The sequence below is a fragment of the Eriocheir sinensis genome, chromosome 38 (genome assembly GCF_024679095.1).
Source record: "Eriocheir sinensis breed Jianghai 21 chromosome 38, ASM2467909v1, whole genome shotgun sequence".
NCBI lineage: Eukaryota > Metazoa > Arthropoda > Malacostraca > Decapoda > Varunidae > Eriocheir > Eriocheir sinensis.
In genome coordinates this window covers 817,458-886,056 of record NC_066546.1, presented here as the reverse complement: position 1 = coordinate 886,056, position 68,599 = coordinate 817,458, and the positions used below count along the sequence as shown (strand labels likewise).

General features: G+C 44.2%; 2 protein-coding genes across 2 annotated transcripts; one reads left to right on the top strand and one right to left on the bottom strand.

Annotated features, from left to right (window-relative positions):
* Nucleotides 1–4,413: 4,413 nt before the first annotated feature.
* Nucleotides 4,414–20,357, top strand: LOC127008517 (protein RCC2 homolog; the record flags this gene model as incomplete). Its single annotated transcript, XM_050880631.1, is given in 6 exon segments — nucleotides 4,414–4,740; nucleotides 6,904–7,123; nucleotides 9,010–9,260; nucleotides 10,641–10,892; nucleotides 11,917–12,273; nucleotides 18,248–20,357. Coding segments are annotated over 6 exon segments (1,413 nt in total). The 3' UTR covers nucleotides 18,419–20,357.
* A 9,376-nt stretch (nucleotides 20,358–29,733) lies between these two features.
* Nucleotides 29,734–52,150, bottom strand: LOC127008516 (carotenoid isomerooxygenase-like). The gene is made up of 10 exons (XM_050880630.1): nucleotides 51,823–52,150; nucleotides 42,166–42,421; nucleotides 40,989–41,133; nucleotides 40,246–40,399; nucleotides 38,474–38,679; nucleotides 37,522–37,701; nucleotides 36,920–37,018; nucleotides 34,448–34,627; nucleotides 33,586–33,684; nucleotides 29,734–30,197 (listed from the first exon to the last, which is right to left on the bottom strand). The coding sequence occupies exons 1-10, from the start codon at nucleotides 51,896–51,898 to the stop codon at nucleotides 30,030–30,032; spliced, it is 1,563 nt and encodes a 520-aa protein (XP_050736587.1). The 5' UTR covers nucleotides 51,899–52,150; the 3' UTR covers nucleotides 29,734–30,029.
* Nucleotides 52,151–68,599: the final 16,449 nt, after the last annotated feature.

Below are 68,599 nucleotides of genomic sequence, written 5' to 3'. Positions count from 1 at the left end.
TATATATAATTGTTGTATGTGCCTATATAATAATGCGCTTTGCCATTGGCTTTGCTCGCTATTTATAACGGACGAACGAACTATAGAGTAAAGGGGACACGCTTTAGTTCTTTGTAATTAACTGTGTAAGTGTGCAGGAACACCTCAGGATGCCTCTTCGAATGGTGGCAATATCTGAACCAAATATATAAATATGTCGACTCGCGCCTTTTAATAAACGGAGACATCGCGTGTTACCTTAATTGTTGTGGATACTTACGTAATATCTCTCTCTCTCTCTCTCTCAGCGGAAACAGCAGTGAGGTGAGGTAAGCATATCGTACTTTTTTTTGTTTGGGACACTTATGTGATGTTTCTCGCTCTCTCTCTCTCTCTCTCTCTCAGCGGACACGATGACTGAAGTAACAGACCGTAAGCCATGGCAGAAGTGAAAGTGCTCCAGAAAGTATCGCTCAGCCGGCATTTCCTTACCTGATGCCTGCGTGTGTTTGGAGTCTTGGGGGGACTAGGATATAACCAGAGTGTGGGGCTTTAAATCCACTACTGTAGGCCACTGGTGTTGTCCGTGGCCCTGACATTCTGATTTACTCCTTACTACTCTTCTACAAGCTTAATATTCTAGTATTCTCCCTATTTCAGGTTGCTGGAATATGGTTGAGCTCATCTCCATCTTCCTTTGTCTAAACACGTTTCCTCTTGCGGGACCAACTTTAATTCTGTGATCATCTAACTCGTTTCTCTTCACATCGTCTGTTCGTCCCAGCGCAGATCCATCTTTATCAACTTTTCATTAGATCTTGCATATGCCTCCTGTTTTAGTTCACAAATCATTATAGTCCTTCGCTTCTTTCCTTTGATATTTCATTCACCTTCATTCAGCCTTTCTTTCTATAAATTGCTCTTCATGCCGTAAATTTTCGTCATACCAAGTCGATCTATGTGTATCACCTCGATCGTCATTATATATTATCATGATCTTACCTTCAATTTTAGTTCACAAATCACCTAAATCGTCCTTCGCTTCTTCCCCTCGATATTTCAGTTACCTTCATTCATCCTTTTGTCAGGCTAGCTGTTACCACTCGTTATAGACTCTAAGCTTGTGATAATGGCTTTCACTTTCTTATGATATGTGTTGCATGTCCCCATAAGCTGACGTGTGGTCTGCGAATTAAGATGCATGTATCTAATGGCATGGCAAAAAGAAGGAAGCGTCTCTCATCTCCGGTCCTTCATCTCGTTAAACAAATCATGAATGACGATTGGCAGCAAGTCTCGCCGCGGGCCGGGCTCACGGTGATCATTATTCCCACAAACCTGCCACAGACTCTTCCTCAGGAGCCTTTGATATAATTATGCACACACACGCCTTCACGCACGCCCTCACCCCTGCCCCCACGCCCTCGACCGCCCACACCTCCACCCGGGAAAATAGAAACGTGCTTTGGATAGAAATCAGAAGCCGCCGATAAATTCACGTGATATTACAATGTTGCTGAAAGAGTTGCCATTAAAGCGAGAATTTTATTTAGCGGCAGTTCCCGGCGGGCGAGACAGATGGCGCGAGAAAAGGGAAGCGTCCGAGCCTTATTTCAAAGTGTGGACGCGACTTGAACTTGCCATCCAGACCTTGCCCTCCCTTGCACCCCTCCCCCCTGCCCTACCCCCTGCCACTCACCCTTGTACAGTCTCCCTTACAACTCTGCCTCCGAGCGTGTGTTCTCATTTTCGTCACCCATCACCCCTGTCTCCTCCTCCCATCACCCCTGTTTCCTCCTCCCACCACCCCTCACTCATTCACCCGTGTTTCAACCTATCACCCCTGTCTCCACCTCCCATCACCCCTGTCTCCAACTCCCATCACCCCTCACTCATTCACCCGTGTTTCAACCTCCCATCACCCCTCACTCATTCACCCGTGTTTCAACCTCCCATCACCCTTGTCTCTACCTCCCATCACCCCTGTCTCCTCCTATCACCCTGTCTCCACCTCCCATCACCCCTGTCTCCACCTCCCATTACCCCTGTTTCCACCTCCCATCACCCCTCACTCATTCACCCATGTTTCAACCTCCTATCACCCCTGTCTCCACCTCCCATCACCCCTGTCTCCACCTCCTATCACCCCTGTCTCCACCTGCCATCACCCCTGTCTCCTCCTCCCATCACCCCTGTCTTCACCTCCCATCACCCCTGTCTCCTCCTCCCATCACCCCTGTCTCCACTTCTCATCACCCCTGTCTCCACTTCTCATCACCCCTGTTTCCACCTCCTATCACCCCTGTCTCCTCCTCCCATCACCCCTGTCTCCACCTCCCATCACCCCTATCTCCAACTCCCATCACCCCTGTTTCCACCTCCCATCACCCCTGTCTCCACCTCCCATCACCCCTGTCTCCACCTCCCGTCACCCCTGTCTCCACCTCCCATCACCCTTGTCTCCGCCTCCCATCACCCCTGTCTCCACCTCCCATCACCCCTGTCTCCACCTCCCATCACCCCTGTCTCCACCTCCCATCACCCCTATCTCCACCTCCTATCACCCTGTCTCCACCTGCCATCACCCCTGTCTCTACCTCCCATCATCCCTGTCTCCACCTCCCATCACCCCTGTCTCCACCTCCCATCACCCCTGTTTCCACCTTCCATCACCCCTGTCTCCACCTCCCATCACCCCTGTCTCCACCTCCTATATCACCCCTGTCTCCACCTCCCATCACACCTGTCTCCATCTCCCATCTCCCTTGTCTCCACCTCCCACCACCCCTGTTTCTACCTGCCATCACCCCTGTCTCCACCTCCCATCGCCCCTGTCTCTACCTCCCATCGTCCCTGTCTCCACCTCCCATCACCCCTGTCTCCACCTTCCATCACCCCTGCCTCTACCCATCACCCCTGTCTCCATCTCCCATCACCCCTGTCTCCACCTACCATCACCCCTGTCTCCACCTCCCATCACCCCTGTCTCCACCTCCCATCACTGCTGTCTCCACCTACCATCACCCCTGTCTCTACCTTCCATCACCCGTCTCCACCTCCCATCACCGCTCTCCACCAACCATCACCCCTGACTCCATACACCCTCTTCCCGCCTTAGTTTCACCTAGTTTCACCCCTGTTTCAACCTCGTATAACCCCTGTTTCACCCCTGTTTTAACCTCCTACTCCCTTGTTTTTACCTCCAATCACCACTGTTTCCACCTCCTATCACCCCTGCTTTCACCCCCTATTCCCCCCGTCTCCCCTCGTATCGCCCGTTTCATATTAGTTTCACCCGTTTCAATCTCTAATCACCCCTGTTTTCCCCTCGTTTCATATGTTTCACCCGTTTCAACCTCTATTCAACCTTATGCCCACCTCGTTTCACCTGTTTCCACCTAGCATCACCCCTGTTTCAACCTTGTTTCACCGCATCCACCATCGCACCACCCATGTTTCAGTTTCCTTTACTTGAGTTTCATCTTTCATCTTTCTACGCGCCTATTCCGCATGAGAATTTCTAATGTTTTAATAGCATGGCCCTTCTACTATACTGAATTAAAAAGGCGTGTATTACATCCTATTATAATGACATTCAGAATAGTTGTAATGAGTTTCAACAAAGTCAGTCTGCCACTTTATAATAGTACAGCGTCTACCATAGATATTACAAGAGCTTCACAGACACTTAATTGAAGCCTTATAGGAACATGGCATACCTAGCTTAGCTTAGCAACTCGGCAACTTAGCAAATCCCTCAGTACAGGTACAAAATTAATTAATACAACACATTACAGCAAGTATATCAAGCAAGAACGCCCTCAAATCCCTCATAATACAGGTACAAAGTTAACTAACACGACACGTACATTACAGAAAGAAAACTCGTATAAGGAACAAATCACCCTCAGGAAATCCCTATCAGGCAAGTATCAAGTTACAAGCAACAAGCAAGGGCAACCTCCAATCATTCATATTACAGGTACAAAAATAATTAACACAACACATTACAGCATGAAAACTCGTATATGGAACAAGTCACCCTCAGGAAATCTCTATCAAGCAAGTATCAAGTAAGAATGAAGCAAGAACATCCTCCAATCATTCATATTACAGGTTCAAAAATAATTAATACAGTACATTACAGCAAGAAAACTCGTATAAGGAACAAATCACCCTCAGGAAATCTCTATGAAGCAAGTATCAAGTAAGAATTAATCAAGAACACCCTCCAATCCCTCATTACAGGTATATATTCTGCATAAACACATGACACCACAGCAAGTATCAAACAAGAACGCCCTCAAATCCCTCACAGTACAGGTACAAAATTAATTAACACAACACATTACGGCATGAAAACTCCTATATGGAACAAGTCACCCTCAGGAAATCTCTATGAAGCAAGTATCAAGTAAGAATTAATCAAGAACGCCCTCCAATCCCTCATTACAGGTATATTCTGCATTAACCCATGGCACACAGCAGCCTCGGAGGGACAAGTCACGCTCAGGAAATCGGACGCCTCAGACAGTCAGACTCGCCGCTTGTGAGGTGCCGGGCGGACCAACCTAACTTTTTCCCGTGGCTCCGAGGACAATGACGCCCGAGAAGCGACCCGCCGAGGACGAGGAGGAGCAGGAGGCCAAGAAGCTGAAGGAGGACTCGACATGTTCAGCGAGCGAGGCGGCCCAGGACGAGGAGGCCAGCCAGGACAGTGTGGGCTCGGATTCAGCCTCCTCCTCAGACCCCGAGAAGAAGGTGCTTGCTGGAGGCCGCTTCCTGTCCTCCTGTGCGCCTCTCCCTGCCTCTCCTCTTTGTCTCCCTGCCTCTCCCTGCAGCTCAATCACCCTTACATAGTCTCCCGTAATTCCCTGCTCTTACTCTTCCTTACACCTCTCCCACATGCCGGGTTTTTCTCTAGTATCACACCCGACTCCTTCCTGTCCCTAAATGCTTCTCCCTGCCTCTTCTCTTTGTCTTCCTGCCTCTCCCTGCAGCTCTATCACCCTTACATAGTCTCCCTTAATTCCCTGCTCTACTCTTCCATACACCTCCCCCACATGCCGGGTTTTTCTCTAGTATCACACCCGACTCCTTCCTGTCCTCTTTGTCCCCTGCCTCTCCCTGCAGCTCTCTCACCCCTACATAGTCTCCCTCTATGCCCTGCTCCCTGCCACCCCCTACCTTCTCATCTACATGCTGGGTATTTCTCCAGTATTATACCCAACTCCTTCCTCTCCTAAATGCCTCTCTTAGTCTCCCTGCCTTTCCCTGCAGCTCTATCACCCTTACATAGTCTTCCTCTATGCCCTGCTCCCTGCCACCCCCTACCTTCTCATGTACATGCTGGGTATTTCTCTAGTATTACACCCGACTCCTTCCTGTCCTAAATGCCTCTCTTAGTCTCCCTGCAGCTCAATCACCCTTACATAGTCTCCCTTAATTCCCTGCTCTACTCTACCATACACCTCCCCCACATGCCGGGATTTTCTCTAGTATCACACCCGACTCCTTCCTGTCCTGAATGCCTCTCCTCTTTGTTTCCCTGCAGCTCTATCACTCTTACATAGTCTCCCTCTATGCCCTGCTCCCTCCCACCCCCTACCTTCTCATTTACATGCTGGGTACCTATTTCTCTAGTATTACACCCGACTCCTTCCTGTCCTCCTATACGTCTCCTGTCAATCTCCCTGCAGCTCTATCACTCTTACATAGTCTCCCTTTATGCCCTGCTCCCTGCCACTCTCTAGCCTCTCATCTCCACATGCCAGATATTTCTCTAGTATCACCTGACTCCTTCCTGTCCTCCTATATGCCTCTCCCTGCAGCCCACTCACCCTCACATAATCTCCCTTCATGCCCTGCTCCTACTCTCCCTTACACCTCCCCTACAGTCCTGTATTGCTCTAGTATTACACCCGACTAGCTCCAATGCATGACATGTTTATGATAGCTTTAACCTGGTAGTAGTGACGGGCCAAATTTGTGGCTTTACCGTGTAGCAGCGACAGGCCAAATTTGTGCCATGATATAAATCCCCCAAAATAGATGATGCATAATCTGATCACAAATGCTTTGATATATATTATGAAATGGTTTGTGTGAAGGGTGATTTTTTCTCATTTTTCTCGCTTGGAGGGACCATTAAGAAACATGATCCCCGCTGCTACCGGGTTAAGGTGCTGCTTGCCACACTGATAACCATTTCCATTGCAGGTTACTCATATTTTACCTTATATTTGCTAGTATTGGTGTCCTCTTTGTAGGCCAAGGTTCATATTCTTAATCGTACTGGGCTCCCATTACGGCTATATCCCCTGACCATAGCAAAAATTAACCTGGTTTTCTTGGCGGATTTTTTCATTGAAGGTGCAGAAGTCTGGTAAAACTATCACTAACACAGGATTAACAGTCAGAAATGAAATACTTTTTGGTTGAGGGTAAAGGTTACAAAAAAGGTTCACCTGCCTTGTACCAGTAGTGACCTTACAGAAAATCAAGCAAGGGCAAACTCTTCTGTGGTAAGGCTTTCTTGAAGGGAACTAAGAGGCAGGTAAATTTGTAGCCAACCCCTCAGTATTAGAATAGGTTGTTTTAATATTAATGAAGAAACAGGCATTTCATTATCATCATGATCTTTAGTCACAATTACTTCACTGCAGGACAAAGCTCTTGACATATGTTTTCCACCTCTGTCTGATGTTAGTGTATCCTATCCTGCTATGGCAAAGGTTATGGTCGTATCTCTACCTGGATCTGTCTCCCTTGACTTTTATAATTCCTGTATTCCCAGTGTTGCTTTGGCTGTCTGGCTGCCATCAATTCTTTGAGTATCTTAACATTCGTCTGTTCTCTGATTCATGGTGCTCATTTCCCACACACCCATCAACAGCTTGACTAACCTGCCCTCACCCCCTGCAGCGGCTGAGCCTGCCGGCGCACCGAGGCACCGTCGTGTACACCGGATGCACGCAGTGGGAGTACATCGGCCGCCGGAATCTGAAGGGCATCCCGGCTATGATGCACCACGTGCCGCGCCGCATTGCAGCCTTCAAGGGTATCCGGCTGGCCTACGTTGCCTCTCACTGCTCGGCGGCACACACCATATTCATCACCGAGGAGGGCAAGGTGTTTTCCCTAGGTGAGTGGCACCTTGTTTTGTTTTGTTGTGCTGCTAAAGTTACTAATGGTTCTTGGAGATGAGTATACCTGAGCTTAATTGACCAATGGTATGTTTTGATACCACTAATAATAATAATCTTTGACAGTAATATCATGATAATAATGATGATAGCACAGTGAGTTCTTGCATTGTGAAATTTTGGTTAAGGAAATGACCACAATCAAAAGTATTACATGATAAAAATTTTAGTTAACCAAATCTGTTTCCATTACCACTGGGGGGAATTTCAGTTAACCCTTTCATTGCTTAATACCCTCAGCGAGGACTAGTGTAACTTGCCGGTGGTGCTAAATGCTTGCTGCGAGCACCAGTCGCACTCAAATTTGCCGCATACGAGTGTTCCTACATTATTTCTCACCCCACAGCATTGCAAATTCAATGTTTTTTCCACTAAATTTGTTGGAAAATCATATTGGCCTAGCGTGGAAAATCTACAGACGAGTAACTGGTGGATGTTGTTGTCCAATATAGCGGCATTTTTCCATAGCTTCACCTATCACCTGACTGATTTTTTTTACCAAATAGTTGTAAATTTTGCAGTTGGCAGTACTACCCTGCCAGCACCCCATCAAGAGATATACTCAGTTGCCTCAATATGGCTGATCGGCTCACACGCACAGACATAAGTGTTCACAGGCAACATCCCCTGAACGTGCCTGTACATTAGCAGGAGAGGCTTACATAACCGAATCGTATAGGTCTGGGCCTCCTCTTTCCAATGGTGTTTTTGTTTTTAGCTGTGATGAATAGTTTTTGAGATACAGAGGTTAAAAGAGCCCTCCCCCCTCCCCATTGGGCTACCTGAGTGTGCCTGGGGGGGATAGTCACTTCCCCCGCAAAGTGCAATGAAAGGGTTAACCATATCTGTTCCCGATCACAACTGCAAGGAAAAATGGCAGCATCTTTGGAGAGTATTGCAACAGAGGACGTAGTGAGGAAGATAATTCATCAACTGGGCTAATGGCATCACAGTTTTTAAAGAAAATGTAGGGATATCAGGTATGCTGGCAGCCACTAATCTGTATCTGACAGGTTGCCTTTCTGGTGCTCTCCCTGCTGCCCCTTGCCCTCCTATTTGACTCTTTGACCTGTATTCTCAGACACTTTTGAGTCCCATAACAAATATTTTGGTAAATCTTAAAGGAAATTAGCTGGGTTCTCATTATTATTTTTCATATTCATGGTGTAGAAGCCTTGCTAAACTATCACTAGGCTCATAAAACTACTCATGGAAATACCTACAACCTCCACGAAAGCCTTATCAAGTGTGGGTGTGTAAGCTGCGAAATGTTTCAGAAAATGGGTTTGATGCATCTTTAAAAAAATCACTACATTGTATTTTCATCACCTGTCCAAACCACCTCATTGATTTGCACTTCACTTATTCCATAACTCCATATTCTATGCCTCTTGATTTACTCATTCACTCCACCCCACTCTGAGGCTTTCCCTCCCATCTGTGCCACATCTTCAGGACATTATTTCTTTACTCACACCCTCCCATCATGTTACAGTATATGCTCCTCTAATTTCTATTGCATAGGTCCTTGCCTTTTGAAACTCCTTCCATGCCCATGTTTGAGAAGCACAGGGCAAGGTTAGCAGAATGGTGCCATTCCTTAATCTTCCCTTTACCTTTCATGATTCCCTTGCTTGGCCCTGTGGCCCGCCTTCCCTTCACAGCCCTCTCCTGCAATTCTCCCTTCATGCTTCCATGCTTAGATAGAACTGCTGTCAGACATTAGGCATATAAATTCTTTCACCTCTGTCATTCCCCCCAAGCTTACCTCACACCTAGTTGCTCTCATTAAGGTAAATTGACGCCTCATTCATCCCCACTTCAGGACGCAATGAGAAGGGTCAGCTGGGTATTGGTGACACAGAAGTTCGCTCTGGGGTTGTTTCCATGGACACAATGTCGGAGTTCACGGTGGTGGGGGCGGCAGTGGGACGCAACCACACGCTGCTGCTGACGGACAGGGGCTCGGTGTTTGCCTGTGGTGACAACAAGTCCGGCCAGTGTGGTGTGGGCAACAACACAGCGGTGCTGCACACGCCAAGCAGGATCAGCTTCAAGGAGGGGAAAATTGTCAAGGTGAGTTAAGATCAGGCAGCAACTTAGCTTGTTGCTAACTTTTGCCTGCCTGTACAGAATCCTTCCCCTCTGCAATCAGGAAATACTAATATGGTATGGTCCTACACGTTGATGACTTCAAAAATTACTTGAAATTATACTAACAGTCAATTAATATGTTTGCACTAAGTACACTGTCCTCACGCCCTCAGCCAGGCACAGCAAAACAGCACCGCTGCTGTAACAGACATTCTGCTGTGAATTACAGTCTGTGTACGAAGAGCAGAAAGCTTATGTAATGGAATTTTAACCATCTTGAATACTGTTTGGGAAATCTTAAATCTGGGAAATAGCGTCTATAGGGAACCTCACGTTTGGTGATATTGTGGGTGTGTTGTGTCGCTAATACTAAACAGGATGTCTTATGTACTGGGTTGTAAGTAGAGGAGTGTAAACTGTTTTGTCTTATTTATGGAGACCACTCAAACAACAATATTAACTAGTGTGAACTATCCATGGGCCTTGCTGCTCCCATTGCACAAGATTACTCAGGCGCCGTACAGACATAGATTTATACGGCCGTGTTCTACTTCACCTCCCTGTGGTGCCTTAATCTTTTTCAAGAATGAATTGCTGGCAAACTTATGAACAGCCTTGCTTTGGCTGTATGGCCTCCATCCTATGACATGAACACTGTCATGAAGGGAGTATCTAGATCCATCCTATGATATGAACACTGTCATGAAGGGAATATTTAGATCCATCCTATGACTGTCATGAAGGGAGTATCTAGACACCTAACCCAAACTGAAGTTCTCTTTCAGCTACTTTTACTTTCATTTTGCTTTGCAGGAACAGCACTAGAGTGGTATACTTTGTATTCTTAATTTTTCCCTTGAGCTGACTCCTTCACACAGAAAAAGTCCCACCAGTTCCAACATTGATAAATCCTATTAAACTGACACCTCCATTTAACAATACTTCCATTTAATTTGATTGAATAGAGCGTCTATTGCTTTGGGAATTTCGGATTATGGGACTTATACGGTACATTATACTGGTGTGTATTCTGTCTGATGGTGGCGATATCGTACATTTATGAATGACCGCAGGTGAGTGTCTCCTTGTTTGATCATCTGCTGCCTCTGCAGTGACAGGTTGGTGACTTGGTGGTGTTAGGCAATTATTTGTGAGGGTAGGTTAGGGGGTGTCTGTTTAAATTGTCTACAACCATTTGCACCAATTAAAGAGACATGTACCTTGCCCCTAGCAATAATATGAAGGCATAAAGGATCTTTTCAACAGTGTGGAGTGACTACTCAGTTATTGAACTAACATTCCTACATTAACATTGCATATACTAAACAAAGATTGTTACATAAATATTACACATTTCTGCAGGTTGCTTGTGGTGCTGAGTTCAGCATGATTGTGGACAAGAAGGGTTACCTGTACTCGTTTGGCCTGCCGGAGTATGGACAGCTCGGCCACAACACTGACGGCAAGTTCTTCATCACCAGCAACAAACTGTCCTTCCAGCACGAGCGTGCTCCCCGCCGGGTGCCCATCTTTGTGGAGCGCAGCAAGGATGGCCACCCCACTCCCGTAACTGACGTGCAGATCGTGGACATCGCCTGCGGGAACAACCACACGGTGAGCGGCGGGCCAGTGAGGAGTCCCGGGAGCAGGCTGGGCCAGGCCAGGGCACTGTGTTGATCAAAGTGGAGTGTTGGCCTGCAGCCAGGCTGGGAGAAATGGGAGCGGAGTGTCAGAGGATACAAAGATTGATTATTTTTTCTTCCTTGCAACAATATATACTGTTAAAGAGCAAGTATTTTATCCAAGGATAACTTAAGTATTTACTTACATAAAAGGCTGACAGTTTATTGGCTTATCTAAAGAAAACTAAATTTATTCATAAACTTTTGAATAATTTAGCACAACATATAGTGACAAATTTTCATAATTTAAGTGCTGAAAACTAGTCATAAAATGATGAATACCAGTAGTAACTTTGCATCCAGACAAATTGTGGTGAAGCCTTTGGGTGCATTTCTGTCAAGCATATTTGTACAGCAGATGCATCACTGCTCATAGTGGCTGCCATCTCCAGGCCTTTACTCTTCAGCGTGTCCTGCTGTAGCCACCAGCCTGTCAGCCTCTCTACAGGCTTAGGTGTAAGGAACAGTTTTTGCATGTACTTTCTGAAGTTCTTAGTATCCTAAGAAGTTTTCATGATGTACTGCTTCTTCATTGGCATCATGAGCCAGATACCTTACATACAGTGATATCTGTTCTGTGCTGGAAGTGTCTTCAAGAATACCCAAACACCTTGGCATTGATTCTTTTAACAGGTGTTTATTTTGTGTAGCATACTTGGCTTTTGATTGTTCAAGGTGAGGAGAGAAGGAGGACCTACTGGAAAAGGTTACTGAGAAATGTGCCAGTCAAGGTGGGATAGTCAAGAGGGAAAGTTGAGAGAGAATAAGACTGGTTTGGGAAAGTACAGAGAGAGAGTAGTTGAGGTTAGACATTCAAAGCAAAATCTTTTATCTTATCTAAATCTTATTATCTAAACTTTTCATCTGCTGGGTTAGGCCTGGCTAGGTAAGGCTAGGTGTTCAAAACAAACTCTTTCATGAAAATGTAAACTGATTCAAGCCTGTCTCACCCCAAGGTTGCCGTTGATGCCAAGAAGCGGCCATACTCATGGGGCTTTGGCGGGTATGGCAGACTGGGCCACGCTGAGCCCAAGGACGAATATGTGCCTCGCCTCATCAAGTACTTTGACGGACACAACCGTGGCGTGGACAGGGTGTACTGCGGCTCCACCTTCACAATCGCCTGCAGTTCCCTCGGCGTGTTCCTGTGGGGCCAGACCAAGCGCACCGGCGAAGCTAATATGTACCCAAAGCCCCTTCAAGACCTGTTCGGCTGGGGCGTGCGGGCCGTCGGCTGCTCCACCACCTCCGTTGTGGTGGCAGCGGACGACAGTGTCATAGCCTGGGGGCCGTCACCCACCTACGGGGAACTGGTAGGTAGAACATTTTCTTCTATTTTAGGGTAGAGGAGGCAGGGCCAAGGTGAATAAAACCCTGAAAAAAAAACTAACATGTACTCTTGTAAAAGGAATGCAGAATACAAAGACAAGAGATCAGTTTTGGTTAGAGTGTTGGTGTCTTGATGCTCCCCTCTTGAAAGTCCAAGTCGTAGGGGGGCAGAAACAGAGATGAAGGAAAGCTGTTCCTGAGTACTGGCAATATGGATAAACAAGTCCAGATACAGATTGGCTCTTGCTAAGGAAGTTAGACAGCATAGGAATGAGCTGAGAAGTCTTGTTCAGTGGGGGGTTGGAGGGAGGAAGGCATGCAGTTAGCAAAGTCAAGGGAGCATTTGCAATAAAAGACAGCCAGGGAAGCAACATTGCAGCAGAGTGTAAGAGACTGCTAAATGACTGAGAATGTGAGAAGGTCTTGGGAATGTAGTAGTAGGAAGAATGTTATCAAATGTTACCAAGTCTTTGCAGAAAGGGAATATGAAAGTTCTAAATTTTACTTTGCTAATAGTTCACTTGCTGAAAGCTACTGGTATGGTAGGGTACAAATTTATGGTATGGTGTGGTTGTGGGAGAGGAAAATCTGTGATATTGTGGTATGGAATTTTTGACAGGTTCTGAAACGTATGTATGATTAGCTCTTCGTACTTCTGTTATGAAAATAATGTACCAAGTGTGGTAGGTCTTGATACGCTATGAATGTGACAGGTCTTTATTTGCTTGACAAACTCATGGCCAGGACAACAGTATTCCTGTCCCAGTGCTGTGAGGGCCTCGCCTCACCTCAGGTCACGGTCCCAAGGCAGGGTAGGGGAAGGGGGTAATTACTCCAAGGGGTTGTGCCCAGAGTTTTTCCCAGAGTATCTGGAGCAGACTCACCACCTACACCACCTCCCTCACCTGTAGTTAAGAGTTTGTATATAATATGCCTCCGTGGTCTAGTGATCAGCAATCCTGGCTACTACTCTGCGGACCCAGGTTTGAATCCCGGCCCTGGCAGTCGGCGTGCAGCTCTTCCAGCTGTTCATCCTCCCTTTTGGGCTGGTCAATAAATGGGTACCTGGGGAATCCTGGGGAAGGTAAACTGTGGTAATCCTGGATTTCACACTGGCCTTTGTCTCTTGATAATTGTTTCTTACCAACCACAGGCTCAAAGAGCCAACAGATTAGAGATGAGCACTGCAACCATGCGCAGTCATAGGTATGCACCCACCTTTACCTTTACCGAATTTTAACAGTATTCTGGAACACACTAACATGATAGCACATTTTAAGAAGGAATGTGTTCTATGAGCTGTCATTCAACCAATATGCAATAGCTCATGACAGTATGGAGTATGGTTGTGTTGTAGCATGAAATTAGGTAGAGTGTGAACTGTACACACATACCTGCCGTATTTTCCCTACAGTTGCTTTGTTTTCTAAGAAATGAAGCAAGGTGAGCAATGCAATGCAATGCAGTGCAAAATTATTTGACATACAGTACCCTCTCGAGTTTCACGCTATCCAAGATTCACGATCCTCGAGTTTAGCGCTTAGTCCTAAATTCTTACCATCAGGACTTTCGTGCATTACCGCCACGAGTTTCGCGTTGCTTTGACATGTACGGGTCACGTTTACCTACCGTCGGCGCCATGCGTGCTGCCTTAAAGGGCGGTGTCCAACCATTGGGGTTATGGGCAACCGCGGTTGCCTGTATGCCCAACTGGGAGAGAGTTGTTGGTTGTCCTTATGAATGGAAAACGGTTGTGAGTACGAGTGTGGGTACGTGGGTACCGAATGGCTGCATGTAAACAAACAGAAGACGGCAGTGGCTGAGGAGCAGTGGAAGATGGTCCACCAAGAGACTCGTAAAATGGACTGGCAGAGCTGCTTTGCTTACTACTTGATTAACAAGATAAGAGAACACCCCGTGCTGGGGAACCACAGTCCAAAAAACTTTTTTGTAGATCTCCCGGTGTTGTTTTCCTCTTCTTCTTCTTTTGACCTGTAATACATGGCAGCGACGGTGAAAAGTAACAGTGGAAAATAGCAAAAGGGCATAGAAAACCAAAATCAGGGAAAGAAAAGAACAGAAAAACACCTAAGTTCAGGGTGAAGTGTATAAGTGCGCACTGTGAAGTAAATAAGGGCCGCTTTCACAGTCACTGTTTGTTTTGATTGTTACCAATGGCGGCGATCGACGCTATAGTTTTCCACGTGAAATTGGCCTATGGGGTAGTGGTGGCTGCAGAGAAAGCGTCAGGTGTTGAGAGTGTATGGTAAGGTGCGGGGCGGGGCTTACCCCCCAGCCGCCACGAGGTGCCGTTGTAAAGGCAAGACCTCCGACACCATCACATCACATCACTACCCATCGGCCAGTTTCACATGGAAATACTAGAGCGGTGATCCCCGCGACTGATAACGATCAAAACAAACAAAATGACTGTGAAAGTGCATGTTGTGAAGTATAAAAGTGTGGAGAAGGACCTAAGAAGCGATACAAAACATTACAGGTCAAAAGAAGAAGAAGGTCCACTGTACACTGGCCGGTGTTGCGAGAAATATCTCCCCGATGAAATTAGTCATTCTGCTGTCCACCACGCATGCGCGCTGTAGGAATACACAGCATTAAAAGTTAATTTGCCTGGATTTGTTCTTTTTTGCCCGCTTGTGGTCTTTGTGAGCGGTGAGGGAAATATGGAAGCAGTAAGCAAGTTGACCCTCTCTGCGAGCTATTTCGCGACTGCGGCGGCAGTTTACGTTCAATAGGCATTGAAAAGTCAATCATGATGTTAGTGATTTAATGATTTATAACAGAAAGAGTTAGCAGATTATACCATAACACAGAAAACTACCAGAAGCTATAGGTTTGTCCAACTGTACCACGGGTGACCATGAGCAACCACCCTTACATTAGCAGATGACACCACGTGGATCACAAGCGTGTATTCAGAACTGCCAGCCAATTGTAAGGCAGCTGCCTTCAACTGCAGCTTCAGAACGACCTGTTCTCACTTCCCATTTTCTGCCTATTACTATTTTGAGATAACAAGAGTAAAGTCGAAAAAATTGTGATATCAAGGGAGTAAAGTCGAAAAAAAAAAAATTCCACGGGCCAGAACCAATAAGCGCTTTTTCATGTATTTCAATACCTCAAGTTTCGCGATCCTCAAGTTTAGCGCTATACCTTCGGAATGAAACAAGCGCGAAACTCGAGAGGGTACTGTACTTGAATTTTATATTGCAGTACTTTGTCTCATTGTTCTTTTAAAGAAAACAATGAGAGGTACAGTTGACCCTTGAAATTCACAGATTTAACTGAACGGTGACTTCAGTGCCTTTGTTACCAAGTGCCTTCACAGGATCACAGAATGACTTTGTGTCAATCTAATGACTACATGATGAAACTGAGTCGAGGCCTGTTACCAACTTAATCCCTGAACGGCAGCTCCAGCTTTATGGCCACGTGTTATGCCCCCTGCACACTGACCCTGCTCTTAGGGTTGTTTCTGTACGAGACAACCCTGAGCGGAGGAGACCAATGGGATGCCCACATAACTCATGGCTGAGTCAAGTCGATTGATCCTGCCAGGAGGGACTTCAGATAGACAGGATATCTTGCTTGGGGGGGGGACCGTTGGGAGTGGAGGCGGCAAGTGAATGAAGCAATACACCCTTGGATGTATGCTTCCCATTAGTTAGTTTTGAGGATTTGCAGTCTGTCCCTGCATGGACGGAGTCAGTCCCGTGGCTCAGCTGCTGAAAACTCCTGTGCCCAGCTGTTGTCTCGGTCGTTTCATTTCCTAGTATAACCACCCATAGTATTGATATTTCACCATATGTTTGTGCTCTCATGTGCAGTGCTGTGCTAACAAGTGAGTGAATTAATAGTGAAGCAGCCTATTTTGTGCAAGCTTGTGAGCCCTGTTAGTGAAACCCTTGTGCCACATGTGCAAACATAGGCCCCAAAGGTGCTGCCTCTCCTGGTGCAAGTGGTGAGCCCAGCTTTTAAGTGCTCAAGAAAATGATGAACCTTGTGGATACGTCAAGTTGATAGGCAAGTGCTGGGAGGAAATTAGCCATGCTGCTGCATTGTCTTGAAAAATGAAGCTAAAATACAGGAGTTGCTGGCATCTGCTGTGCCGCCCTCAGCCAAGCAAATGCCAAAGGTGTGAGACAGTGCAGTGTCCAAGATGGGCAGTGCCCTTTTGGGTGGCTAAATGATCTCATGGACTCCAATGCCATTTGTGCAAAGTTAGTCTTCATTTGAAAGGATGACTGTGCCATGTGCTGTTGACCCCGCTGCCCCTTGCCCTGCCCCGGCCACCCATCCTGACCAGTGCCAGCAAAGGTTGGTTCCAAAATTTTATGAGATGCTTCTCCTTGCACAATATTAAAGTAACAGGCAAATCAGTGTCAGTTGACCAGACCACGAGGCAGCAGCAGCCTTCCCTAAGGAGCTTATGAGCAGGTGTGGAATATGGACAAAACAGGCCTGCACGGGGGGGAAATGCCTGCTGGAACCATTGTCTCAAAGGAGGCAAGGAGGGTGCCAGGGTTCAAGGTAACTTAGGGCACCTGCACCTTGCTGCTGTGTGGCAGTGCTACTGGCCACATGATAAAGTCAGGCTTTATCCATTAATCCGCCAACCCCAGGCCACTGAACCTCCTCCTGGTGCAGTGGATGAGTGAAAACAAAGCCTGGACCACCAGCACCAATCTCATGGATGGCAGTCACCACTGTCGTCTGGTGGAGGTGCAGGTACACCTGTCCCCCTGCATTCACGGGTTCACTTTGTGGATTCCCACCTTTGTGGGTTAGCTCCAAAATGCACAAAGGCAGCCTCAAAGGATTTTTCGCAGTGCCACTCTTAACATCCTAGTCTGCCTGTGGATGATTCTGCCTTTCTTAGGGAAATGTCGATGTATTCATTCATAAACCAGCATGAAATAGCATAAGTAGCATTATTTATCAGTTATTCATACTCTAAATTGTAATGTAATTTATGTTTTCTTACTAATATGTAATTGCTAAAATCTCACTTTTATTTCTAAAGTGCTGCCTGTAGTACCTTTAGGCTTTCTTGAGGGGCCTCTTGGATGACCCCTGCATCCAAGACCCCGGCCCATTAGTGGCGCAGGCAAATTCTATTTGTAGTGGCTGCTGTGATATATGACTCTTGCTTGGCCCATGTCCCCCGGTGCTTCACTTGACTGAAGTCACTGAAATTAGGGTTGATTGAAGATCTGGGCAGCATGTGGGTAATCTTCTGCCACTCTGATGGTTATAAATTGTCAGCGTTCATCAGTGCAACTCTAACCTAGGTGCCCGGGCTCACTACTCCTGCACACTGACCACTCTGCCACTGCCTCCCCTTAACTTAATGTAACTGTTGGGTCCTCACCACAAAGCCTCTGACATTTTCTTGTTTAATTAATGTGTTTAAGCATATCATACCTTGCAAATTATTTACTAATAAATGTTTTTTTCTATAAACATCAAGTAATTAAAATATGAAATGGGTAAAAACTGGATCATAACTGCATGTAGCTGCTCGGCTGATAAACATAAAGAAATAGGTCCTGTCGATGGTAGGGCTGGGCAGGTACCAATACCAGTACCAACAGTACCGGCTATGTGGCACGGTAATGGCACCAGACTGCTCGGTATTAGTAGCTGAGGGTATTGCCAGTGCAGTATTCATCATTCAGGGGGAGGTTAAATAAGTATTTAAAACTTGTTTTTAATACTCGTGTCTACATCAATGTCTACTCTCGAAATCCACAAAGCTGCAGGGTTTTCTAAGGGAGTTTTTGAAAAAAAAGGCCATACCTCATAAATGTCTGCCTTAACTGAGAGTCAAGTAGGTATTGTGGCAGCACCTGAGTCTTCTTGTGGATAATTTTGAGTTGTGGAAAATGCTGATAGAGACACTGAGTTCTTACTGTACAAACAACATGAATGTTTCAGGGCCTTGGTGAGAACTGCAGGTCAAGCACACAGCCCAAGGAGGTGAAGGCCCTGGAGGGCTGCCATGTGGAGCAGATCACCTGTGGCATGGGACACACGGTCCTGCTAGTGAGGGACGAGACCGACCAGGATAAGGAGATACTCGGCAAGCTGAAGGAGATCACTCTCTAAGGTGCCAGCAGGGACTCACTAAGCAGGACTGTGGTGGTGTCCACTACAGTAAGATTGCAGATAGTTTTGAGGTGGCAATTTTTTAGTGTTTCATGTTTGTATTTATCTTTTGAGTTTACAACTTAAAGGATTTGTCTGTAATGTTCAATTGCCATAATTGACAATTATCTATTTATTTTCAAAATACAGGTAAGCCAAGTACAGCATATACTTGTGAAAAGTCAGTCCCTGTAAACGTTTACCCCGGGCCAAAGCTTTGGGCCAAGGCTTTGATGAGTTCAGTTGAGGAATGAGTTTGATCCCTAAGAAATGTACCATCCATGTAAAGTCAACCTCCCAAACCTGGCTGCAAGAAAATAGTGTGACTTTTCTGTGAGTATATACTTACTCCTCTTTACTTATTTATGAGTATGTGACTGAATGATTTGCTTTTATGCAAACGTCTTACCACCTAACCTTTGTTACTTAAGATGCTTTAGTGCAAACCAAGAGGGTGCTGGCTGCTGCTGGCACACCAGTCAAGGGAACCTTTGACGGCTGTGTCTGCCGGCTGGGACAAGGCGAGGCTCAGGCGGGGGTGAGCTGGCGCTGTAGTTCTTGGACTCTGTACTTGTGTTGTAAAGTCTTGGCAAAGGTCATGCTGGTGGGGTCAGTGGTGCACAGTGTCATGATGGGAGCGTCACCCCCGCCTCACTGTTGGTGCTGAGTGTGTTAGGGCTGGGGCGGCGAGGCTCGCTGTGCCGCCTGATCACTGAGTGACAAAGAGTTGCAGCAATAAGGTGGCAAATTGTAGCCAAACAGTAACACGTGAAGCTGTTCTGTGTTGCAATTGCTGAAGCTTGAAAGTTCTGTAGAGGTGACTGTGCCAGTGTTTCATTGCTTTATTTATTATTGGTATTTCACTTGTCTACATCAGAATTCTGTATTTATTTATTTATTCATATATTTATTTAATTACTTATTTTATTTTGCTGAGGAAGGAAATTTTCATTGACATTTTTCAGGCATGTTTTCCAGTGCTAACTCAATTTTTATACACCTCAATGATTTTTTTTTTTTGTGTAATTGGTTCAAGTGCAACAATGATGAATAATAAGTGATTCTATTTCAGTGAAGGGGATGAGACTGTACTCATCTTCACATCTGTAGTCAACAGTTGTTCAAACTTGTGTTCATTTAAATTTTTAGATTATATTCTTGAGAAGTTTTGAAGAGTATTTTGCTGCATTGGGCAGCAGATGGTTCCCTCAGGAACCAACTGGTGACTCAGCATCAAAACACAGGGTTTCTAAGATTTATAAACATTGTCCCCACCAATCAATGCAAACACATTCCAGCTAAATGTTAAATACCTCACATTTCTAAGCCTTCTGCATCTTGGTAACAAAGGTAAAACACAATTAAGGCAAAAGATGTGCCCCCAGATTTATGAAAAATTGCATTCTGTGGTACTCTGCTTCACTCAGCATCAAATATTTGCCACAACAGACTTGTACCACCATGCCCACACACTCACACCCTCTCTCCATAGTGCAATGGTTAGGGTGCTCGCCTCACAACAGAGGGGTCCCAGTTTTGATTCCTAGGTGGAATGGAGATGGAATGGCAGTCCTCTGTAACCTTTGACTTCTGGCCACCCAACAATGGACGGGTGCCAGATGTTGGTCAGTGGTTGTGTCCTGCCTCCTGGGTGCGTGTGGCTGTGAGGTTTTAGCCGTACCCAGAGATCTGTCACTTGTATCTCACTCATTCAGGGACGGTACTGGCGGGTGACCACAAGTAAAAAGTGGTCAGACCATGGGGGTGAATTACAAACACACACACACACACACACACACACACACACACACACACACACACACACACACACACACACACACACACACACACACACACACACACACACACACACACACACACACACACACACACACACACACACACACACACACACACACACACACACACACATGCACATGCACCCACACACAGGAAAACATAATTTGGGCACTGTAGTCATATCTCAGGAGCAGGGCAGTGTCTAAACACTGCTATAAGGGGGCGGGTCACTTCTGTTGGACAGTGTTGAGCAGTGATTTAGATCACGTACAACTTATGCCAAATTCCATTGTGGTCTGGGTAATAGTTGATGGGGTCTTCATCTCCATAGGTCTCCCCTCAAGATGGATGGTTCTGCCTCTGAGCCACACATTCAGAGGTGAACCTTTTGTGAGGCTTTGCTGGCAAGGTCAGTGAAAGTGTGTCTGAGTTCATTGAATTGTATCAGTGTGGAATTACTTGTCACATTTTGTGTTTCCTCATGAATGACATTGAGAGGCAGAGACTTTCCCCTGCCAGTACTTGTGTGATGGTCACAGTCTGTGCCGCCAGGCAACAGAAGGTAGAGGACTGGACATGACATTTGAACATACCTCTGACCTCATAAGCTAGGAGGTGGTGGGATTTTTTCCTTCATGAAACCTCTGCAGTGTGGAAAGGCAAGAGATGAAGTAGGTTTGTGCAAGTGCAATGTTGCATATACTTGGGCAAAAGTTTAACATGTTAAAGTTGACCCCCAAAGCTACAATATGTCTGACAGGAATACATCTAACCCCCCCTAGAAAAAGTATTAGCCATGTAAAGTCATCCCTCAAAACTGACTTCACAATTAAGAAAATTAGACTTTTACTTGAGTATGTAGGATGTTAAGTATTAGGGAAACACTCACGTTCCATAAATGAATTCTTCCCATTACATGACTGTGCCTTTACCATGCCATGGTGCTGCTGCTGCCGTGACATGAGGCATGGCCGCTGCCACACTGCAGAGTGGTCAGGTCATCTTTTCTGCTTCCAGGAAATGTTCACAGCATATTGGTCAGGGCTACCTGATTGATTTTGGGGGGGCAGTGTCAATCAGTTAAAGATTTTTACAAAAGATGCCAAAATCCATCTTTTACCAAGTAATATTTGAGGGGTTCATCCCCATCAACCTCCCATTGCCTGCGGCCCTCCTGGTGATAGGCTTGTGCCCGGTGGTGGGGGTGGAAGGCTTGGTGCTGAGTGAAGCAGGACTGTGTACTGAGTAAGATAATTTCTACCTCAGAGTAAGACTTTCCACAACCTGAGGAAGGAGCTGCTATAGGCCAAGTCTTGTGTTTGGTTGTCCAGGAACACTTAGGTGTTGGTCATGCCTTTTTCAAGTATTTCATAATCACACACTGGTCTGGAGTTTCCTGCTGTATAGACTCTTGTAAAAGTTGATCTCTGTTGTAAAAAGTTGTTTTGCACACAAGGCTCAGTGTGTTCAATAGAAGAATGATTCAACCTCCCTCTACAAAAGTAGTATACATTTAAAAATTGAGCTCTTACGCCTGTCCTTAAATTGGTAAAAATTATTTAACTTTTACATGAGATATACACTATTCATAATATTATGTGCAGGATAATGTGACAAGGACATTGATATTGAGGGTAATTGTAGTGTAGGGTTAATGCCAAGCTAATCACTGTCTCCAATGAAAACAAATGCTCATGGTTTTGATTTGAATGAGGCATGATAGTGAGACAAGATAACTTGAGACAATGCTTTGGAAGAACCAGGATCTTGAGGGATTGCCCAGGAAATGTTATGTACCTGATTTACAATAATTTTTTCAATACTATGGATAGGTTTATACGACTACTCAATATTTGTTCACTTGCAGTGGATGAATGAGGAAATCTGTGGGTCAGTACGTTCCTACACTTTAGTAGTGACTGTCATCTGTCCAGACACGAGTAGCTGTACGTGTAACAATCAAAGGGTCACTGCCATGCCCCAACACAAAGGCTTACTCAGGCCTGAACCAAACACCTCCATATGTTGTAAAGTTTTCTACAAAGCAGCAGACTATAGAAAATTTTTGTAGTATCCTCAAGTTTATCAGTTTCTCTGATACTCACCTTACACAGTAAAGGCCTATTCATCTGGGTTTCACCTGATTCGTGTCAACAGGAGATTTATAATCCCTCCGAACCACAATGACTTTCTGCTAGAAGCTATCTCACCAAAACCTTAAGTGCAGGAAATTATTGAAACAACTTTCAGATGGAGACTTTATTGTATACAAGAATCTTTTTGTAATTTTTGGTGCTTTGTGATAAACCAAACCAACTTTGGGGAGTAGAGTCATGCACACATGAAGCCAGTGTGTTGGAGTGTGTGACCGTGCCAAAGTCTGTGAATCACTGCCCTGCCACCTCCTCCCAACATGGACAGCCTGCTTGATGGAGAGCAGACACACCCACTCACACACCCTCAAGGAAGTCATGTTTGCAGTGTTCACCTGGCCTTGCTCAAATTGACAGTACATACCATATTCCTATTGTCCTGCACCTCATGCCAAAACAGTTGTGTGTAAATTGATAATTGTTTTAATATTTATTATGGATGTAGTGAAGGTATGAAGTTTAATTTGAAGGTTTCTGTCAGCCTTTAGGTAGTGATACTGTGTAGAAGACTAATCTTGAAAATAAAGTGATTTTATAATGACAGAAATCTTTATGGACCAAGGGACACAAAAGACTAGATTATAGTGCAATTTTTCCATACCTACAATGCCTCTGTAATCCTAGTACTTACAAAGTGGCAATGTTAGGCCAAGCTTCAAACCTTGATTGCATCTTGCATAAATGTACACAAAGACAAAGGATCACTTTCCAGGATCTGTGAGAAGTTTGACACCCATTGCTTTGATGTGTCAGCATCAGGTTGAGAATGCTAACTGTGAAACTAAAAACATCCAGACAGTTGTGAATGTTTTTGAAGGAAGGAGCAGTGTGTTCCAGTGGGGCTGCTGAAGAAAAGAGCACAAAGTGTTGGCAGGAAACCAAATATAGTTTTAACTTGAGGCTTTGAGGACTTCAGGGAAAATGTTCTGGGTGGGAACATTTACTTGAGTATAGGAATTTCATTTGTGAGCAGACAGAACAGACGTGTCACTCAAGCAACACAACTACTTAACTGAAGGCACGTTTATGTAACTGTTAGCCCCAGAAGTTGACAAGACTTTCAACATTATTGTTTTGCTCAGGTCTTGCCTAAGGAAAATACAACAAATATGTATTTAGGTTGCTGACCAACACAACAACTTGATAATGTATAAGTTGTATGATATATTTATTAACTTATTACACTTCAATTTTATTTCATATTTTAATCTCTACCCTGCCAGTATAGGAGACTGGGTTTTGCAATGATGATGTTTGATATTTTCACACCTGTATGTTTGCTAGCCGTACCATTACCTTGGGAGGATGTGGCTTCATTGATGGTGATTGTCAGTGCATATCTTAACTCATAAAAAATCTTTAGTTTGTAGTGCCTAAGGAAACAAATTCATTCAAACTTTACCGTGGAGGTGGTGCCGGTGCAGAGAAAAATATCAATCCATTAACAGTCCAACTCTAAACGCGTGACTTGGTAACCAATTTCCTTGCAGCATGGCACTTGGCGGGGAGGAGAGTGGAGGGTGGGAAAGGGAGGAAAGTGGGTAGGTAATGAACTGGCAGGGAAGAGAGTGGAGGGTGAGGAAGAGAAAAAAGTAAATGGAGTAACTATCAGGAGAAAAATGGAGGTTGAGGGTGGGAATAGGGGATGAACTGGCAAGGAAGAGATGAGAGGCTGAGGAATGGAGGAAGGAGAGTGGGATATCAACTGGTGGGGTGGGAAAGGAGACACCATGTGGAAAGGGACTACCAAGTCACAGTGAATTTACAGTAAAGTGGATGAATATTTTTGTCTGTGACTGAACCAGCGGTATTCAGAAACTGACCAAACGTGTCTCATGTGGAGGTGTCAGTGCAGAGTTGTCTGTCAATATTCCAGCGTTTGTTTAACCTCCTCTTCACCAATTATATGAGTCATATTCATCTCTTTCACCATATCTACTCCTAGAGACGCTGTATGTGCGTCATGGTCATTGGACTATTCTACGTAGTCTGTAAAACCAGGATATGGCATGGAGGTTATGTTTTGTCTGCTTGTATTGAAGGGGTTAATGTGCACGTAGATATCAGTGGACTGGACGCTCCTGTGTCCTGCCAGTGTACAGGTTTTGGTGGCCTGTGTATAGGTCCTCATTGCTTGTCTCTGCTGCCGCACACATCCTTTGGCGTGAGGCCTGACAAGTAACTCGTGTACATATGAACATGGCCACAAATAGAACAATACAATATTGCTCTCATTCTGCAGGAAATGAAAAGTGTAAAAAACTTACAGTAATTGCATCAAAGTCTTGTTTTTGAAGAAGACCAGGAGACTTAATTTCTTCAGATACATAGGTAGTTTAATGATATAACATTTTTAAGTTGTAAGTACTGTGTTGAGGAATGAGTGAGTGGTGGAGAAAAGAACAATCAGCAGTACTTTTTAAATGGCATAATGAAGTGTAATTGTCATTGGAGTGAAAGAGCACATGATTCAAGAAAAACGTGAGTGAGTGAGTAAGAAGAAGCAGCGTTCCTCATCAGGACAACACTAAACACTCCTGTGTATTACCTCCTGAGGAAAGATGCTCCTCCTTGTTTTTGTTTAAATGATTCTCATGTGCTGAAAGAGGAAACTTGCTTTAGACTTTTAGATCTATTTATATAAGTTTTAGATTCAGCCTAGTCTAGGATTAGGATTACTTTGTATAGAGTGCTGATTCAGTTGCATTCTTGGCGTTCATTCCAGCGGCTGACAAAGGCAATGCTCACAGTGCGGCATCATCTGCATGGCCTAGTCCCTCCAGGCAAGGATGTGACCTGTTCTATTCACCTTTTCATCCTCAGAAGTTTAAGATTGCACTCAAATACTGCTCCTAATCATTTCTTTATACCTAATGGAGAACTATTGGAAGATAAGGGCTGCAGCTGTCCTCTTGGTGTCACAGTGAAGTGGCCCGAGGCAGAGGTGTGAAGCTGTTGTTGCAGGGTGAGCATCGTTCTTGACAGGTCTTGCTGGGATGGGCCGCAGTGTCTTGGAGATACGGAAGTGTAATGAACGTATGTTTTTACAAGCAGTTTATTTTTATACCATGTGGACAACTCATGGGTACAGCTAATCAGTATTACTGGAATGATTTGTGGTATTATATCAAAAGATTTTGCATTACCTCAAGCTTCAGGGTTTATTAGTTTACTGTGGGTGATTTATACTATGATCACTAGTTCAGGTTTGTATTTGATAGATGTAAGTCAGTCAGCCATACTAGACCACAGCTCATGCATCTTCATGTCTGGAGATGCTTGTTCATTGAATCCATTTATATAAGAAGGTAAATTTGACAAATAATAAAAGTTGAGGCTACAATATGAAGAGCTTTGTCAGGTTTATTATTCCTCTCTCAGTAATCAGTAAGGAGTTTAATTATTGATGAAAACCAGCAAGCATTCATACTGAACTCATGTAAATGTCAGTTATTGTCTTTTTTTTATATGCAGGCAGTGTTTTTTTCTCTAGTCAGGAAATGTGATAAGAGTGAACTTTGTTGGTTCTCAGCTTCTAATTCTTTTCCTAACAACACATGTCTACACCTTTTCACCCTAAAATTAAAAAAGTTGAATTTCAAATTTAAAAAGTTGAAGTTCAAATCAAAAAAGTTGAAATTCAAATTAGAAAAGTTTAATTTTAAATTAAAAAAGTTGAATTTCAAATTAAAAAAGTTGAAATTCAAATTTAAAAAGTTGAATTTCAAATTGAAAAAGTTGAAATTCAAATTAGAAAAGTTGAATTTCAAATAAAAAAAAGTTGAAGTTCAAATTAATAGCTGAAGTGCAAGTCATAGCAAGAGATATATGTGCATACCTACAACAAATGCATACATCCACAAACTTATATATATATATATATATATATATATATATATATATATATATATATATATATATATATATATATATATATATATATATATATATATATATATATATATATATATATATATATATATATATATATATATATATATATATATATATATATATATATATATATATATATATATATATATATATATATATATATATATATATATATATATATATATATATATATATATATATATATATATATATATATATATATATATATATATATATATATATATATATATATATATATATATATATATATATATATATATATATATATATATATATATATATATATATATATATATATATATATATATATATATATATATATATATATATATATATATATATATATATATATATATATATATATATATATATATATATATATATATATATATATATATATATATATATATATATATATATATATATATATATATATATATATATATATATATATATATATATATATATATATATATATATATATATATATATATATATATATATATATATATATATATATATATATAGATTTATATATATATATATATATATATATGCCATACACGCCCATTACTTCCTCAAATCCATCTCTACTTTGCCCTATTTGAATGGTCATATCGGACAAAGTAGAGATGGATTTGAGGAAGTAATGGGTGTGTATGGTTACGGAGAGAGAAACAGAAGGGGATAAAATATTGGAGTTTTGTAAGGACAGGGGACTGGTTGTGGCAAACACTATGTTAAAGAAAGAAAGAGAAAAGGTGGTAACATATAAAAGTGGAGGAGTGGAAACGCAAGTAGACTATATAGTGGACAGAAAGGATGAAGATTTTTGGATAAAAGGAGTGAAGGTGATCCCGGGGGAAGCGTGCCTGCCACAACATAGACTTGGGTGTGCTGACATAGTCCCGAAGGTAGGGAAGAAAAAGATAAAAAAGAAAGAAAAATAAAAGTGTGGAAGCTGGGGAAGGAGGAAATCAGAAGAGAGTTTGAACAAAGAGTAAAAAGGGAAAATGAGGAAAATAATGGAGGATGGGAACAATTGAAAGAAAATATCATGAAAGCAGGGAGAGATGTGTGTGGTGAAACAAAAGGAATTAGAAGAAGGGAAAGAGAGACATGGTGGTGGAATGGAATAGTGCAGCAGGCCATCAAGGAAAAGAAGGAGGCATACCTACAAGAAATGGCAGAAGACAAAGGAGGAGGAATATAGAGAGGTGTTTAAAGAAAAGAAGAAAAAGGCAAGAAAAGAGGTAGCGAAGGCAAAGAAGAAAGCAACAGAAGAGTGGGTGAGGGAGAGAGAAGGGAGAAATTTAGAAGAAAAAAAATTGAGATGGTTAAAATTGCAAAACAAATGAAAAGAGAGCAGATGTAGTTGGGGCAAATTTTGTAAAAGATGAAGGAGGGGACATCATGATGGAAAAAGTAAAGATATTGAAAAGATGGAATAAATATTTCAGTGAACTGTCAAATGAGGAAAATGAATATACGGTAAATGAAACTGAAAAAGTAGAAGGCCCACAAGAAAAAAAATATGGAAGACGAAGTAAAAGAAGCACTTAAAGAAATGAAAAATGGTAGAGCAGCAGGACCTACAGGGCTAACAGTAGATTTAATAAAAGCAGCAGGAAAGGAAGGAGTGGTGGATGTGACAAGAGTGTTAAACGATGCATTAAAAAATGTATAGATACAAAAAGACTGGAAAGGAAACTACACTATACCCATTTTTAAAGGGAAAGGAGATGCTTTGAAATGTGGTAACTACAGGGGGATAAAGTTACAGGAGCATGGCATGAAGGTATATATGAAAAATAATTGATACTTCCGCTCTACAATAGTTTAGTCAGACCTCATTTGGAATATGCGGTACAGTTTTGGTCTCTCCACCATGCAAAGGACATGGGTAGGCGGTGGCTGAGTGGTAGTGTGCTGGCGTGATGGACGACGCGGGTTCGAATCCCCACGCTACCACCTCGGATTTTTCAGTTACCGCCGAGTGGCTTAAAACTACCCACATGCTATCCTGAAGACCACCCATCAACCCGGACTCTAGGGGTAACCGTCCAAGTGAATCAAGAACGAGTTCCGGGGGACAGCGTGAGCCAAGAGAAGATGGCGCCACTATAAACACTTGCCTGCGCCGTGACGTGCTGGGGCCGACTACCATCCAGGCCCCTCAAGAGAGCCTACCGGCGCAATAGGCGCACACGTAAAAAAAATAAAAAAAATAAAAAATAAAAAAAGATAAATTAGGTGTTCAGCGTCGGGTAGCAAAAATTATCCCTTCCTTGCGCAACAAATCCTACGAAGAAAGGCTTTCCACCCTCAACATGTTCTCTCTTGAGAAACTTTGCCTCCGAGGAAAACTGATCGAATGTTTAAAATACTTAATGATTTCACGAATGCAAACAGATCAAAATTGTTTATGATCGATGACACTGCGAACGAGGAACAATGGCATAAAACTCAAATGTAGACAAGTAAATTCAGACTGAACCAAATTTTTCTTCACCAACGTTGTAGTGCGAGAATGGAATAAGCTTCCACCTTCAGTGGTCCAGTGTCACACGATTGACTCCTTTAAAAATAAGCTCGACCGTCACTTCCTTGAAGTTAATATTAACTAGAGTAGAAATGCAACGCTTTGGAGCCATCTAATTGATGTAGAATCACTTAGGTTTAAGGACTGACCACATAGTCTGGACCATGGGGTCTGTGTGGTCTGATTTCTATGTAAATCTATGTAATATACTATGAGAGGCCTGCAAGAAAAGTTTATGGAGAAGGGGAAGAGATTGTATCATGTTTTTTTTGTAGATCTAGAGAAAGTATTTGACAGAGTACCAAGGGAAATTATAAGATGGGCATTGAGAAAGCAAAGAGTAGCCAGAAAGATTGCTTGAATCGGTGATGGGACTGATATGGGACTATATGAAGGTACAAAATCGAGAATGAAAACAGTGGTGGAAACATAAGATGAGTTCGAAATTGGAGTGTGGGTTCACCAAGGATTTACCCTTAACCCGCTCCTGTTTATAACAGTTATTTAATGGAGGAGGCAACAAAGCAAGCAAGAGGAGAGGCACCATCTGATATTTGGCACATTTTCATGTTTGTGATTTATCACTCAGGAGTAAGCGATGTACATAGGCCTATAACAGTACGTGCCCAGCACAGCCTATTTGCCTCATTCGTAAGTAGAGTAATATGCTTGTTGTTGTTTCTGTGGTGCTGGCGTGTCTGCTGTATGGGCCTTTATATTGACACTTTTCTCCCATCTGATATCCTGATGGCCAAAGGTCAGCCAGTAAGTGGAAACAGGCAAGTGAGGTCACGATTAATGTGAAAGCGGTGCAGTCAAAGTTTTGACCTCAAGAGCTCAAAAGGGGCAATAAAAGTGGTATGAAATACATATTCAACAATTTAATACTTTATAGAAAAACATACACATAATAAAACTGAAAAAAAAACATTGTACGTAAAGCTAACAAATCGTCCCTTACTAAAGTCGGATCCTTGCTATAGTAGCCCCGTTGAGAGAAAGGATGCGGCGTGTCATCGTGTTCTATGCGGCAGTTACCGTAGTCGAACCGTCTCGTCCTGGTGTGGTGCGCGGCCCTCGTCATGTCCCTGCTGGAACAGCCACAAGTCACTCCCAACCCGACCCCAGCCTCCAGGCGGCGGGGCCGGCGTGCAGCGGGCGTTTAGGCGGGCACGAAGCAGCCGTGCAGGGAGCGCGGCACGTCTGAGGCCGTGGTGAACGTGGCGCGGGCGAGCTCCGTCATGTCCGCAGCGTTCAGCACCAGTAGCGTCACCTTCCTCTTGTCGCCGCTGTGGAGCACCGTGCCCAGCAGCACCCCGTCGTCCTCAGCCTGCCCAGAGGTAGGAGGTTGCCGTGTTAGTGTTTTGGTGATAATACTGACGAGAGGGTAGCCACCTCTTGCGAAGTTAATACTTACAATATGGATTCTTTTGGTGTTACTTTAACATTTCAGTATCTCTTCATATATCTTTTCTACAAACTTCAACAGTCATGGAAACGTTTTGAAAATCCAATTCAGGACTTTTTTTACTCTTGAAATAGAGGATATCTTTGGTCCTGGAATGCAGTGCAGTAACAAATGACTTTTGGAAAATAAAAGAGGGGTCGAGGGGGGCGAAGCCCCCCGTTAGGTTGGTTAAGTTAGGTTTTAAATTTTTTTGGCATGCTGTGTTGGGCGGTGCGGGACAGGAAAAGGCGGCGGTGAGGGTGCTCTACTACTATTTTTTTTTCACACAGCAAGGGAGACAGCTCAAGGACATTTGAGACAAAGAAGCAACAAAAAAGCCCGCCAAGCGCTGCTCCAACCAAAGAAAAACAGAATTAGAGGCCATAAGGGAGGTCAATTTTGTGAGGTGTCATTACACTCCTCTTGAAAGAGGTCAAGTCATAGGCAGGAGGAAATACAGACAGAGGAAGGCTGTTCCAGAGTTTACCAACAGAAGGGATAAAAGAATGAAGACCCTGGTTAACTCTTGCATGAGGAATTTGGATAATGTTGGGGTGAGCAAGAGTAGAAAGTCGAGTGCAGCAGGGCCGCGGGAAGGGGGGGGAGGCATGCATTTAGCAAGTTCAGAAGAGCAGTTAGCATGAAAATATCGGTAGAAGATAGAAAGAGATACGGCGAAATCTGAGAGGTATTAGACTGTCAGTAAGAGGGCTACGCGGGCCGGTAGGTAATTTTCCACAATTCTGAGGGTGGGAATTTTATCAGCCGTCTTTGGTACGTGTTATTTTTACACTTTTGCATGATACAAGATAAATAGCCCACCACCGAACACGCATGCCACCACTCCGCGTTTTCTTGACCTAAGTTAAGAGAACCCCGTGTGAACCAAACGGATACAACCTTTCACCGCTAATTTAAAGTAGCTGCTGACCTGAATTGAGGGGTCGAGGAGACAGCGGCAGCCAGGAGGCAAGGGGAGCGGCCGGAGAGTTAATTTAGGTATATTCACGTTATTTAGTAATATTAACTGATTTTCACTCTTGCATTACTCAAAATAACCAAAGGGTTTTGTTGTGTGCGGATTCAAGTTTTCTTTTCAGCACCATGAAGAATTACCTCCATCCTTCGAAAACTTGTAGGGACCTATAACAAAGCTTAATCCCAGTGGATGAATAATTCCGGTCAAGATTCAAACCTGGACCGGAGGACTAGGAAAACCGGAGGCCGTCGCTCTACAGATCAGTTAAGGAGAAACTTCATTCGCCTTGTGTAGCTTGGGTGTTGTTCGCTCCATTTTAATTTGTTCACTCCCCTACAACTCAAATCAGTAAATCTTGGTGTTACACCGGGAAGAATTAGACGAATTGCGAACTCAAACGGCGAATTGTTGCTGGCGAGAAAGTTTACTCTTAGCACACTGTCATGCGACGAGCTTTTACCAACAATATTTATGTTTTGGGCATCAGTATTAAAATATGAATAGATATATCATTTCAGTCGATCAATCAATGGGGGCATACGCCGGGGGTTGCGTCGCCTTGCCCACCCTAAGAGGCCAGGTCCGGGGGGCCCTCTGGGCGAGTCTCCATGCAAGCCCCCTTCCCATCCTGAGTACCTCCCGGCAGGATCTAATCTATCGACTTGCTCAAGCCATGAACTCCGTGGGCGTCCCTTTAGGACTGTGTCTTACAGAGACAACCCGATGAGCAGGCAAGATCAGCTTCTTGGTAACGTGCCACGGGCCCGTATAGCCGGAGTTGACGTTGACGGACTGCGGGTAATAAATTTGGAATCAGTCTCTCGGAGTAGTCGCCGGTTTAACACAAAGCCATTCCAGCAATATCCAGTGATTCGATCTGCGTAGACACTTATTACCAAAGGCATCAGTCCGCCTCTAAGCCCCCATTTAGTGTCCATGTCTCACATTTATAGAGTAAGACAGGGAGCACAAGGGACTTGAAGATCCGGATCTTTGTCCTTCTGCACAGGTATCGAGAACGCCATATACTTGTATTGATTGAGTCCATAACACCGTGGGCCAAGCCAATCCGCCGTAAGACTTTCTGGCGAGACTCATCGTTGTTATGAACTACGCTACCACAGTATGTGAAATTTTCCGAGATCTCAATGTCCTCGCCACTCGCATGAACAGACTGTCTTGCAAGTCTCCGAACACCTGTACCTTGATCTCGGCCCAGGAGACCTGAAGTTCCAAAGGCTTCGCCTCCTCGTTCAGTGCCTCGAGGGCCATCACCAAAACCTCCAGCATCTCCGCCAGGATTACTGCATCACTGGCAAAAACAATGTCAGCTACTCTGGTATTGCCAGTGGATGCTCTATAATGACTCTGGTCCACAACTCTGCTGATTATCCAGCCCATACAAGTGTTGAAAAGCGATGGGGCAAGGACACAGCCCTGCCTCACTCCCACATTCACGGGAAAGAAGCTGGACAAGCCCCCCTTCCACACACTTCATAGCACTCTCAGTCCCAAAATACAGGCCAGTCAGGAAACCAATAGTCGTTGCAGGAATCCCACGGAGTCGCAGGAGATTCCAGAGTGCCTCGCGATACACTGAAAAAAATGTTTTCTTGAGATTGCCATAGGCTGCAAGTATCCCCTGTCAAAATTCCCGTCGGTGCTCCACCATGCAGTACGCGAAGCGTTTGGATACGGTCAATTGTTGACTTACCAGGCGTGAACCCAGACTGTTCAGGTATCATTTCCTATGTAAAATTATATGTGGCATTCTTAATGTCTTAATCTCAATAAGATAAAAAATGATTGCTTGTTGTTTGCCCTAACGGGCGAGGCCAAACAGCTCCGTGGGCCAATCTCAGGCTCATCGCCTGAGCTTGCTGCTCTTCCCATCTACCCAGTGTGGCGCGGCCTTTTAAAATATCAACTACTATGCTTTCGGACGAAGGACGTGCATCCACCAACGGTTCAGAGGCGGATGAAAGTTGTCTATATCGATTTACGTTGCATAGCTCGCTTGTTAGAACATTTACACAGGGTAGTTGTTTGCCTTGGAGGAGACTGGAAGGATTGAGTCTGGGGGTAATGTGGCAGCATTGTTTACATCATTGTTATTCAGAAAGGTGTTGTGTACCCTGAATGTGTGTGTGTGTGTGTGTGTGTGTGTGTGTGTGTGTGTGTGTGTGTAAAAACGTAATAAGTCAGTCAGCTGGGATGGGACAAGGACAAGCAGCAGTGTTGGCCAACGACCATTTCAAAGACTAACGAGACGTGTGTGTGTGTGTGTGTTACCGTGGCTCCGGGTCTTGGCAGGAAGCAGCCGACGGAGGCGTACATGCCGTCCTCGCTCCATTCCTTCACCTCGCGCGTGTCCAGGGTCACTTTGCCAAACTGTGCGGAGGGAGAGAAGGCCCGCACTGATATTATTGTACTGTGTGGTTATTGCTGGAAGAGAATAATGCATTAAATCCTCTCTTTGCTTAAATGAAACCTAGGAAACAAATGGAATGAAATGAAAGAATGAAATAAAAGGATGAAATAAATGAATAAATGCTATTAAATAAAATAATGAAACAAAGGGCATGAAATACTGAAACAAGAGGAATGAAATAAAAGGAGTTAAATAAAATCAATGAAACCAAAGGAAGGAAAGTAAAGGAATGAAATAAAAGAATGAACGAAAAGAATGAAATGAAATGAATGACACAAAAGTGAAATAAAATTAATGAAACAAAAAAAAAAAATAAAGAAATAAAAACATGAAACAATACAAAAATAAAATATAATCATCTAGATGTCAAATCCATGCCACGTATTCTTTTTATAACGGCTTCATTTACGTCAAGGAAGGAACAGCAGCAGGAGGAGGGTCACGGCGGCTCGCGAACCAACTCAGTGTGACCGTGTTTGTCCCCTATACGAGAGAGAGAGAGAGAGAGAGAGAGAGAGAGAGAGAGAGAGAGAGAGAGAGAGAGAGAGAGAGAGAGAGAGAGAGAGAAAGCAGATCAAGAGCAGGTTAAATTTGCAGTGTGGTCGTTGTCTGTACCTTGGAGAGAGAGAGAGAGAGAGAGAGAGAGAGAGAGAGAGAGAGAGAGAGAGAGAGAGAGAGAGAGAGAGAGAGGGGCAGGTCAGCCGTGCAGTGTTGTTGTCGTACCTTGCCGTTGGTCTGCTTCATGTCGCCCGTGGTGCCGTAGCTGTACTTGTACTTCTTCCTGAGGATGTTCGGGTTGAGGGTCGGGATCTCGTAGGAGTAGTCGGTGATGTTGTCCGGCGTGAGGAGCAGCGAGCCGTCCTTCTGGCGGTTTGCCTTGGCTCGGCTGCCCGCGATCATCACCTGGGCAGTTAGTGAGTTAGTTTATTTATTTATTTTTGAAGAAGGGAGGCAGCTCAAGGGCAAGAAACATAAACAGGAACAAATGGCCCGCTAGGGAGGCAGCTCTAGGACAAGAAACAAAAGCAGGAACAAAAAGGCCCGCTAGGGAGGCAGCTCTAGGACAAGAAACAAAAGCAGGAACAAAAAGGTCCGCTAGGGAGGCAGCTCTAGGACAAGAAACAAAAGCAGGAACAAAAAGGTCCGCTAGGGAGGCAGCTCTAGGACAAGAAACAAAAGCAGGAACAAAAAGGTCCGCTAGGGAGGCAGCTCTAGGACAAGAAACAAAAGCAGGAACAAAAAGGCCGGGAGGCAGCTCTAGGACAAGAAACAAAAGCAGGAACAAAAAGGTCCGCTATAGTATTTTCACGTGAAAATGGCCGTTGGAGTAGCGGCGGCTGCGGCCCCGCAACGCACCCGCACCTTGCCACACACTCTCAACACCTCTCGTTTCCTCTCATATGTCAGCTATTTGCTACCTTTGAATTAATTTAATTAAATAACTGGATAATCCAATAAGGTCATATAGTGTTAAGATTGTTTCGTTTTTAGGATAACAAAGATTTTGTATAAATACCACAAAGGAAAACAAAATGAGAAGAACAATTGACACAGATGTTATACAGGAACTTAACGTCATGGAAAGCTGAAACGAATAATTAACAAACTCTGTCCCAAAGAAAATAAATAGATGCATTGACTTACAAGAGAGACGGCCACACCTGTGCCAAAAGTTATACAGCGGATTTCACACACTGCCCATTGATTACCCCATGTTAAAACCCTCGTACTGAAGGAGGAAAGACAGGATCAGAACCCTCTAAGTTTCATTATGTCAAACCCTTGTATAGAAGGAGGAAAGACAGGATCTGAACTCACTATGCTTCATTGTAAAACACTCGCATAGAAGGGAAGACAGGATCTGAACCCACTATTATTATTGTTGTTATTATTATTATTATTATTATTATTATTATTATTATTATTATTATTATTATTATTATTATTATAGGCCAAGAATGTCAGCCTCTGGAGAGTTCGTGGAACTATATACCCAGTAAGGGTCCCAGAGGGGGGAACATTGGCCTTAAGAAAGAGCAAGTCACTTTAGTAAAAAAACTATTAACACTGTTCTTAAATAATTACAGGTTTTCAGCCTTAATAACATAATTTGGAAGCTGGTTCCACAATTTAGTTATACATGGAACAAATCTTCTAGGAAATTGGGAAGTATTAAAACGTACAGCTGAAAATGCCAAATCATTGAGATTTAAAGCAAACCTTGTGAATCGAGACTGAAGAAAAGATGGAGGAAGTTCAGAATGCAAAGGATGGTTATGATTCTTAATTACAGAACTGTTAAAAACAATATCAGGTGGCTAGGAAGAAGAAACCTGGATCTGCTAACAATGAGATCCTGGGATTTTAAAGGATTCAACTTTATCCCACACTGAGCACCAAGAATAAATCCTGGAGACATCCTCTTCCAAAACATTGGCTGCTGATACTCTGTGTTGGGGGAGGAGATGCTAGTGTAAAGTGATGTGTCATCAGCATATGCCAACATTTTGGAGGATATGCCACCCCACATGTCACTAGTAAATAAAATAACAATGCCCCCAAGACACGGCCTTGAGGAACACCGGACTTCACCGAGGTAAAATTACTAAAAGAACTATCAGCAATAACGCATTGTTTCCTGTCAGTTAAAAACTCAGAGATCTCATGTAGGACATGCCCTCCTACACCAGAACTTTCAACAATGCCTTGTGATTCACCATAGCAAAGGCTGAACTAAAATCCAAAGAAATAAGCCGAGACTCATGCCCGCAATTGAGAGAAGATTGAAGGTCATGTATCAACACCAAAAGAACATCACAAGTTCCCAAGCTATTCCTAAAGCCAAACTGGTTAGGTGGTAGGTGGCGTGATTAAAGTATTTGAAATATTTAGTGAGTCGTTTCCCCAACAAACACTCAAATATTTTTGAAGGAATAGGAGTAAAAGAGATGGGTCTGTATTCTTCTGGTAAAACTGAAGCAGAATTCTTCGGGATAGGAGTACCATTAGCAATACGCCAACAGATAGGAAAGCGAGTTTGCCGAATTAGAATTCTGAAAATGACGGACAGTTTGGGAGCTAGGAGTTTACTAATAAGTTTGAAAAAATAGCGGGAAAAAGCCAGGAGGATCAGTACTAAGTTTCATTATGTCAAAACCCTCGTATAAAAGAAGGAAATACAGGATTTGAACCTACCAAGTTGAGTTCTGGCGTCGCCTTCTCGTTGACGTCCAGGGGCATGATGATCCTCTTCACGTTGCCGCCGTCCAGCTCGTTGCCGAGGTTAGGGTTTTCCTGCGGGGGGGAGAACCGTGAGGGGGATGTGTCTAGCAAGCAGCTGGAGGCTGAGGGTAAGGAGAAGAGGAAAGAAAAGGATGTGGGAGTAGACAAGGCTATGCTCAGTGTTCTCAGCTTCCACCTCTCACATTAACATTTTCCAGAGCCCGACAAGGAGATAAAGCAGGTTCTAATGAGTGTTTTTGCACGTTAATGGGACAGAACTTGTGTCAAACTACCATCAATATCATGAAACTATCCAAGTGTGTGTGCTTGGGCGCCGACATGTTTAAGAATATGGCGCTATGTGTGAGCTACAAAGTAGGCTATGAAGTATAAGTTACAAATGCCGAAAAGGAGAGATGGTCTTCTCACATGCATGGTACTGAAGACTACCACCAAGGTCTTAAAACTACCCATGCATGGACGTGCCCCCACCTCATACGAAAACCTTGTCAATTTAAGTATGTGGGCTTGGGCGGCGAAGAAAGTGGCGCCATGTGTAAGCTACATCGACCTACCCTGAGGTTCTTGAGGTGGAGGGCGTGCAGGAACTTGGTGTCCGAGTAGCCGTTGACGTCGATGATCACGTGGCCGTCCTGTTCGTAGCAGTTGATGATGTGCATGAAGAAGAACGCCTCGCACTTGGCCTTCTGCTTCACCTCCTTCCCCGTCTCGCGGTGCACCAGGTGGATCTTGATCTGAGCCAAGCAAGACCGTAGACATTAGTCATCGTTGTAACAAACTCACAGTTTCATTAATTACACCAGAAAGGTCAGTCTCTTTGTCGTATGAGTTGTCATTTACCTCGTCGAGGACATTAGTCTAGGAAGGGAGATTGTGACTGATATTATGAAGTTGTAGGCGTATTACCCTGTATAGAATTACTTTAGATTTCAGATTTTTTTTACATCAACGGAGGCAGCTCAAGGGCCAAACACAAAAATAGCAACAATAGAGCCCGCTAGACGCTGCTTCGGCAAAAGAGAAAAGAACGAGAGGCCAGAAGAGAGGTCAGTTTTGGGTGGAGAGGTGTCCTGATGCACTGATATTTGTTAGCAATTCAGTCACTGCGATAGTAGAAACATGTCACAAGTAGGAGATGAGAACTAAGGCAGAGCGCCCTGGGTCAGGTGGTGAGCAGGGCGGCGGGCTCTGTCCATCAATGGCGCAGTCTTCTTGACGGAACTCTTTACGTTTTTCTCTTGAATGCTTTGACTTGTGAGCCCAGGCCCTATTAAGATACAAGCTATAGGAGTATAGATGACTGTACGTGTTGGAAAAAGCTGCACTGTCTGAAGGCTGCACGAAAAAAATCTTATAATCTTGTGACTCATAACTAAGATCAGTTTCTTCCTTTGAGGAAAATGATATACTGTTCTGCCCTAAATGCATCGTCTCCCATCAAGTTGTTCCCTATGCCAACCCGTTGGTATTAATCTTCATTTTGATCCTTAAACTTGACAAACTCACCAGCTTGTTCGCCATCCACTCCATGCCACCGATGAAGGGCTTGTCCCGAATCGTGTTGGCGACCATGGCCTTGACGTCGATGGTCATGGGCTGCTCAAGGAGGACGAAGTAGTTCTCCGTCATGCCGAAGGTGTGCATGTGGCAAGGGTTGAGCTTCCAGCGCGCGTCCACTGACGCTATCTTCTTCGGCTTGGCGAAGACGCTGCCTGAGGCGAGGAGAGCGGTCAGACAAGGCCGGCTTGATCTGAAGGCCTGGCTCACAAGTAGTAGTAGTAGTAGTAGTAGTAGTAGTAGTAGTAGCACCAGTAGTATTGGGAGAAGTAGCAGTAGTAATAGACTACTACGTACTACTACTACATGATACAGATACAGCGTTCTCCTTTTCACCTTTTACTTACTCACAACGCTCTCTCTCTCTCTCTCTCTCTCTCTCTCTCTCTCTCTCTCTCTCTCTCTCTCTCTCTCTCTCTCTCTCTCTCTCTCTCTCTCTCTCTCTCTCTCTCTCTCTCTCTCTCTCTCTCTCTCTCTCTCTCTCTCTCTCTTATTTGGACTTCCAGAAGGCGTTTGATAAAGTCCCTCACTACAAGTTGCTTCATAAAATCAAGGAAATAGGTATCGGGGGTAAGCTTCACGAATGGATCAAGCACTGGCTAAGCAATAGAAAGCAGAGTTGTAATAAATGAAGTGACCTCTGAGTGGATGCCAGTCACTAGTGGTGTCCCCCAAGGGTCTGTCGTGGGACCCATTCTCTTCGTCATTTATATCAACGACATTGACCTTGGTCTCAATAATTTTATTAGTAAATTTGCGGACGACACGAAAATCGGCAATGCGGTACTTACGGAATGTGATAGGGGGAGCCTACAAGAAGATTTGCGTAAAATATCAGATTGGTCAGTAAAATGGAAAATGCCTTTTAATATAAACAAGTGCCAGATTCTGCAGGTTGGATCTAGAAATATAAAGAAGGACTATGAAATGTGCGGCGTTAAAGTTAAAGGCGTTGATGATGGGTTTGATTAAGAGAAAATTTTCATTCAAGAATAAAGATGTTATACTACCTTTTTATAATAGTTTCGTCAGACCTCATTTGGAGTATGCCGTGCAGTTTTGGTCTCCCCACCATGCGAAAGACATTGCTAAATTAGGTGTTCAGTATAGAGCAACCAAGATGATTCCTTCATTACGAAACAAACCCTACGAGGAAAGGCTGTCACATCTAAACCTGTTTTCTCTTGAAAAACGCCGCCTAAGAGGAAAACTGATCGAGTGTTTTAAAATACTTAACGGTTTTACCAACGTGGATCCGACCAAGCTGTTTGTGATGGATGATTCGACGCGAACGAGAAATAATGGCGCTAAACTCAAATGTAGACAAGTTCATTCAGATTGCACAAAATTCTTCTTCACTAATGCTGTCGGTCAAAATTGGAACAGATTACCACCATCAGTGGTACAGTGTAACTCGATTGCATCGTTTAATAATAATCTTAACCGCTATCTCCTCCATCTGAATGTTCACTAGGTCAGTTTCAACGCCATGGTGGCCGCATAACAATTGTCACTTAGGTTTAAGACAGACCACCTAGTTTGGGCCTTAGGGCCTGTGTGGTCTGGTTATCTATGTAATTCTCTCTCTCTCTCTCTCTCTCTCTCTCTCTCTCTCTCTCTCTCTCTCTCTCTCTCTCTCTCTCTCTCTCTCTCTCTCTCTCTCTCACACACACACACACACACACACACACACACACACACACACACACACACACACTTACTCTTGCCTTCCTGGGGCGTGGGCGGGAAGGCGGCGATGTCGTACTTGGGTCCAGTGGGGCCGACCATGTGCAGCACGTTGTAGGTGGTGCCGTCAGAGAGCGTGTGTGGGTTGGGGCAGTGCGAATTCATGTTCAGCTCCTTGTGGAGGTCCACCTGTGTGGGAGGGTGTGTAGAGGTGAGGTTGTCAGGTTTGGCAATGTTAGGTTACAATTATATCCCTCATATCAACAAGAGGACACAGCCTTAAGTTTGGTTAGGTTACTTAAGGTTAGGTCTGTCAGGTTGTAGTCGAACTTCCCATACTAGCAAGATGGCGCAGTCTTGGTTAGGTTTCGTTGGGTATATCTTGTTAGAGTATAATCATAGACCCAAGACCAGCGAGAGATCACAGCCTTAAGTTAGTTAACGGTAATTTTATTATGTTAGATTACAGCTATACTTCCCTTACTAACAAGAGGAAATAGTCTTTTAAGTTGCAGACACTAGGGTATAGAGTCACAAAAATAAGGACAGCTCTTGGTCAGATCTGGCTGGGTAAGGTCAGGTGACGGGAGACTCACCTTACTGATGGTCTCTAGGGTACAGAATCCCCCCCCAAAATAAAAACTTGCCAGGTCAGGTTGGGTAAGGTTAGGTGGCGACAGACTCACTTTACTGATGGTCTCGAAGGCACAGAACCACAACTAATAGGACAACTCTTGGTCAGGTTAAGTTAGGGAAGGTCAGGTGACGGGGGACTCACCTTATTTATGGTCTCCAGGGTGGTGGGGTTAATTTTATGCAGGAAGGGCGCTTCCGTGATGCAGTAATGCTCGCCACCAAACTTGACCACTCCCACTGGGGCATTGTCCGAGAACATCTTGTCGAAAGCAAACTTGTCGCCCAGCCTGAGTGCGGTGAAACATTGGAAACACTAGAAACACAGGGAATGATCAGTAGATGTAGACGGAAATGTGTTGGGATAAAGTTATGTAACGCCTCCCACTGGACAACGGTTCTAGATTGTAATTTTGACGTGCTGGTGCTTTAGCCAGTTGTCTTAGGCCCGAAGACTTAGAGCCAGTGCAACGCCCCACTCCTTCTCTCGTGCCTTCATTATCACAACCAACTCTATCGTTATTCCTTCTCTTAATTTCCTTTCTTAGCTTCCCACTCCTTCCCAGTGCCTTCAGTATCACAACCAACTCTAACACCATTCCTTCTTTTAATTTCCTTTCTCAGCTTCCCACTCCTTCCCAGTGCCTTCAGTATTACGAACTAACACTAACACTTCCTCTTAATTTCCTTTCCTCAACTTCAGTATCACGTAACATCATTGACACATCATTCCTTCTCTTAACTCCCATTCTCAACTTCCATCTCCTTTCCCAGTGTCTTCAGTATCACGCACCAACCCTAACACATACTAACCCAAACTGAAGGACTGTCAGGAGAGACAGATGGGTAGAGTTAAGTGGGCAGTAAAGTGTTGGAACAAGGCGAGGGAAAGTAAGAGGAGTGACAGCTCCTTTCATGTTACCTAACCCATTGCAGCTTCACACACAGCTATGCCTCGGCAGTGCATACACAGTCCTTGCTGCCTAGACTGGTGAGGCATACCGTACACACTTGAGTGTTTGAACGTTTTAAAGGCCAAAGATTGGGACTTGCAGAGGAAAGGAAGGTCTCGTATATTAGCTATCTACTCTTCCATGTTTCCTGTTCCTCGTCCTTGTTCTCCTCCTCCTCCTCCTAACCCGTCACCCTACTTTCTCTTTCTATCCTTATTTCTTTCTCTTCTCCTATTATCTTTACAAAGCTCTATAACATTACCTCCTCCTCTTCCTCCTTCCCTTCCCTTCCCCTCTCCTCCCCTCCCTTCCCCTCCCTTCCCCTCCCCATCCCTCCCTTCCCTCCCTCCTCGCCCCTGCATCGCTCACTTGCTCAGCTTCCCCTTGGCCACAGACTTGCCGGTGGTGCCGAACTCCGACACCACGATCTGGCCGTGCTCGAGGTTGGTGGTGTAGGCGTAGGAGCGGAGGAAGCGGCTGTTGAAGGTCACGCCCGTCTCCGTGATGGCGAACCTCTGCAGCAGCGCCGAGCCGTCGAACACGTGGTTGAATTCGATGTCCCCGTACGTCATGCGCCCCGGCCCGTTGAGAAGGTAGGCCCCGCGAACCCAGGGCGGTATGCTGCCTGTGGGGGAGGAGGAGGGGGGGGGGGTGAGTGTGTGGAGGAGGGGGAGGAGGGGGGAAGGTGATAGAGGAGGAGGAGGGTGGGGGTGATGGAAGAAGAGGAGGAGGGCGAGGGTGGGGAGGTGTGATGAGGTGGTTGGGGAGGAAGGGGAAGGGGAGGAGGGGGGGTAAGTGGATGGAGGAGGAAGAGGAGGGGGAAAAGGGGGAAGGTTGGGGTGTGATGAAGGAGGAGGAGGGCGAAGTGTGTGTGAGATAAGAGCATAAGAACATGTAGAGTCTGCAAGAGCCGGTAGGCCCATACAAGGCAGCTTTTGTGAACCTAACCTAACTTACCTTCACTTTCCATGAATTTAATCCAATCTTTTTTTTTAATGTATCTATCGTATTGGCACTCAGAGCATGACTGCCCAGCCTTTTCCACTCATCCACCACTCTGCTGGGAAAGCGATTTTTGCCTATGTCCTTATTGAATCCGAATTTATCTAGTTTAAACCCGTTACTACGTGTCCTACCCGGTTCTCTTAACATCAGAACCTTATCGATATCCCCCTTATAAAAGCCCTTCATTCACTTACAAACTTTGATCAAGTCTCCTAGCACCCTTCGCCTTTCTAGCGAATGCAAGTTTAATATTATTGTTTAAGTCTTCCCTCGTCTGGCAATTTCTTACCCGTGAATCATCTTAGTCATCCTCCTCTCTACCGATTCTAACATTTTGATGTCCATTCTATAGTAAGGTGACCAGAACTGAACCGCATAATCAAGATGAGGTCTAACTAATGCCCATCTAACACACAATCTGTCCCCAGAAATGTGTAGAAAAATCCACACAGCACAGGAGGCAGGCGCCTCTAACTGGCTAACGTCACTACCAATCAGAGCAAAAGGCTTCAGCCTCAACAAACAAGAATTTATCGACGCCGTTGCTCTGAGATATGGCTGGCCGATTGAGGGGCTGTCTGATTTCTGTGCATGTGAATCACCGAATGATGTCACTCACACCATGACATGTAAGAAGGGAGGCTTCGTCTGTATTCGACACGATGAGGTGAAGGATCTGAGGGCCAGCATGCTCGGGGATGTATGCCAAGACGTCGCTACCGAGCCGGCACTGCTTCCCCTGGCCGGCGAACACCTCCGGTACATGACGGCCAATACTTCACATGAGGCACGGGTTGATGTAAGTGCCTGCGGATTCTGGGTGCGCGGACAGCGGGCGTTCATGGACATCTGCATATTCGACCCGATGGCTGCCTGTCACCGTGAGCTGCCCCTGGAAGCCACCCACCACAGGAACGAGCAGGAGAAGACAAGGACATACGGTGAAAGAATCCAACATGTGGATCATGGCAGCTTCACCCCCTCGTCTTCACCACATCCGGCGGGATGGGTCCAAGGGCCCGATGCTTCTACGCACGACTCGCGGAACTGATCTCAGAAAAGAAGCATCAGCCAAGAGGACACGTTGTCGCCTGGATGAGGTGTCGCCTCTCGTTCTCCCTGCTCAGGTCGGCCATCTTATGTCTCAGGGGCACCAGACACTCTGGCCCAAAAGCCACCAACATCCCCATTATGGACTATGATGCCCCAGTAGTGGAGAATGACATTGGGGTTGGTCGGGAATGACATGAGTAGGAAAGGAAAGGGAAATCTAGACGCAATAGATGAAGTGTTATGTATAAATTTACTGCTAAGTAGTATTAGTAATATGGTTGGACGCCACAGTCATTAACGAACAGAGTTGGGGCTAATGACCTCCAAGCTATGGAGCCCTCCATGATTATGTGTCGGGAAAATAAACATGGGTGGAGGTATCTCTTATGTAGTAGTAATAGTAGTAGTAGTAGTACGGTAGTAGTATTTGTAGTAGTAGTAGTAGTAGGAGGAGGAGGAGGAGGAGGAGGAGGAGAATGAGATAGTGCAATATGAGCAGCACAAAAAGGAGCAGGAGGAGGAGACGAGGACGATATTGATTGACTGAGATAATGATTAACTTCTTGTCTGCACAGTTCGTTTTTATTGCAGTGAAGTGGATGATTAGATCTGTAAGGCTTGAGGAGGAGGAGGAGGAGGAGGAGGATGTGAAGGGAACCCTTAAGAGAAATGAGAGAGAAGAACTTTTAAATGTTAAAGAAGAAGAAGAAGAAGAAGAAGAAGGAGAAGAAGGAAGAGGAAAACTAAAGAAGAAAGTATAAAATGAACATAAAAATAATAAAAAAGAAAGGAGGAAAAAATAATATGAAGAGAAGAAGAAAGTTAATATTGCAGATCACATATTATGCTCTCTCTCTCTCTCTCTCTCTCTCTCTCTCTCTCTCTCTCTCTCTCTCTCTCTCTCTCTCTCTCTCTCTCTCTCTCTCTCTCTCTCTCTCTCTCTCTCTCGTTAATAATCTTCCCTTTCTCTCTTTTTATCTGTTTATTTCTCTCTCTCTCTCTCTCTCTCTCTCTCTCTCTCTCTCTCTCTCTCTCTCTCTCTCTCTCTCTCTCTCTCTCTCTCTCTCTCTCTCTCTCTCTCATTAGTGCTCGTTCTCCGTCCCATTAAGATAAGCAAGACCCGAATTCTCAAATGCTTTAGGCTCTCACAACAACAATTTCCAAAGTTCACAGTGGAGTCAAGTCAGGTTCTCATGCGTTTTTTGTCACATTCATGATGCAGAAACCTTGTCAAACTATCACTTGGCTTATATAAACCTGTCCATGGAAATACTTACAGCTCCTACGAAAGCCAAGTGTGGTGTGTAAGCCCTTAAGTGTTTGAGAATATCGGCTTTGTTCCATACCACCGCCGACTCTCCCTCCCCGCCCCCCTCGATGCCGCCTATCAGTATTGCCAACACATAGATAGTTACTGCATTGGCGTACTTGACAGAGGTGATTAGAGGCTTTAAAACTGATGATCGATTGTTTACAGCTATCAGTAATTGTTTGTAGCACGGAGATGTAAAAGTTGTTGGATGGGAACTCCCAACGGCCATGACAAGAGGTGGTCAGAGGTTATTGGAGACCGTCTTATTAAACGTATCGGTACTCACTTCGCCTGTCTGAAAAGCCTCTCGTGGAAGTTGCTTAGGTTTTCATAGACTGTTTGCTTCTTTTTCATTTTTTCTGCTTTTTTTCTTACTCTATTTCTTCTTCTTTTTCCTCCTCTTTCTCTTCTTGTTCTTGTTCTTTTTCCTCTTCCTTCTCCCTCTTCCTCCTCCTCCTCCTCCTTTTTCTTTTTTTTTTCTTTTTTTTTCTTCTGTCTTCCTCTGACTTCTTATTCTTCTCCTTTTCTTTCTTTCTTTCTTTGTTTCTTTCTTCTTCTTCGTCTTCTTCCTCTTCTTGTTGTTCTTTTTTCTTTTCTTTCTTTCTTTCATTCTTCATCTTTTCTTCTTCTTCTTCTTCTTCTTCTTCTTCTTCTTCTTCTTCTTCTTCTTCTTCTTCTTCTTCTTTTCTTCTTCATGGACTGTTTTGTGATGCCAGTGATAGCTTTACCTGACTCCTGCATTTTGAACGGAAAAACAACACCCATTAAAACCCGGTTGATCTTCTCTGTGGCCTTGGGAAATAGTCGCAATGGGAGCCCAATATGAATATGGACCTAAAAACTGACGATCAATTGTTATATAGTTGTCAATGAATCTTTGTCGCAAGGAAATATGAAAGTTGTTGAATCGGATCTCCCAACAATTTTAGTGCATTCTGGTGGCCATATTACAAGTCGTTTCTGCCTCGATATAAACTAACCCCCAACGGTGTCAGCTCCTCCAGGCCGCGTCCCTTATGAACTTTCCGTGAACCAGTTTTACGGGTTCGTGGCTACATCCAGCGTAGTAATCTTCTCTCTTAATAGGTATGACAGGAAAGAGTAATTGGAAGCGAAGTTTGTGAAAGTGAAAACTAAAGCTGAAACCTGTTTGACGCATGCTGAGTTTTTGGTTGTAGGGTTGCAATAACTGCCGCCCCTTTGTCAGAACCATGGAACAGCAGTGTGTGGCCACCTTCATCATAGACGCTATGTCGTTACCAAAAGAGCATCGCGGAATTCAGATTAATGTTGATAGAAGTTTTTTTTCCTTCTCTTGGTACTTCTTCGAGATCCCGACGATATTTAGAGGACATCAAAAACACTATTGTATCAGCATCATTTTAAATTTCACGCGGTTCTTTTGGTAACAGCATGGCGTTTGCAGAACTTGGAATACGGCCCTTGGACTCTGTGCCAGCGATGTGTTGCCAGGCGCGGACGTGGCGATGCAAAGGTTGGTGTTCTAATGAGTGTTTTTGTAGGTTCATGGTACAGAAGAAGGGTTAGACTTACCACCAGGGCTATTAAACTACCCCTGGAAATGCCCAAAACTCCTACGAAGCCTTGTCAAAAATGTGTGCTCTGGCGCTGAAATGTTCAATAACACGGCCCTTTGCAAGGTTCCGTCCGATATGAAGACATCCTTGACCGTGTTCATTCCCGTGTGCCATGCATGAACGAAAAACATAAAAAAAGAAATGCATTGTTAATAATTTCCGATATGGCATGTAAAATAACTGTGCATTCCCTTTTTCTCTAGTAAATCTGCTCGGCTACACTGCCTCCTGCTATACTCCCACGCCTGCAGCTATCATAGTACGGGCTCCTAGTCTGCACTAACACCAAGGCGTCGTCGCTCGCTCTAATCAGAGGTGGATGACTGAACTCTACTGAAACAAAAGAGAATTTGGGTCGTATTATAATTTCGGCGCCAAAGCACACACATTTGACGAGGCTTTCGTAGGAGTTTGGGGCATTTCCAAGGGTAGTTTTATAACCCTGGTGGTAGTATGACCCTTCTTCTGTACTATGAACCTAAAATACCACTTATAAGAACCAACCCGACTGATCTCCTTTTTGGCCTCTGGAAATAGTTGATGTGAGAGTCGAAAGCGTCTAACAACATCGACCTGTCACCAATGAACATGACGGAAACAATGGATATGAAAAGAGGTGTAACGAACTTGATTGTCAGAGCCAGAACAACAAAACGGAGAATTTTTACTGTTTGATGGTCTGTGTTGGGTGAAGGGCCAGGCTATCATTTGAATGCTGCGATATCATTGACGTGGCGTTAGGTTACCATTTAACAAAGCCGCGTTATAACTGAAAGGGGGATAGGTTACCGTTTAAGGGCCCAGGCTATCATTCAAGGAAGCTAAATGGTAAAGTTAGGGGCATACGCTTAACTGCGCGTGGCCTCGGTGCTCATCTCCGTCTCATTGGCTCGAACCCATAACCCCGAAACTCAAGACAGTGTGACATCTGTGTTACGACAGATATCATTCCTCAGGTCTTGCCAGGTACCCATTTATCGCCCAGCCCCGGAAGGGAGGATGGCCAGCTGGTGGTGGTTGGGAGCCGGCTGTCTGGGGTAGGGATCGAACTCGGGCCGGTGATTCATGGCTGGGCGCGCTGACCACCACACCACGGAGGTGGAATAAGGTTACCGGAGGGAGGATACGCTGCCATTTGAGGGGGATTAGATTACCCTTTGAAGGGGATCACGTTACCATTTGAGGGGCTAAGGTCCATATTATTAATCTCCTCGGGGCCTTAGTACAGCTATATCAAAAGGCTCTCGCGTAAGTTGTCGACGTTTCCAGTGGTGGTTTCCTGAGCCTGTCGGTAGTTTTGCAAGGCTGCCACGCTAAGGTCGACTCATTCGCGTGGCTAAGGTCCATATTATTAATCTCCTCGGGGCCTTAGTACAGCTATATCAAAAGGCTCCCGCGTAAGTTGTCGACGTTTCCAGTTGTGGTTTCCTGAGCCTGGCGGTTGTTTTGCAAGGCTGCCGCGCTAAGGTCGATTCTTTCGCGTGGCTAAGGTCCATATTTTAAACTCCACGGGGCCTTAGTACATCTATTTCAAAAGGCTCTCGCGGAAGTTGTCGAGGTTTCCGTGGGTGGTGTCCTGAGCCTGGCGGTAGTTTTGCAAGGTTGCCGCGCTATGAACGGGAAACACACTCATGACAACCCGACGTAGCTCCTCTCTGGCCTTAAAAATATAGTCGCAACAAGAACCCGAAACGTTTGATAATACCAAACTAAGGGCCACTTTCACAGTTCGACATGATGGGTTAGTAAGCCTCGAAACCAATACCAAAGACTTCGAAAATTCCTTGTGTAGTGTTTGGTGTTCATATTTAAGTTCAGAAATTTGAGGAAACTATGCTGGAAATCTCTTGTTTATCTGGTGTTGCATGGAAAACCTCGCCATTAAGGATTGTTAAAGATTGAGGAGTTTTGTTCGGCGATGACAAAGCCACTGTGATGGACTGTAAAAATGACCCTTAAGTTACCATTTGGAGCGGGGCGACGGCACTCTATGGGGTAGCCTGCCGATAGGACAAGGTTGGGCTGCTATCTGAGGGGGTGTTAGATTACTGTTAAAGGACAAGATATGATTACGGTTATCATCATCATCATCACCATCATCATCATCATCATCATCATCACCATCATCACCAGGAAAGGTAAATTTTGCTCTAAACTAAAACTAATGTCTTGGAAACGTGTGTGTGTGTTCGGAGAGAGAGAGAGCGAGCGGTCCCTGTTTTCGTCTATACTCTTTTTTATATTCGTTTTTTTCCCTCCTTTTTAGTCGGCTCTTCTGTCTTGTCACTTCGCCTCTCTCTCTCTCTCTCTCTCTCTCTCTCTCTCTCGGTTTTTAATAGTAATTCTACCGATACTCCTGTGTTCCTAACACTATTGAAAATCCCAGTCATACCCTCCCTGACTTTGAAATCAGTACAGATGAGGTTCTCAAAGCGCTTCAGTCACTTAAAACTAACAAAAGTCCAGGACCTGATAAAATATATCCAAAATTACTTAAAGAAATATCAAGCGAGATACAATGCTGTGTAATATTTCTTTGCACCATGGTATCGTTCCTAGTGATTGGAAAATGGCTAACGTAACACCCATTTAAAAAAAAGGCGACCGAAAATTACCGGATAATTACAGGCCAATCAACTTTACTTCAATTATTGGTAAATTATTTGAGACTAGTTAACCACCTAGTGTGTAATTCGCTAATCCTGGACTCGCAACATGGTTTCCGTAACAACAGATCTTGTTTGTCGAATCTATTAACGTTCTATAACGAGCTTTTTGCAGTCTATGATGTTTCTAAATCACTTGATATTATTTCTTTGGACTTCCAGAAGGCGTTTGATCAAGTTCCACCCTATAAGTTGCTTCATAAAATCAAGGAAATAGGCATCGGGGGTAAGCTTCACGAATGGATCAAGCACTGGCTAAGCAATAGAAAGCAAAGAGTTGTAATAAATGGAGTGACCTCTGAGTGGATGCCAGTCACTAGTGGTGTCCCCCAAGGCTCTGTCCTGGGACCCGTTCTCTTCGTCATTTACATCAACGACATTGACCTTGGTCAATGCGGTACTTACGGAATGTGACAGGTGGAGCCTACAAGAAGATTTGCGTAAAATATCAGATTGGTCAGTAAAATGGGAAATACCTCTTAATATAAACAAGTGCAAAATTCTGCAGGTTGGATCTAGAAATGTAAAGAAGGACTATGAAATGTGCGGCGTTAAAGTTAAAAGCGTTCACTCGGTCAAAGATCTTGGCGTCACAGTCGCGTCTAACCTCAAGTTTTCGCAGCAGTGCAACGAGTCAGTTAAAAAAGCGAAGAGGATGATGGGTTTGATTAAGAGAAATTTTTCATTCAAGAATAAAGATTTTATACTACCTTTTTATTTAGTTTCGTCAGACCTCATTTGGAGTATGCCGTGCAGCTTTGGTCTTCCCACCATTCGAAAGACATTGCTAAATTAGAAGGTGTTCAGCGTAGAGCAACCAAGATGATTCCTTCATTACGGAACAAACCCTACGATTAAAGGCTGTCACATCTAAACCTGTTTTCTCTTAAAAAACGCCGCCTCAGAGGAAAACTGATCGAGTGCTTAAAAATACTTAAAGGTTTTACCAACGTGGATCCGACCAAGCTGTTTGTGATGGATGATTCGACGCGAACGAGAAATAATGGCGCTAAACTCAAATGTAGACAAGTTCATTCAGATTGCACAAAATTCTTCTTCACTAATGCTGTCGTTCGAGATTGGAACAGATTACCACCATCAGTGGTGCAGTGTAACTCGATTGCATCGTTTAATAATAATCTTGACCGTTATCTCCTCCATCTAAATGTTCACTAGGTCAGTTTCAACGCCGTGGTGGCCGCATAACAATTGTCACTTAGGTTTAGGACATACCACCTAGTTTGGGCCTTAGGGCCTGTGTGGTCTGGCTATCTATGTAATTCTATGTAATTCTCTCTCTCTCTCTCTCTCTCTCTCTCTCTCTCTCTCTCTCTCTCTCTCTCTCTCTCTCTCTCTCTCTCTCTCTCTCTCTCTCTCTCTCTCTCTCTCTCTCTCTCTCTCCTGTCTTTCGCTTTTCATAGTCTCCATCTTCTTCTTTTCTTCTTCTTTTTCTTTTTCTTTTTATCTTTTGTTTCTCTTCTTCTTCTTCTTCTTCTTCTTCTTCTTTTTCATCTTCATCTATTTCTTCCTCCTCCTCCTCCTCCTCCTCCTCATCTTTTTCACTGATACAAGATCGTTTTTTTTCTGTATTTTTTTATCTCTTCACTCTCTCTCTCTCTCTCTCTCTCTCTCTCTCTCTCTCTCTCTCTCTCTCTCTCTCTCTCTCTCTCTCTCTCTCTCTCTCTCTCTCTCTCTCTCTCTCTCTCTCTCTCTCTCTCTCTCATTCATTCATTTATTGTTTCTTTTCTTTCTTTTTCTTTCTTTCTCTCATTCATTCATTTCATTCATTATTTCTTTCTTTCCTACCTTCTCTCTCTCTCTCTCTCTCTCTCTCTCTCTCTCTCTCTCTCTCTCTCTCTCTCTCTCTCTCTCATTCATTCATTCATTCATTCATTCGTTTATTGTTTCTTTTCTTTCTTTCTTTCTTTTTCTTTCTCTCATTCATTAATTCATTCTTTCTTTCTTTCTTTCTCTCTCTCTCTCTCTCTCTCTCTCTCTCTCTCTCTCTCTCTCTCTCTCTCTCTCTCTCTCTCTCTCTCTCTCTCTCTCTCTCTCTCTCTCTCTCTCTCTCTCTCTGGCCAAGGAGACGGAGATGAGCACTGAGGCCACGCGTATAGCTATCCTCATAGTCTTGCCTCCACATCTTAAAGCGCTTGATCTTTTTTACCTCTCCATCTTGAATGTTATCTGACACGAGTGGAGAGATAGCTTGTCTGTACCTCCTTGTCATTCATATGTGTGTGTGTGTGTGTGTGTGTGTGTGTGTGTGTGTGTGTGTGTGTGTGTGTGTGTGTGTGTGTGTGTGTGTGTGTCTTCCTTTCTTTCTTCCCCCCCCACACACACACTCATTAAACCTTCGCTTCACAGCACAGCAACAACATCTAACCCTTACCTGTCAGAGTCCCGTCAATGGGCGTCACATGCTCTTCAAGGCAATTCCTGTCCCACGTGCTAAAATCGTACGGCATCTTGACTCGCGGGCGTTCGGGGCTTCCAAGATCAACGACTTCGTGAGGTGGTGTAGAGAGGGGCAAGGTGAGGTGACTTGAGGTACGCCGTATGCTCTCACTCGTGTCTGTAGGCGAGTTCACTTTTGTCTTTCACTTGAGGTTGCTGCGTGCGGGAGCGAGAGAGGGAGAGTGTGTGTGGGAGGGAGGGAGAGAGCGGCCGTGTGTGTTCGTTCGCGTGTGACTGGGAAATGAAGAGTGTGGGTCGTGTGCCCCCTGATTTTATAGATGGTCACTGGCCAGTTTCGCCCAGCTCCTGCCCCGCCTTCTTATCGTCTCTCTCTCTCTCTCTCTCTCTCTCTCTCTCTCTCTCTCTCTCTCTCTCTCTCTCTCTCTCTCCTTTTTTTCTTCTTCTTCTTCTTCTTCTTCTTCTTCTTCTTCTTCTTCTTCTTCTTCTTCTTCTTCTTCTTCTTCTTCTTCTTCTTCTTCTTCTTCTTCTTCTTCTTCTTCTTCTTCTTCTTCTTCTTCTTCTTTCTTTCTTTCTTTCTTTCTTTCTTTTTATTTCTCTCTTCTTCTTCTTCTTTCTTTCTTTCTTTCTTTCTTTCTTTTTCTTATTTCTTCGTAAACATTCCCGTATTTTCAAGCGGTTCGACACTTTAGCACATCTATTTTTTTCATTGAGGGGGGGGGGGGGGGGTCTTCTGAGCCTGGCGGTAGTTCTGCAAGGTTTCTGCGCCATGAACGGGAAAAGCACTCATGAGAATCCGACGTGTCTTCTCTGTGGCCTTCAGAAATAGTTATAACAAGACCGCAGCGTTTAAGGATGAGGGTTCAGATCACTGGTTTTAGGAGGCTTTACTGACTGACTATACTGTACTGTTTATATTGCTTCTAGAGTCACTGACAAACGTGGGGTTGACTTGGTTTCCTTTCCCTCATACTCGGAGCATACGTACCGGCTTAACTCTGGTAGCTGTTGTGGTTGGTTTTAACTTCTGTGCCCTGAGTGTGGTGCTGTTCATGTTGCTTCTATGGTCACTTGCAAACATGAGGTAGACTTGGTTTCCTTTCCCTCATACTTGGAGCGACAAAAGTTATGCCCGTGCAGACTTCGGGTGTGAGGGAAAGGAAACCAACTTGTCCGTGCTCTGCCGGTGTCTCTATATAACATCAACTTTACCACACTCAGGATATAGAAATCAATATCAACATTAACAAAAAGCGACAAAAGTTATGCCCGTGCAGACTTAGGTGAGGAAACCAACCCGTGCTCTGTGACTAGAAACAACATGAACAGCACCACACCCAGGGCACAGAAATTAAAACCGTACGGGCTTAATTATGGTAGCTGTTGTGGTTGGTTTTAATTTCTGTGCCCTGAGTGTGGTGCTGTTCATGTTGCTTCTATGGTCACTTGCAAACATGAGGTAGACTTGGTTTCCTTTCCCTCGTACTCGGAGCATACGTACGGGCTTAGCTTTGGTTGCTGTTGAGGTTGGTTTTAATTTCTGTGCCCTGAGTGTGGTGCTGTTCATGTTGCTTCTGTAGTCACCGGCAAAGCACGGACAAGTTGGTTTCCTTTCCCTCACACCCGAAGTCTGCACGGGCATAACTTTTGTCGCTTTTTGTTAATGTTGATATTGATTTCTATGTCCCGAATGTGGTAATGTTGATGTTAATAGAGACACTGGCAAAGCACGGACAAGTAGGTTTCCTTTCCCTCACACTCCCAGTACGTATACGGGCATAACTTCCGTCGCTGTTAAGGTTAATTGGATTTCTATGTTCTTGTGCTACTGTTGATGTCGCTTCTATAGTCTCTTGCAAACGTGTGGACGAGTTGGTTTCCATTCCCTCACACCCGGAGTACGTATGGGCATAACTTTCGTTGCTGTTGGTTGTTAAGGTTGGTTTTAATTTACGTGCTCTGAGCGGCGCCCAGTGGTCTCGTTCCCCGCTGTCTGCTTTCACGGGTTGTAATTACCTGTTGAACATTTTCTTCTTCTACTTCTTCTTCTTCTTCTTCTTCTTCTTCTTCTTCTTCTTCTTCTTCTTCTTCTTCTTCTTTTTCTTTTTCTTTTTCTTCTTTTTTTTTTTCTTCTTCTTCTTCTTCTTCTTCTTCTTTCTGGTTGAGTACTTCCAGACTTGAATATTGGTGAAGTGTCAGAATTCATTTGACATTTCTCACATTACTTCTCGCCACGTCTGTGTTACTTTATGCCTTACAATGTAGCCACTAAACCAAGTAAGAGAGAGAGAGAGAGAGAGAGAGAGAGAGAGAGAGAGAAGAGACAAGTGATAAGAGATGAGGAGAGAGAAGGGGGTGGCTTTTTGTACCGATACGAGTGGAGTACATACGGTCATTGATTTTGGTGCCTCGAGCTGACCTTTATCCTTTCTAATAACGTTAATTGTCTTCGCACAGGTGGTAATTTTCCCTATAAGGCAACCACCCGATATAAACTTGGCAGGTAGAGGCGAGGCTGGCTAATTGTTTTACTGTTGGGAGTGCACGGAAGGGCAATTACTAACTCAAGCTCACCTTTCTTCGGACGTTACTTACCCCGAAAAGTGCTGATCAAAGAATGTAATAAGTGGAGAGAGAGAGAGAGAGAGAGAGAGAGAGAGACAGACAGACAGACAGACAGACAGACAGACAGACAGACAGACAGACAGACAGACAGACAGACAGACAGACAGACAGACAGACAGACAGACAGACAGACAGACAGAGAGTATAATTATGTAGGAAGCAGGTCACATTATGCGTAAGGCTGATAACAGATGAACAACCAAAAAACAGAAGAACCCAGTAATCGCGTTAGTGAGGAGAGCAGAAAACCAGGTGGCGATATAAAATTGGAGCATTTGCCGGAGCAGGATGGAGCACACTAACGCCAGACAGAGGCGGCGAGCGTTGGGAAAGGCCTGAGAGAGAGAGAGAGAGAGAGAGAGAGTTCTGCTCGTGACGTTTGGTTATGTGCGGGCTTTGGTTTCGTTGATATTAATGACATGATGTTCCTCGGTTACGTTCACCAACCCTCGATTCAGTGAGTTTTTGTTGTAATCGTTGGGAAGGTATTTTGTCTCTGCGAGGGCGCCTTCCTTCCCCTCCTTGTTCCCTTGCCGTCGATTCTCTTTTCGTTTTTCTCCTTCATTCTTTTTAGGTGTTCTTTTTTTTTCACTTCTTTGCCTCCTTTGTGCACATTTCTCTCTCTCTCTCTCTCTCTCTCTCTCTCTCTCTCTCTCTCAACATATTTTTTTCCCATTATTGTCTGTCTTTAATTTTGTGTATATCTTTCCTTGTTGATCCTTTTCTCTATTCGCCACTGTTCATCTTAACGTGGTACACAAGCCCCCCCCACACCAGCCCAGCATCCATCTGTAAGATTTAGACTTTCCCACCATCCATCAGTAAGATCTAGCCTTTCCCAGCATTCACCAATAAAATTTTGCCTTCCCCAGCATCCGCCAATAAGATTACCATCATCCACCAATAAGATTTAGCCTTTCCCAGCATCCACCAATAAAATTTTGCCTTCCCCAGCATCCACCAATAAGATTACCATCATCCACCAATAAGATTTAGCCTTTCCCAGCATTCACCAATAAAATTTTGCCTTCCCCAGCATCCGCCAATAAGATTACCATCATCCACCAATAAGATTTAGCCTTTCCCAGCATCCACCAATAAGATTTAGCCTTTCCCAGCATCCACCAATAAGATTTAGCCTTTCCCAGCATCCACCAATAAGATTTAGCCTTTCCCAGCATCCACCAATAAGATTTAGCCTTTCCCAGCATCCACCAATAAGATTTAACCTTTCCCAGCATCCACCAATAAGATTTAGCCTTTCCCAGCATCCACCAACAAGATTTTACCTTTCCCAGCATCCACCAATAAGATTTAACCTTTCCCAGCATCCACCAACAAGATTTTACCTTTCCCAGCATCCACCAATAAGATTTAGCCTTTCCCAGCATCCACCAAGATTTTACCTTTCCCATCATCCACCAATAAGATTTAGCCTTTCCCAGCATCCACCAACAAGAGTTTACCTTTCCCATCATCCACCAATAAGATTTAACCTTTCCCAGCATCCACCAATAAGATTTAACCTTTCCCAGCATCCACCAATAAGATTTAACCTTTCCCAGCATCCACCATTAAGATTTAACCTTTCCCAGCATCCACCAATAAGATTTAACCTTTCCCAGCATCCACCAATAAGATTTAACCTTTCCCAGCATCCACCAATAAGATTTAACCTTTCCCAGCATCCACCAATAAGATTTAACCTTTCCCAGCATCCACCAATAAGATTTAACCTTTCCCAGCATCCACCAATAAGATTTAACCTTTCCCAGCATCCACCAATAAGATTTAACCTTTCCCAGCATCCACCAATAAGATTTAACCTTTCCCAGCATCCACCAATAAGATTTAACCTTTCCCAGCATCCACCAACAAGATTTTACCTTTCCCAGCATCCACCAATAAGATTTAGCCTTTCCCAGCATCCACCAATAAGATTTAACCTTTCCCAGCATCCACCAATAAGATTTAGCCTTTCCCAGCATCCACCAATAAGATTTAACCTTTCCCAGCATCCACCAATAAGATTTAACCTTTCCCAGCATCCACCAATAAGATTTAACCTTTCCCAGCATCCACCAATAAGATTTAACCATTCCCAGCATCCACCAATAAGATTTAACCTTTCCCAGCATCCACCATTAAGATTTAACCTTTCCCAGCATCCACCAATAAGATTTAACCTTTCCCAGCATCCACCAATAAGATTTAGCCTTTCCCAGCATCCACCATTAAGATTTAACCTTTCCCAGCATCCACCAATAAGATTTAACCTTTCCCAGCATCCACCATTAAGATTTAACCTTTCCCAGCATCCACCAATAAGATTTAACCTTTCCCAGCATCCACCATTAAGATTTAACCTTTCCCAGCATCCACCAATAAGATTTAGCCTTTCCCAGCATCCACCAATAAGATTTTACCTTTCCCAGCATCCACCAATAAGATTTAACCTTTCCCAGCATCCACCAATAAGATTTAACCTTTCCCAGCATCCACCAGTAAGATTTAACCTTTCCCAGCATCCACCAATAAGATTTAACCTTTCCCAGCATCCACCAGTAAGATTATTATCACAGCATTTACCAACATAACTCATCTTTCTTTGCATGCACGGATCATGATCTGCAGAGTTGAAGGGGTGTGGTGCAATGGTGTACTCAGAATGGGGTAAAGGGAGGGAGGGACGTGTTTCCTAAATCAACGTGGGAAGATTGTGAAACAGCTGCTTAGGAAGTATAGATAGCAGCATACAGTAGCAGCTGAGGGGGCGTGGCTGACTTGTGGATCAGCTGGTGACATGCACGTAATGGAGAAGGGGGAGGGGCTTATTTGCCAAGCTAACGTGAATAGAGTATGTACTTAGCCCGGATCTATACATAAGAGCTTAAGGAGCCCTCCCTTCCTCTTCCCTACCCTCCCTTCATTCTTCCGCCCTGCCCTGTTCCGACTTTCTCCTCCTGCCTTTTCTCCCCTTCCCGCGGTCATGCCAGCCTAAAGGTCATATTCTGTAACATTTCGGCGCCCAGGCACGCATATTTGACAAGGCTTTCTTAGGAGTTTCGGGCATTTCCAGGGGTAGTTTTATGACTCTGGTGGCAGTATGACCCTCCTTCTGTACCATGAACCTAAACAAACACTCATTAGAACCCGACTGCTCTCCTTTTCGGCCTCTGGAAATAGTTGATATGAGGGGTGGAGGCGTCTGACAATACCAACCTAAGTACTTATTATCAGGGGCCCAGGAACTGCTGTCTCGCCCACCTCCACGACGCGTCAGGTGATAACAATGTGACCGATAAATGATTGTTGAGAGTTAGTAAGTAGAGGTGGACAAGAGAGAGAGAGAGAGAGGAAAAATAAAGAAAGAAAAAGAAAAAAGAGGGACATATGAAGAGAAAGAAGGGAAGGAAAGGCAGAAGGGAATGGAAGAATGGAATGGAGGAAAATAAAATAAAATGGAGGTAAAAAGAGTAGAGAGGAGAGAAGAGAGGAGATGAAGAAGATAGAGGGAAGGGAAAGAAGAAAAAAAAACCTAGATGAAGAAAGAAAGATGATAGGCAAGAATGTAGGCAACGGAGAAGGTGAGGAAGGAGGAGGTAACGGGAGGAGGGATTAAGTAAGGGAGGGAGGGAGGTAAGAGGAGATGTCTGGCGAACCACTCGTCTCTATAGATGATAAAAGTCTGCCTCTGTTCACCACTTGTTTCTGATCATCTCCGCCTCCTCTCCTCTCTTTCCCACTTCTTTCCTTTCCTCTCCTCTCTTTTCGTCTCCTCTCCTCCTACCCCACTTTTTCTCTTCTGTCCTTTCTCCTCTCACCCAGTCTCTGTCATCTCTTCTTATTTTCTCTCCTTTCCTCTCCTCTTCTCGACTTTTCTCGTCTCCCAAACTTTCTTTTTCTCTTTTCCTTTTCTTTCTCCTCTCCTCTCTCCTCTCATTTAATCTCCTCTCCTTTCCTATCCTTTCTTTCCGTCTTCTTTTTCTCTTATTTCTCTCCTCACCCACTCTCTCATCTTCTCTTCTTATCTACTCTCCTTTCCTCTCCTCTTCTCGCCTCCCAAACTCTTTCTTTTTCTCTTCTCCTTTTCTTTCTCCTCTACTTTCCCTCTCTCACATCTCATTTCATCTCCTCTCCTCTCCTTTCCTCTCCTCTCTTTTCGAATCCTCTCCTCCTACCCTATTTTTTCTCTTCTGTCCGTTCTCCTCTCACCCAGTCTCTCTCATCTTCTCTTCTTATCTACTCTCCTTTCCTCTCCTCTTCTCGCCTCTTCTCGTCTCCCAAACTCTTTCTTTTTCTCTTCTGCTTTTCTTTCTCCTCTACTCTCCCACTCTCTCATCTCATTTCATCTCCTCTCCTCTCCTTTCCTCTCCTCTCTTTTCGTCTCCTCTCCACACTCTCCTAATTTTTCTTCTCCTTTTTTTCTTCTCTCCTCACCCACTCTCTCATCTTCTCTTCTCATCTCTTCTCCTTTCCTTTCCTTTCCTCTCCTCTCTTTTCGTCTTCTCTCCACACTATCCTACTTTTTCTCTTCTCCTTTTCTTTCTCCTCTCCTCTCCCTCTCTCTCATTTTATTTCATCTCCTCTCCTCTCTTTTCCCCTCCTCTCCTCTCTTTTCGTTTTCTCTCCATACTATCCTACTTTTTCTCTTCTCCCTTTCTTTCTCCTCTCCTCACCCACTCTCTCATCTTCTCATCTACTCTCCTTTCCTCTCCTCTCCTCTCCTCTCCTCTCTTTTCGTCTCCTCTCCACACTATCCTAATTTTTCTCTTCTTTTTTTCTCCTCTCCTTTCCCACTCTCATATTCTTATCTCCTTTCCTCTCCTCTCCCACACTCTCCCTTCTCGTCCTCCTCTGTTCTTTCTCCTCCTCCTCTCCTCTCCTTCGCCACACTCTTTGCTTGCTGTCTTTTCTCTTTTCCTCTTCTGATTTCCTCATGTTCATTCTTTCTCTTTTTTTTAGTACTTTTCCTCCTTCTGTTGTCAGGTTTTCTCTTCATGTTTCTCCATATCTCTTCCCTTCTTTCGTCCTTTCTCTGCTATGAAGAACGACTCAAGCGACGCGATCTCCTTATGTCGGAAAGGACTGCGGGGGGTTTGGATACAGGGCTTTAACACCTGAACAAACGCAGTAATGTCGGCCGCTTTAAGGTCTCTTGCGCTTCAAACGATCGCGAGAATTAGTAGAAACGGCGAAGCCATGCAATAATACAGACATGTGTGTGTGTGTGTGTGTGTGTGTGTGTGTGTGTGTGTGTGTGTGTGTGTGTGTGTGTGTGTGTGTGTGGGGCCGCGCGGTCTGATCACGCGCTGCACTGTGGCCGGCTCTGGCTGGACCCGTGACCGCCAGCCAGCAGCCTCCCGGAATGCCCCGAATGATCTCAGGAGCTCTCTGGTGACGGATCTTTGGAGCGGCGGGACACAACTCTCGACTCTGACAAGGCACTCTTTGACTTTGACTGCTGGGTGGCACGGATTAAAGGAGACTGCCTCCGTGGTGCAGTGGCTAGCGTACCTACCTACGAATCCGCGGGCCCAGGTTCGAATCCCGGTCTGGGCAATCGGCGTGCAGCTCGCCCAGTTGTTTATCTTCCTCCTCGGGCTGGTCGATGAAAGGGTACCTGGGGAAACCTGGGGAAGGCAAACTGTGGTAACCCGGATGTCACACTGCCCTGTGTCCCGGGGTGATGGGCTCCCTCCCACCACAGACTCAAAGGGCAAATGCGACGGAGATCAGCACTGAGGCCACGCGCAGCTATAGCGTACACTTCATCTTCATCATCATCATCATCTTCTTCTTCTTCTTCTTCTTCTTCTCGCTTAACGTCTTATTTTCAACGTCGTAGCCTATTAGTATTTATTAAGTTAGTTTGGCTTTTTAATTCCATTTTTGGGGCGGAGTCAGGTAAAAGTGTTGGATTTCCACAGTTAAGTCGACACATTGCAATCTCAGTCGCAAAAAGTGCTGTAAAAGAATCAACAAAACCAACTAACCACGCTTGTAAAACAGGTCAAAAACGACGAATCAGCCACATTGGTGTTGATGAAGAGGAATACATCGTTATAAAAATCAGGCGGTCTTCTGTTTGTTGTGGCCTCGGTGAAAGGTTTGCAGGTCGGTATTGTCAGACGCCTCCTCCTCTCACACCAACTATTTCCGAAGGCTAAAAAGGACACCAATTGGGTTCTCCTAAGTGTCTCCTTCGGTTCACGGTACAGAGGAAGGGTCAAACTACAACTAGGGTCATTAAATCACCCCTGGAAAGGCCCCAAACTCCTACGAAAGCCTTGTCAAATATGTACCTCTGTAAAATAGACGCATGAGTAGATAAAGAATAGGAAATAGATAGGCCTAAAGAGAGAGAGAGAGAGAGAGAGAGAGAGAGAGAGAGAGAGAGAGAGAGAGAGAGAGAGAGAGAGAGAGAGAGAATCCTCTTATAACTCTTGTGTGCTTGGGCGCTGAAATGTTTAGGAATATGTCCGTAATTCTTGAGTTAGTTTTTGAGATGCCTCACCTTTTTTGTGAATTCTATAATGGTATTTTTTTTTTTTTTTTGCATATCTCAGAGTTTGTGACACAGGAAGCATTTAGTACTTATCGGAGATTGATAGATAGATAGACATAGATAGATAGATAGTTATAAAGACATATGGCCTAGAAACTGTGCCAATGAAGAAGAGTAGTGAAAGAAAATTGGAAGTGGCAGAAATTAAAATGCTGAGATGGATGAGTGGAGTGACAAGAAAGGATAGGATCAAGAATGAAGTCATAAGAGGTACAGGTGCAGGAAGCGAGATTGAAATGGTTTGGTCATGTCAAGAGGAGAGAGGAAGGGAGTTGTGAAAGGCAGATAATGGACAGGGAAGTGGGTGGGAGAAGGAAGAGAGGAAAACCCAGGACGAGATGGAAGGACTGTACTGTGGCGGACGGCAGGGAGAAGAACTTGGACCTTGAAGTGGCGGAGGACAGGGTTAGATGGAGGAGACTCATCAAGAACAGCGACCCCGTATAGAAACGGGATAATAATGCTGCGGAAGAAGAAGAAGATAGATGGTTATAAAGAGTGAGAGCTATACTTTTCGGATGTGTGAGGTAAGTTGATATATTAGCGCCAGTTTTTTTTATATATATGTATTTGAGGAAGTGTTGGGAGTATGAAATCGCCTACGTCTTTATCAGGTCTATAGAGCCAGGCCATCTCCTCTTGCCTGCCCCCCACTCACTGATAAAGCCTTCCTCTGCCTTATCCGCGCCCTTGCTGGGGACGCCGAGCTTAAGGAAACATTCTCCTCACATTCTCCTTTCACATTCTCCTCTCAGACGCTCCTGCCTCTCATATCAACTATCTCCCAAGGCCAAAAAGGACATAAATTGGGTTCTCATGAGTTTCTCCTTAGGTTCTTGGTACAGAGGAAGGGTCAAACTACAATTAGGGTCATTAAACTAATCCGGGAAATGCCCCAAACTCCTATACGAAAACCGTGTAAAATAATATGTGAACGTGGCACCTGATGTCGGCACTATCGTAACAGGAAGGTGACGGCAGGATGTGAGGTTGCAGGTTGTGTTTTTTTATTTTTTTATTCCACCCTCCCGTCCGTCTCTCCCTCACGCCCCTTTTTCTCTTCTGTTCTTTCTCCTTTTCTCTCCTCTTTGCTTTTCCCGGGCGGAGTGGAAAAATTTGGGCGGCTTTTCCGATACCCTACGCCCATGTCCACCCAGCAGTGAATGGGTACCAGGTATTAATCGGGGGTTGTGTCCCGTCTCCTGGGATCTGTTCCCTTCTCCTATAATTCCTTCCCCTGCTGTCTCTCTCTGGCATATGCCCACAGATGTTGCGCCGACTAAACGAAACCTTCCAAACTTCCTCTTTGCTTGCTGTCTATTCCCTTTTTCTCTTCTCTCCCACACTATTCTTTCTCTTCCTCTTCTTCTGTTCTCTCACCTCTCCTTTCTTTCCTCTCCTCGTCTCCCACACTCTCCATTCTTTTTCTCTTCTTTCCTTCCCTCTCCTCTTTCTCCCCTCCTCTCTTTTTTGCTTGCTCTCTGTTCTCTTTTTCTCTTTTCCTTTTCTTTTTGTCTCTTCTCGTTTTTCCCTGTCCCGTCCCATCCACCTTTTGTCCATGGTTGACGCGATGAACACACACACACACACACACACACACACACACACACACACACACACACACACACACACACACACACACACACATCTATAAATACTTACTTATATATATGCAGGAAAAAAATTGTGATCGTGGTATTTGAAGGCGAACATCATTAATAAGATAACATGCGGCTTTTTTCGAGATTCGGTTCTGAGAAAATCTTGCTGTGAACTTTAAGATGAAAGTGAGAGAAAGCAATATCATATGATGGAATTATTTTCAGAAGAGTTTAGAGGAAAAAAATTTTGCATGTGATTGGTTTTAGAACTTAAGATCGGATACGAGTGGAGGAAAATTGTGTAAATTCTGTGACATGCGAATCAGAGAAGAAATGTTGGAGGATAGAAGAAGCAATTAAACTAATGCCACTAGGAATGATTTGATAATGCATTCCAGATAATGGCTTGAAACGATTTTTTAGGAGAATGTTAAAGAAATATGTGATAACACTTTTTCCGAACAGACGGAAGCCATATGTTTCGCAAGCCCCATAAAAATTATCTTCTCACGAAATGGCTGTGTGTGTGTGTGTGTGTGTGTGTGTGTGTGTGTGTGTGTGTGTGTGTGTGTGCGCACGCACACCACGCCAGACAGAACAAAGGGATATTTACATAGATTTACATAGAGAAACAGACCACACAGACTTCATGGTCCAGATTATTAAAAAGTGAGTCTACAGTAATCAGATGGCTCCAAAACTTTGCATTTCAACTCGTTAATATCAAATTGAAGAAGTGACGGTCGAGCTTGTTTTTAAAAGAGTCAGTCGTGCTACACTGGACCACTGAAGGTGGGAGATTATTCCATTCTCGCACTGCAACGTTGGTGAAGAAAAAATTGGTGCAGTCTGAATTTACTTGCCTACATTTAAGTTTTGTGCCATTATTCCTCGTTCGCAAAGTGTCATCAATCATAAACAGTTCTGATTTGTACACATTCGTGAATCCATTAAGTATTTTAAAACATTCGATCAGTTTTCCTCGGAGGCGACGTTTCTCAATAGAGAACAGGTTAAGGGTGGAAAGTCTCTCTTCGTAGGGTTTTTTGCGCAAGGAAGGGATCATTTTTGTTGCCCGACACTGAACACCTTCTAATTTAGCAATGTCCTTTGCATGGTGGGGAGACCAAAACTGTACCGCATATTCCAAGTGGGGTCTGACTAAACTATTATAGAGCGGAAGTATTACATCTTTATTTTTTAATAAAAAGTTTCTTTTAATGAAGCCCAACATTCTGTTCGCTTTATTTGCTGCATTGATGCATTGGTGTGAGAATTTGAGGTTTGACGCGATTTTGACACTCAGGTCCTTGAGGCATTGAACGCTTTTGAGTTTGACTCCGCGCATTTCGTAATCGAATTTCTTATTTTTTTGTTCCAACTTGAAGGACCTGGCACTTGTCTACATTAAAGGGGGCACACACACACACACACACACACACACACACACACACACACACACACACACACACACACACACACACACACACACACACACACACACACACACACACACACACACACACACACACACACACACACACACACACACACACACACACACACACACACACACACACACACACACACACACACACACACACACACACACACACACACACACACACACACACACACACACACAAGCAGGTTAGATTTCGTACAAAAACTGGCCTTTATTGATAACGTCTTGGAGAGTGTGTGTTTGTGTGTGTGTGTGTGTGTGTGTGTGTGTGTGTGTGTGTGTTCCAAGAAGCGAGGCGTTACGATGCTGCCAATGACTCACTAAACCTATCAACAGGATTAGAATGTATTTTGACGCCTCACGTGCTCGTTGTTGATCGTTTGTTTGGCCATGTCAAGTTTTGTATGGTTAAGGATCTCCTCTTCTTCACATCTCCGACTAGTATGAAAGGAAAAATAGATAAATGCCTCTCCATGCTGCCTATCCTTTCCTTACCCTTAGTTTTTCCCTCATCACTCTGTCTGGCGTTAGTGTGAGGGAGAAATAGCTAAATGCCTCTCCATGCTGCCCTACTTTTTCCCTCATCACTCTGTCTAGTGTTAGCGTGAGGGATAAATAGCTAAATGCCTCTCCATGCTGCCTTACTTTTTCCCTCATCACTCTGTCTGGTGTTAGCGTAAGGGAGAAATAGCTAAATGCCTCTCCATGCTGCCTTACTTTTTCCCTCATCACTCTGTCTAGTGTTAGCGTGAGGGAGAAATAGATAAATGCCTCTCCATGCTGCCTTACTTTTTCCCTCGTCACTCTGTCTGGTGTTAGTGTGAGGGAGAAATAGCTAAATGCCTCTCCATGCTGCCCTACTTTTTCCCTCGTCACTCTGTCTGGTGTTAGCGTAAAGGAGAAATAGCTAAATGCCTCTCCATGCTGCCTTACTCTCTCCTTCATCACTCTGTCTGGTGTTAGCGTAAGGGAGAAATAGCTAAATGCCTTATCCATGCTGCCTTACTTAACCTCTCCTGTCTTTACCCTAATGATTAATCCCTCGTTACTCTCTGTCTGGTGTTAGTGTGAGGGAGAAATAGCTAAATGCCTCTCCATGCTGCCTTACTCTCTCCTTCATCACTCTGTCTGGTGTTAGCGTAAGGGAGAAATAGCTAAATGCCTTCTCCATGCTGCCTTACTTAACCTCTCCTGTCTTTACCCTAATGATTAATCCCTCGTCACTCTCTGTCTGGTGTTAGCGTAAGGGAGAAATAGCTAAATGCCTCTTTATGCTCTGTTTGGTGTTAGTGTAAGGGAGAAATAATAAATGCCTCCCCGTGCTACCTTACTTAACCTCTCCTGTCTTTATCCTATAGCTAAATGCCTCGTCACCCTCTGTCTGGTGTTAGCGTAAGGGAGAAATAGTTAAATGCCTCTCCGTGTTACCTTACTTAACCTCTCCTTTCTTTACCGTATAGATAAATGCCTCTTCACGCTGCCTCGCTGGTTTGGTCTATTGGTTTGGTTGGGTTAGGTAAGGTTTGGGTCAATATTGTCAGACGCTTCCACTTCTCACATCAACCATTTCCAGAGGTCCAAAAGGAGATCAGTCGGGTTCTAATGAGTGTCTTTTTAGGTTCGTGGTACAGAAGAAGGGTTAGATTACCAGAAGGGTCATAAAACTATCCCTGGAAATGCCCAAAACTCCTACGAAAGCCTTGTCTAATATGTGTGTTTGGGCGGCTAAGTGTTTAAGAATATGACCTCTTTTGGCTAGGTTAGTTAAGGTTTCGTTAGATTAGGTTTGGCTTGGCTAGTGATGATTCGGGTATGCTGGCCCGGGGTAGGTTGGGATGTAGCGTGCTAGATAATGCTGGTTTATAGGCTAGGTTTTGTCTGTTTTGAATTGGGTTATATTTAGGCTTGGTTTGTGTTGTTTAGGTTGGATTGAGGCTCAGTTTGTCTCGGTTTGGTCTTGCTAGGATTGGTTAGGCGAAGCAAGTCTGGGTAATGTGGTTTTAGGAGTTTGCAGGTTAACTTCACACACACACACACGCACACACACACACACACACACAGAGAGAGAGAGAGAGAGAGAGAGAGAGAGAGAATAACATTTTAGAGGAAAACTTGCCTCTATATTCCCTTCCACCCTCCCCTCAAGACCACTCCCTCACTCAGCGACCACACGGACAAAAAACAATTCATGGCTTTCTGAAGCGATGATTCTCTCTCTCTCTCTCTCTCTCTCTCTCTCTCTCTCTCTCTCTCTCTCTCTCTCTCTCTCTCTCTCTCTCTCTCTCTGCGCCGCTCCCCCCCACACACACACACACCAGTCACGTATTGTTATAAAAGATGTGGTCGAGGGAGTAACCCACACAAAAAAAAAGGTGTGTAAACATACTGAACAAAAAAATGATTGATCTCTCTCTTTCCTTATCGTGGAGGAACAGTATTTGACCCCCCCACCCACACACACACACATACACACTTATGCGTGCAGTGGAGTGGAGACGGATTGGCAGTCCCCCTACACCTGCACCTCTGTCCTGCCAGCGCATTCCTTATCTCTGTACTAAAATGCGGCCCTCACTCTTGAACAGGGCAGGCTACGTTAAGTTAGGAGTGCATTTGTATACATTTGCCTTTACATACACTAGCCTAGCGGCTCGCGGGTTGGTTCAAATGTTTATTGCTCGGGTTTGTTCCTGCCGTAGAAGTTTGTCCAGCAGGTTATGGCAGCTCTCGATGCCATATAGAAAGCCTGATACTGTAGGACCTCAATTCTTTACTACTGGATGGTTCTGTGTGGCCTTATATCTATCTATATTAAAGGTTAGGTTAGGTTAAAGTCCTGATGGCAATGCTAATATTTCCTGAACACCGTATGGCAAGTCTCGGAGCAGCAGCCGACCGTCTTTACTCCGGGACCACATACTTGTAGAGAGATAGGAAATATGCATACCGTAATGAGAGACACAGTGAGAGACAATGAGAGACAGTGAGAGACAATAAGGGAGATAATGAGAGAGAGACAATGAAAGACAATGAGAGACAATGAGAGAGACAATGAGAGAGACAATGAGAGAAACAATGAGAGAGACAATGAGAGAAACAATGAGAGAGACAATGAGAGAAACAATGAAAGACAGTGAGAGACAATGAGAGAAACAATGAGAGAGACAATGAGAGAAACAATGAGAGAAACAATGAGAAAGACAATGAGAGAAACAATGAGAGAGACAATGAGAGAAACAATGAGAGAGACAATGAGAGAGACAATGAGAGAGACAATGAGAGAGACAATGAGAAACAATGAGAGAAAAAATGAGAAACAATGAGAGAGACAATGAGAGAAACAATGAGAGAGACAATGAGAGAAACAATGAGAGAGACAATGAGAGAAACAATGAGAGAGACAATGAGAGAAACAATGAAAGAAACAATGAGAGACAATGAGAGAAACAATGAGAGATACAATGAGAGAGACAATGCGAGAAATAATGAGAGAAACAATGAGAGAGACAATGAGAGAGACAATGAGAGAGATAATGAGAGACAATGAGAGAGACAATGAGAGAGACAATGAGAGACAATGAGAGATACAATGAGAGAGACAATGCGAGAAATAATGAGAGAAACAATGAGAGAGACAATGAGAGAAACAACGAGAGATACAATGAGAGAGACAATGAGAGAAACAATGAGAGAGATAATGAGAGACAATGAGAGAGACAATGAGAGAGACAATGAAAGACAATGAGAGACAATGAGAGAGACAATGAGAGAGACAATGAGAAAAGGAGAAAGAGAACGAGATAATATGGAAAGGTATACAAGTGGAGGGACAGAGAGTGGTAAATATCTTCGAATACTCAAGTGCAAACCAAAGTATTAAGTAAATGTAAAGTAGGCGAAGTGGGCGAGCAGGCAGAGCACAGTGACCGACAAGAAGGTTAAGTTGAGGGCGAAGAAGTTGGCGGCACGGTATAGGCTTCCTCCTGCACCGGACTGGACTGTGGCAACAAGGTTTTAGCATAAATCTTGGTTGATGGTCCGTGCTGGTAACAAAACTGGTTGAAAGTCTTATACTCTCTCTCTCTCTCTCTCTCTCTCTCTCTCTCTCTCACCTGGTTAGCTCATTTCTTTAATTTTCTATCGGTTTCCATGAGGGCAAGGTCGTGTAGGTCGGGGCGGTGGTGCACGAGAGCAGATGCAGAGGCTTTATTTTCCTCCGCCTGTGTTGTTAATGGAAGACTTCGTCCCCCGTCATCTCCTCTGTCCTCCTCTGGATGCGTGGAGGTTCAAAGTTATGCTACGTGGCTCTCCCCCTGCCGTAGAAACTCGGACAACTAGCAATAACAAAGGACGTGTGTAGTACATTTGCCCTGACACACACTAATGGCTCGCGGGATGGTTCAAAATGCTATTGCTTGCATGGGTGTCTTCCTATCATAGATGTGTCCAGCATGTTAAGGCAGCTCACGATACCATTTGAAAGCCTTGATACTGT

Bases quoted from the DNA above. Each gene is read 5' to 3' on its own strand.
- LOC127008516 (XM_050880630.1), bottom strand. From the start codon at position 51,898: ATGCCGTACGATTTTAGCACGTGGGACAGGAATTGCCTTGAAGAGCAT. The intron at 42,422-51,822 runs GTAAGGGTTAGA...CCTCCCCCACAG, and splicing joins CATTGACGGGACTCTGACAG to GCAGCATACCGCCCTGGGTT. The intron at 37,702-38,473 runs GTGAGTTTGTCA...TGCTTGGCTCAG, and splicing joins AGTGGATGGCGAACAAGCTG to ATCAAGATCCACCTGGTGCA.